We start from the raw sequence: 72,089 nt of genomic DNA on the forward strand, positions 1-72,089 counted from the left end.
TTTGTGACTAGTATGAAGTTAAATGCTTGAGCTTTGTAAGTTTAAGCTCAAAATAGCCTAAAAGTTAGGTTGAAATGGTGTTAATTAGTTGAATAAATGTGTTAAGAGGTTTTTATGGTCATTTATGTAACATTCCAATTTTTAATCGCCTGACTTATTAAATGTAATTAGGATAATTAAGTAAGTTGAAGTGGTGTGTGGCCAGAGAGGTCTAATAATCATATTTGATTGTATTTTAGCCCTAATTATAGGTCTGGTATCAAGACAGGCTACTCGGGCATCAAAAGAAGAAGAAAAATGAAGCATAATATTACTATGCCACACGCCACAGCATGAAAATTGTCTGCCACAGTGCACAAACACTTTTGATATGAGGGAGGACCTTTCTGTGCCATGCGCCATAACACATGGTCATTTTTTGCAGATATCAGTTGTGAAAATAAGATAGAAAAAGAAAGAAGAGAAAAGACAAAACAAAGAGATGTGTCATTGCTCTGTTAGGGTTTGCTTATGGATGACATTGGAAGTATTTTGGAGGCTAAAAATACCCAAAGTAAGTATCACACTCATTAATCTCTTCACTTCTTCCACATTTGAAACATCCCGAAATTTTAAGACTCGGATTTATAAAAATAAAATAAAATAAAATATCTATAATTAAATTAAAATTTAGAATAATTTGATAGAGGTCCAGAGTTTGAATTTTACTAAGCAAAAGTTTGGTTTTATTTGATTTTTAACTATGGAAAAAATTACCAAAGTTGACCCGGGCTTTTGTGCTATAATAAAAAATGTTGGGCCCTTTCTTGTAACTTTCCCCAAGCTTTTAGATCAGCTTTTATAAGGGGAAAAACAGACCAAAAATGCAGAAAAGAAAACAAGGAAAGGAAAGGAAACGCGTGAGAGAGAGAAAGAGGAAGAAGAAAGGAGAAAGAGAGGGAGTTAGGCTCGGATCTAGGAGTCTTTGCGACCGTTGCGAGCTCGGCTACACGATAGGTAAATTTCCTACTTCAATCCTCTTCCCTTTCTCTTGATTTTCTTCAATTTTTGGAAGAGAAAATTTTTAAATTTTGATCCTAAAGGCTTTGTTCTTGTAAGCTTTTGTTTCTTTGGATCCTAGGGAGCATGTTTTGAGTTTCTATATAGTGATCTAATGTTTTAAGTGGATAATTAGATGAAAAGAGGTGTTTTGGGCACAAAATAAACCTTGAGAAATTGAGTTTTTGCTCTTCAATGGTTTAAGCTTATTGATTTAGTTATAATTTTTCTATTTGAGCCCAATAAGATTTAAATTAAGGTTTGGTTTTCATTATAAGGGCTAATGGTGAAAGTTGGTGACACTAAGTGAAGGTTTTTAATTGATAAAAAATTATATAAATTAGAAATTAGCCTAATGATGGCTAATAAATGGTTTTGGTGGTTAAGTAATACTATGTGAATGTTTGGTTTAATATATGGACCATTAGGGTGGATTATAACTCATTGACCTAAGTTGTGTGGTATGAGTTATAGTCTTCATTAATGCTATTTGTCATGATAAGTGATGTGGATCACTTATATATTATAGGAAATTGTTGGTGAAACTTATTGAGAAGTAAGGAACAAGCCGAGCCCTATTTTGTACAAGGGGAACCCTTTTGGTACTAAAGGGTTGAGGTAACAGGGAAATTTATATTTCTTATTACTTTGTTTTAGCTATTTTTGAATAAATATTACTAGTTATCATGCATTACATGTTTTAAAAGATTAAATGTACTTTATAAGGGGTTATGGGGTACTACTTTGATTATAGTGCAAATATATTTTCTAATTATTTAATAACAATGTTTTTATGGAAATGAGATTTATAAATATTATACTATTTTAGAGTGTTGAATGGTCAATACTCAGGAAAGGTAGACAAGAGTAAAAGGCATGATCTCGGTGGGAGTTCACCAATAAGAAGGTGTGGATTTTTTATATTCTATGGTGCACTGTCAGTACTCAGTATTGTCTTACGTATTGTGGGCTCAGTGCACTAAAGTGGTTAGTGTATTGAGTGTTTGACACCTCTCAGTAGGGAATCCAACATATGAAGTGTGAGGTTAAGTGCCTAGGCCAAGGTGGCCCTCACATGGAAAGTAAGTTGGGCTGGCTCTGGGAGGGAGTTAGCTTCAACTGCTTAAGATTCATGTCGAAGGGACATAGGAGGTTAGGTGGATTAGATCATGCCTTAGATTATGTTTTGTGCCTGTGGAGGTACAAGTAGGTATAAGGCTTACCTGTGAGTTAAAGAGTGCCAAGGGGCATTCTGTTGGTCATGAAAGGCCATACCGGCCTAGGTCATGCATTCATGCATTTTAAATGGCTAAATTATATACTATGTTGAATTTATTATTCGTTTATTTGATTATGGCATACTTTGTAATAATCAATGTAGATTTCACTGTTACTGAGACTGTGGTTGTCTCACCCCTTTCTTTTCAATATTCTAGGTCCAGGTGAAGGATCCAGTAGTGGACGGGGAAAGGAGCAAAGCTAGGGGTTTGCTTGTGATTTGTAAAGAACTGCAACCCCTTTCTTTTGAGCAAATATATTGTAATATATTTAAGATTAGGGTGCCAGTAGGATATGATTATGTATGTGTGTGTGAATATGTGTGGATTGTGTGCTTGTGTATGAATTTTTGTCTGTTTATAGACTTGTGGCTAGGAAACTTGATTATGGTGTGTGGTTTTGATGGATTTACTTACTAGACCAAGTTTCTATTACAAGCAGATATTTATTTTGATATATATGTGATTTTATAAGCAAATGCAAAGTGGTTGCATTGCAAATGATGTGCTATGAGCAAACATACACCTTGGATAGAGAGAGTGGGTGCGTGGGCCCCACAAGGAGCTCTGAGCCAAGTGAAAATGTTTAGCATATGTATTTATATAAATACATGGTATTTGGCTTGATTTGTGACCACTCTTGTATGATTTGTGCATTTTGGGGGTTTAGGGTCCATTTTGGGAAATGGCACCCGGGTGGTCAAATTTTGATGTATGGGGGTTTTCCATCATTTGAATGTTCTATCAGGTGTTTTTAGTCTTATTTGACGTGTCCAAAGTGTTCCCACAGGTTTGTGACCATTAGGATGAGATTTGGACAATTTTGAAAATGGTTTTTACTAAAAAGCTGCACTTTTACATCCGAGTGTCCAAATCTTAATCCGACCGTTGGATTTCTCTAAAATTTGGGTCACAAGTAAAACCTTTTATAACTTCATGTGAGATTTGGAATCACATCGATCGGATATCGGACGAAGAAACGATGCACTCCGGAATTTGGTCTGGAGGTGCTGTCATGACAGCATTAAATTGCTGTCATGACAGCTACAGTATTGATGTTGTAACCTACATAAAATTCAATTCGTCCATTGAATCTTTTCAAAATTTAGTATGCTAATAGTATTCTTTAAAAGTGACATGTGGGCTTTGGAATCACTCCAATCAGAGGTCAGATAATGAAATGGTGCACTCCAAAAATTGGTCTGGAAGTGCTGTCATGACAGCTTTTTAGCTGTCATGACAGCAAAAATAACCAATTTTTTAACATGTTTAATTTTTAATCCGACCGTTGGATCTTTTCGAAATTTGATATACTTATAGTACCCTTTGAATGTGATGTGTGAGCTTTAAAATCACTTCAATCGGAGGTCGAATGATGAAACGGTGCCTCCCGGAAGTTGGCCCAGGAGGGCTATCATGACAACAATTTAATGTTGTCATGACAGCATCTTTTTATTTCACTTTCGTCTAGCTTGCTTCCGCGTGCTATAGGTAGAACCTATAAATTTTTTTTAAAGGCTTTAAATGGTTTGTTTTCTAAGTTGGTTTTAGGATTAATTCCTTAACCACACTTAGTTTATTTGAATTGTGTGATTTTTGGATAACACTCGGGGCAAGTGTTACAACATTTATGAGTTTATAGTTAGGCTTTGATAGTGGAAGTGTATTTTCAATCTATATGAGTTATGGGTCCAGATTTATTGACTCAAATGGAGTTAATAGGAGTAGATTAGAGTATCTAAACCTAGTATAATCAATTTTTTATGTCTTGGGTTGTTGAGCGTCATTAATATATGAAAATCTCTTTTATCATGGGTGGTTAGAAGGTTGTGATACCATTAATGGGAATTTAATGGTTCATTAATATTATTGGAGACTAAAGGTAATAATTAAACCTAAGGGATAGGCTCAAATTCTTGTAGAGCAAATGTTGATCAATCTAGAAATGGAAATTAAGGGTTTAATGCTTGAGATAGTAATGTTAATGAAATTCAACTTGGTTGATTGTAGTGTTTGACTCTTGGTCACCTATTAGATTAGAAAATTCAAGCTTGAAAGTTAGTAGATTAAGGGGTAAACCTTTTGCTTTTTAAAGGTTTGAGGTAATTAGGGGAAAACTTTACTTTGAGTAGTTATATGTTAATTGATTGTAAATTTATTTCTAATCACGAATGTTGTATGCATGAATTGATTCTCAATGTGAAAGTATGTATTAACTTCAATAGGTGTATGAAAATTTGAAGATGCATAATGCTATCTTTGGTTTGAAATAAAAATGTGAAGTCAAGATAGTTTTCAAACTACAAACTTGCATATGCCTTTGAAAAATGAATGTGATGATTGTATGAGACAGATGTGTGTTAATGAGAAATGAATTTTGAGATAAGTGAGAATAATTTTGAGAAAATGATGAGAATACATACTTCGGTAGCACATGGTCGTGAGCCCAACGTGATTGTTGTGATAATAAGTAAACAAAAATGAAAATGTAAAAATGAGCGAGTATTGATTATGGCATGATCAGTGGCAGGAGTTTTCCTAAGGATTAGAAGTAGAGAAAATTTCATATGGTATTTAGGCTGCCTTCTGATACACGAGGGTATAGCCTTGTCCTACAGTTTGTCAAGTAACTGTCCTATAGTTTGTCGAGGGACTAGAACCTAGCTATCTCTACTAATTCAATGAGGAGAATAGCTTAGGGTATGAGACACCTCAGGGATTCAAGAATGGGAGAAACAGTGGTCCAAGAGTGAGTCTTGTGATCTTTGATCGATCACACCTTACAATTGGTGAGTTTGGGAGTCCAGTTACATGAACAAAACCTTATTCATTGTTATAGCCCATGGTTTCAGTCTGAAAAAATAAAGAGAGTGTAAGGTTAGTTGATCATTGCCTATATAAATATATAATGTGTCACACATGTTAAGTTGTGGCAAGTCGCATGAATAATGGGTCAAGGTCACATATCTGAGATAATAGTGACAATACACCTAATGTATATGAGTTAAAGAAGTTATTAAATGATAAATGACAAATTATGATATGTGTAAGCATGTTTTACATACTTGGTTCCTTATACATGTGCTTGGTTTATAATTGATATATAACTATATAGGGTAGGTTTAACCTTGGTTACTGAGTGGCTAGACTCACCCCTTTTATTTAACACTTTTTAGGCTCTAGCTCTGGTGTAGAGAAGGAGAAGGCTCAAGAGGCTAGGAATTAGCATATTCCTACTGTATGCCTCTGGCTTAGATTTATTTTGTGTAACAGCATATAAATGCCAATTTTAGGATGCATGCCATCTCATTTGCACTATTTTGTTGTTGTAAATGTCTTATTTGTATTTTGAACCCTGAGTATTTGTGTATGTTGAGATATGTGTGTGTGTGTGTGTGTTTTTTTTTTAGGGCCAAAATACTAGTACAATTGTAGAAATGAAGATTTGAACATGTTTTGAATGATTTGGGTCAAATGCAATGACAATTTACCTCCCCCTCTGTTTTTGGTAAATTAGGGTTAAGGAGTGAATTTTTGTTATACTGTGGTTTTAGTGCTTGTGACCTGTTGTACTAGTAGTCCTAGGTCCAATGGACATGGTCCAGGTGATAAGAGAGGCTTTTGGCATATGTTAAGGTTTTGGACACCCATTTCGTGTGAAAGTTGTGAAAAGTGATTAAAACATGTTTGGATGTACAACTTTCTAGTATAACTTATTTTAGAAGTAAAACACATGCCATTAGCTAGTTCATATAAGGAGCTTTTCGTAGACACCTAGATCATGTCATTCGGACATCAAACGGAGAATTAAGGTGTGTCAAAAGTTCCCCAATTCTGTTGTCAAATAATAGTAGAATCAGTTGAATTTTCATGCAATAGGCTACGATGTATGGCGCCTGAGTCATAGCATGTGGCACAAAGAGCAACACGCCTTGGTGCAATATGCATGAGCTACAGTGCACTGCTCTGTCACACATTAAGAAAGTTGTTTTTTTTATTTATTTTCAACTTTTTTCACTCCTTCAAGGTATCCTATACCTTCAAAACTTATTTTTGCTCTAATATAAAGGGTTTGTTTGTTTTAAACTCATTGTTATTTAGAAAACTTGGGATCCCTTAAATTTGAACTAAAACTTGGTAATCACCTTATTGAGTTAAGTCTTTGGTTACTATGAACTATATTAGTTAATTATGTTTAATAGAGTAAAAATATTACAAATTGAATAGCCTATCGGGCCAATGACTATAGATAATGGATATGTGAATTTGAAAGGCATTAATTAAATGTTGTGAGTGTTAAAGGATTTGGTTTAGCCAAATCAATGCCTGTATTAAGTTTTGAGAATTGACTAAGGGATACTAGGTTTTATAGATTGAGCACTTATGGCATTGCTTATGGGAATCTACACCTATAAGAGCTTAGTGTGATTGTTAACCCTTAGTAGTAAGGGTTAAAGGTAACTAAAATAATCCTTTTACTTGTTTGTTTGTGAAATTATTTACAAGTATTTTATATAACTATGTGCATTATGTTGTGAACTAATAGAGTAGCAATATTGCAAAAGAATATACATGTGGGTGTGTAAGTATTGATTGAAATGACTTTGATATGGCATATGCATTGACATGCATCGCATCCATAAGGGGATGTGGTCTTAGTTTGAGGAGATCCAGAGCATAGAGCTTGACTCCACCACAACAGACCTAAGAGAGTCTTGATGATCCAAAGTATAGAGCTTGACTCCGCCCTAACAGACCTAGGATATGGAATGATACATGAGGTTACCCTAGACTAGGATAGAGGGTCGTAGTCCTACTCTGTATAAGGTTAGGAAGTATTGATGATCCAAAGCATAGAGTTTAACTCCATCATGATGGACCTAAGAGATAACCCATATGCAAAGAGGATTACCTGGTCTGAGCAATAAGATAGTAGACCTTGTTCCATGTAATTAGAAGTCTTGATCCGAGCATAGAGATTACTCTACTAGGTGGAACCAAGAATGCATTAGCATGAGTATGATAAGATTGATGAGAATGAATTCCTATATGTGCATATGATATTGCTTTTACTAAAATACATACTACTTTATCTCTTGTATATGATTTTGCTTACTAATCAGTAATTGAGATTATCTCGACTTATTGGGACGTATGTCTCACTCCATTACTTTTGTACACAAGTGAAGAGAGCACGAGATATTATTGTTCTTGTGTTTATTAATTGTGTGATTGGGAATGATAAAGTTTAGAATGTGTAGGGACTTTACAAAATACTTCTTAAATTGGATTAAGTCAAATACTTAACATAATGAATAAATAAGGTAAAGAGCTCAAAGTATGAACTAAATACTGCACCTGTATTAATAATCAACAAAAATAATTATAAGAAAATAATTAAAAAATAGACAAAAGACCTTAAAGCATAGTTCAGTAAATGAAGGATTGAGGGCTAAGGCTTTTTGACTAAGGGATCCTTGTTAAATTTGATCAAGTCTATCTTGGACAAGAAGTTTTTCACATAATCACTAATGATTATGTTTAGGAGTGGCTATGAAGTGGTTGGAGGAGGATTTTTTGAGGTAGATGACTTAGTTGAAGGTTTGGAAGGTTGGGAGGCTCTGATAGCTATTGGCACATCTTCCTTAGAAACCATAGGTCTATATTTCCTTGTGCTACAAGTTCCACTCCTTTTCTTCTTTATTACTGGTTTGCCTTGATTTTTTTTCTTTGCCCGAATCTTCAATACTCTTCTCTGGCTCAACTTTCTCAGTAACTTGCCTTTTTTCTATCATAGGCACTTCTGTCTTTTTCTTCCCCTTTTTGTCAACATCAAGGGGTTTAGGCACTAGATTCACAAGTTTGAAAAGATGAGAAGGCAAAGTGATGGGGCTAATAAGCCCTGCTTCTTTTACCTTAGCTTCAATCTCTTACCAAGTAGGTCTAGGAGCAAACTGAGGGGATAAAGTGACAATTTCTTTGGAGGCTATCAATGTTGTAAGTAGAACTAAACCCCAGGTATTAGTCCAGGTAGAGACATATTCAAGACAAAATATATGGTGTCACTAAAAGTAGTACTATTAAATGTTTAGAAATGTATTTTTGTTATTCATCTCTAAATTGAGATGGATTTTGTGCATCTTCAAATTAAATTTTCTCATTTCTAATTTCAATTTACAACTTAAGGAAAGAAAGATAAGAAGCTTGACTATCATATTTGATAGCCAAACAAACCTCAATCTCAATGCATTTTAGAGGAAGGATGAGATAATAATAATGATGACTTTTAAGGAAAGGAATATCCTCCTTCCACTTCAATTTGGAAAATTCATGATGTTACTTATATTGCAAAAAGGAAGAGGAAAATGTGTGAATTGAAGTTACCTCTTTCATCTACTCCACTTAAATCCAATGCCATGTTCAACTTTCTTTGCTAGAGACTTTTACCCACTACAACTACCATCTTTTGTTAAGAATGTAGACCAATACTTGATTTCGATATGAAGATTAACACTTCATGGATTTCTCTAAATAATAAAAGACATATTTTAAGCTATTTAAAGATAAAGTTATCATATTTCATGCAAGGATGATATCTTTCAATCTTGATATTCATAACATTGAATTTCTAAGTCTTGATTGCTTCTTAATTTATAGATGCAGTCTTGCTCTTATCAAATTCAAAACCCATAAGCAGTGTTTCTTCTTAAGTGTAAGATATTCAACCTATGTATGATTGAACTTTTATGTTCCACTTCTATTTGAAAAATTCATGACGTTACTCATGTCGTAAAACCAGTCTTATACCAAAACAAGTAGAGCATTGAGATTGAATAAGTAGTCTTTAAATCATGTATTATGCAATTTCTTCCATCAACTTTTAAATTTGTAATAGTTGGCCCCTCAATGTTAAGTATAAGTAAACTATCGTTACTTTTTAGATGGTGGGGTCCACTTATACGCTCATGTAGAACTCATTCTCACCTTACCATTCTTAACGTTTTGCTGAAATTTAGGTATCTTATGAATGTTGCTCTCATCTTTCTTGCCGTTAACCCTCTTGACCCACCATAAATACGAAGCTCCATGTGTCTCTTCCATTACTCATCTTCAACCACTAAATAAGCCACTAACAAGTAGCAAGCAACAATGAGAGGAGCTATGAGGGTAGCAACACGACTAAATTGACATTATTATAGTGTAAAAGTAGCAGATGCACTATAAAGGTGAGCCAAGACTCTATTATTATGTGTTCTCGACACCTCCTTAGACTTCATAGACCAATGAAAACCTTGGAAGAAGGTTTTATGGGTGTCAAAACTATAAGAAGGTACTCCTTTTGTATTGCTCTATATCATTTGTGGTTGTTAGTTTAATGGCAACTAAGATTTGAACCACCAATTTTAATGTGGCAGAGAGAGGGATGTGGGTATTTTGTATAGCACAATGGTGATTTGGGGCATAATTCAAAGGCAATAATTTATGATCTTCTTGACCATATAAACAAGTTGTATAGAGAAAATAGAGTGTTGAGAGGCAAAAAAGAGATTGACACTTTCATGGCAGAGCTTGATTCACTCTATGCTTATATCAATGAGTTGAAGAGCAAGCATGCAAGGGATATCTAGTGAAAGAAATGAAACTTTGCTTATAGGATGATTGAATATGACTTGAACCCTTAAGTAAATCAATTATTTATGATTGGAACCCTTGTATATGGGTCTTATTATGTTGTTCATATATTGTAATTTATGGTTTCAATTTTATCTTTAATTATAGGTTTTGTTGGTTAACTTTATTTATAAGTGGTAGTTAAAAGACCAATTCAGCATATATGTAGTAGTTGTTTGATACATATGTCATAACTATTCAGCATGTATGTGGTGCCTGGTAGTTACAACGAGGCAAATTTAATCCATAAAATAATACATTATCCCTTCTCCAAAATAAATCAATGACATGCCACGTTATATATATTACCTAACCCAAAGTAATTCTGAAATACACATAATAGACTAATGGCATCCCAACCTATCTTCCGTACCATCTTCACTGCCATCTTCAATGCTTGTAAGAAATTAAAGTTATCAATGCCTTCTTCTTTGTAATATCTCAATTTAAATTTTAATAATTAATTTGAGTTAGTAGAAATTTTGAAAAATATTTAAAGGTAAGTAAATTATTAAGAAATAATTATTAGATTTAATTTGAAATATAATTTCAAGTTAAGAATTTTAGAAATTATTATTATTATTATTATTGAAGAAGAAGAAGAAATGTGAAAGAGAGGGAGAGAGAGGCATTAGTAAAAAGGGGTGTGGATAGTTATCCGTTTGCATAGCCGTGTGAGGTGCATATACATGTTAAAAAAAAAAAAATGGAAAGGAACCACAAAGCATGGGACCCACCCCTTTTTAAATCAACACATGCCAATTCTTTTCTTTGATTTCCTCCATAGCCTTTTTCTCTTCAGAGGCGTGAGAGTGCGGCAGTCGCCGACGATGAGGGGATCTAATTTAAAAGGTTAGACTTTTAAATAAAATATTTTAAATATAATTTTAAATTTTTTAAGACAATGTAAGTTTTTTGAAAAAAAAAATAATTTAGTCATTCATTCTCTTTAGTTTCTAATTTAGTGATTATGAAAAATTTAGAATTTGAAAAATGGACAAATTTATGTTAAATAAATGTAATTGTTGAGATTGTTAGTAATATAATAAATATTTTAAAATATTAATTTGTTGATGAAATTTGAATTTGAGGCTTTTGAGTTAAATCATAAACTCATATAGGTAGATTGTTAAATTTAAAAATATATGTTAATTTATTGAGAATTAGATAATTATTTAGGATGAGAAACAGATTATTATGAGTATAGAATGATAATTCTAGGCTTGAGACTAACTTCGCTATTTTTGGATATTTTTATGTGTGAATTTATGAAATGAAAAGGAAAATTATGATAATAGAAATTAGTTTAAAGGTTGATTTTAGTTTATTATTTATTAATGATTAAAAGAGGAGTTAAAAATTTTACTTGAAAGTACTAACTCTATATTTGTATTAATAATGAGATTAAAAATTTTATTATATTCTCTAATTCTATTATTAGAATTATTTTATTAGTTTTAATAATTAAAAATAATATTTATAAATAATATATTTTGTGTTGATTGTGTTGTTGGTGAAGATTCTGGTGTAAGAGAAACTGTAAGGAATAATTTATTAAAAAGCCCATAAGATAACCATGCTTTAATTTATTATTAGTGTTGCCTCTTGTTATTTGTACGATTATTGAGAAAAATTGTAAACTGTTGTTGGGAATTATTTTGTTATGTTTATGAAAACAATGGAATGGTAAATATGTATTTTTAAATGTTGCCAAGTGGAATGTTATGTTGTGATATTGTTAAAAATAAGAAAATTTTGAAGATTGTAATGAATAATTATACAATGATTATATGTAATTTGTTTATTATTGTGGGAGGTAATGGGAGATTTGTTATTGTATTTTTGTACCACGTGGGTAAAGGCTCGGGCTAATTTACCTTTATTTAAGTAATTTAACACTAAATGAGGGCTACGGCTTGAGGTTAATAGAGAGTGATCATGCCTCTTTAAATAGTTTCTGCATGTTATATGTTTTGAGATGACTATAAATATGCATTGTTGAGAAACATTTTTGTATTTATTGAGATATTGATGATACTTGATAATGTTAGATATTTTGAAAAAAACATGATGATTGGGCCATGTGTTTTGGCTTGTTTGTTGAATTTGACCAATTAATTTATCTATGGATGTTGGTTTTGGTTTGCAATTATAGGGATCATAAGGGTGGGAAGATATTATTTTGGCCTAAATGGCATGTGAAAGAATATTTTTATAATTACATTATGTTACATAAACCAAAGCCAAATGTTAGAAGAATTTATGTTGATTTTCTCTATATAAACTGTGTTAGGTGACTAACCTAATTATAGTTATAGATGTATATGAGTAGTAACAAAAATTGTTGTGTTATTTGGCAAGGTTACTAGGTGCTTATGAGATTTTGAATGTGTAACTATTTCTATTTTTCCTATTATATTTTGTTTATTATGTTTTCAATTTTAAATGGGATTATGTGGGCCTTTCACACTTGTTTTTATTTTATAAATGCTTGGGATCCCAAATTTTAGAAATTACAATTTAAGAAATTTAATTTTACTTATCATGACAGTACTTATTTATCTAGCTTAATTCTTTTTACTATGATAGAAACTTTTTTACCATAGTAATCATTTTAAAAGATGGAACGTTTTATAAAACTATCTTATATCATTTTCTATCATGATAGTGTTTTTTGGTAGTGTTTCAAGTTAAAAAATTATTTTAAAATAAAAGGGATTAGTTGTCTTTTATTTACCATAATATATTCTTTTCTATCATAGTTAAACCAATAAATTGAAAGAATTTTTTGAGGGTGTTACATTCCTCCTTGTCTACATGCTCATCGTCCTCCCTATTATCATCTCTTATCCCAGCATAAGAATCATAAGAAATTGTTTTGTATCAATATCCTACTATAAAAGTTCAACATCCTCTTGACTTATACCGCTCTCAATCCCTTCAAATGAATTTAACATAAACTTCTCTACATCTATCATCTCCTCATCCTGTGTTTCCTCACTCTTACCACCCTCTACTTGTTTCTTGTTTTCCTCATTTTTTATGACAGATGTCCCTTCTACATCCCCAAACAAACTACATGTATTTCATATCAATATCTCCCTAGCATTTTCCATAGTAGAGCATACTTGGGTTAGGAATTTACCAAGATCCCCATCATCTTTGACCCTATCATTCTCATTACTATCGCCATCCTCTTCGACCTCATCATTCTCGTCACTATTGCTACCGTCGATAGCATCTATTGCACTGTCGTCACTATTTAACTCATCAACGTCATTAACAGCTCCATCACTATCACTGTCGTCGTTTGACATACCTATATAAAATGCAAAATACAACGGTAATAAGGATATTTCACTATGACTCGAAGCTAGTAAATGCAAAATACAAATCATCTATCAAGCTCACCTCTAGTTCACTTGAGATTGAAATCAAAAGGGGGAGTCGAGTTGTGTTCATTTGCAAATCAAAAATGGGAATCAAGTTAGAATGTGTCTCATTCAAATAGGTGGTTTCCTTTTCACAAGGTTTAACTGTTAGGGGACTCTTACAGGTGAAAAAAAAAAATGGAGCAAATTGCCAAAAACAAATTGACAATTACTAATATACCATTCTCGCTAGTGCTACCTTGCACATGTGATATGCCAACTTGGCAAAATTTAGTCAAACCATCTTTTCTCTCTTCACATTTAAACGATCAATGTAACACCTTAATTTTACTAACTAAAAACTTAACCAAATATTATAGTAATAAAAAAAATTTAAACCAATAAAAATAATTATCATAGTATAAATATTTAAAGCCAATTCTTAAATGTATTTTAAAAAGATGATCACCGTAGAAAAGAGTTAATATATATTTTAGGAAACTATTATGGTTACAAAACTTTTATCTATTAAATAGATATTTAAAATCTAGCCTTGATAGAAATTATTAAACTAGCTAAAAAGGTTACAAAAGTTATAAAAGTTTACACTTATAATTTAAAATCATAAATAACACCTTACTAAAGTAGAAAAGAATCTATCATAATAGATAGAAAAGAACCTAAAATTAAATATTTCATTCAATAAAAATCTAAGCTTACTAAAGCTAGCAGACATGTGTGTTATATCCCACCATAAAATGCTCAAATATTCATTTCAATAAATGTCTCGACATTTAGAATTTTATATTAAAATATTTACTCTAAATAGATCTATTAAGTAATTCCTATGGCCTTAGGCCTCAACTAACGATACCATTTTCAGTCATCAATAAATAATAAACAATTTCAAAACTCAACTTAAATGACAAATTAGTCCTATACTATCAAATAATTATTCTACAAACTGAAATGGGACTTAAAGCTTACTCAAGCTAAGCCCAAGCTTTTAGATGCTTTTCCATTGTTCTACCAAGCTTACCTAAAATGTTTAAGAGAAGGGTGAGCACAAACATCTTAGTAACCTAGAGTTCCACCATATATGTACAAACTAACAACTATACACAATTAACAATATATGCATATATATAATTTCATTATCATTATTAAATTATGAGCACAATAATTTACAGGCCATCATTCATAATAGTTATATGTAACATATAATCATATGCGAAAACTCCCTTATTACTCCATCTCACCTTATACCGCTTATCAGAACTATAGGCTTATCAACAATCTAACCCACTTGTTGGATTGACCAAAGCACCTTCAAAGCTTGAGATATACCTGGCCAGAGATATAGAGCCTAAGCCCCTCTCTTCTTTCAAGAACCCAATCAGGAAGTGTCATTGTTCCACATTCTCCCTTTACAAACCTAACTAAGGAAGTATTGAAGAACAAAGCTCTGAAAAGAAATGGCCAACCACTGTAAGCGTAGTGGAGGCTTTGAAATCACGTGGTCACAATCGTATATAAATCAACTTCCTCCTCTTCATCATCATCATCAGCTCCTCAACCCATCACCGATGCATGTCATGCATATGTGACAATCATAGTATATAAAAGTAAGCTTTGAAAGAAGTATAAGACCTCACTGAATCATAGCAATAAGTTACTATCATGCTTGGCATGATTAAAGTAATTTATTAAATTCTATAATCACATTCCTTACAATTTTTCAACAATTTGTTATATTTTTATATATAGTCTACAATTATCATACTCAATCAAATAAAATTATACATGCGCAACTTATATAAATTATCACACCAAATATAGTTTGCACACATATGGAAAAACTTCAAGTTAGTTACCTATTCTCCTTTAGCTTACAAATCACAGCAAAAATTCTTAAGGAGAGTCTACAAAAGTGCACACATATAACAATATTAATAAATAATTTAAGTTTGCTAAAAAATTATCCTAAAACTACTTTACAGTTACTCTAAAGTTATTTTAAGACCCTACAGCTATTTTAAAAAGCTCAAAATTTTCTTATAAATGCATATTTTTTTATAAAAAACTTTCTTCATATTTATAACTCGAGTAATGTTTTTAACTCTAAAGCATTAAATTTAAGTCTCTGTTTATCTCAAATCCTTACTCTAAAAGTCCTCAAATATGATAAAAAATTAATATTTAAAGATTAAACAACTTTAAATATCAAAATAGACTAGATATAGTATTAGAAAAATCATCTATCAATAAAAAAAATTTAAGAATTCTGAATAAATCGCATCCTAAATTTTCCATCTTCAAGAATCCATATACTACAAAGATAAACAAATAAAATGAAATATTTAAAATACTTATCCGTTCTTAAAAAGTTTTAAATAATCTTTAACGTACCTGATAATAGATCCTATATATTACAATCTCCTTATTGGCCCCCTCCCTCCACTATCTCTGCTGCCGATGCTGCTAATGAAAGTAAATGTGTGCGCGTGCGTGTTCTATAGGGATAATAACAATGATGGGCATGTGAGTGGGACTTGGGCCCACACAAACCCTTCCTCTTTTTGTTTTTTTTATTATTATGTTATATAATATTCATATTATAAATATATTTATATAATGTATCATATGTATATATTTAATAAATTTTTATACACGTTTTGTTTGCTATTGTTTTCTTTTCAACACTCACTCTCTTTTATATATGGATTTTATTATTATCTTTTTCTTAGAATTAAATCTTATAATTTATTACATTTTGTGTAAACTCTCTTTTAAATTATTTTACTTATTTTTAAAATTTTTTAATCCTTAATAATTGCTGGCAAAATTTCTTTTTAGTGCGTCAAAATTTTTTTCTCTGTCTTAAAATTTTCTATAATTAGTTTATTATCTAGTGATTGAAATATAGGATATTACAGTTAACATTCCTCTACTTAACATCTTTAGGTTTCTATTAAAATATAAAATGAAAGAGTTATATAAATAATTAATTAACTTAAAGAAAATTACATAATATTAACTTGTTCTTTATCTCTGACGAAGTTGCATCATTTTTTAAAACAAGATTTTTAAGGCATAAAATGAAAAAAAAAATCCTTTTTGCTTGGACTATTAGAGGATTTTAATTAACCGATTAATTTAAGTTTTAAATTTGTTGATGAAATCGTCAGCTTTCACATCCATCATTTGTAAAATCCTATGATATTTAAACTTCTCTTAAATAGAATCCTAAATTTTCACCATTAAATAAACAAACATTATTCAAAATGAGATTAAATTAAAGTTATAAAGTATACAGAAGTATGGGATATCAATCGTTTAAAAAACATTGCAAAAAAGGAGCAACAAAGTCATTTCACAAAATTATAAGTCATTCACCACAGCCAATGATGCGTTCATCATAATGAATCACGCTGAAGCTAATTTGGTCTATATAATAATCAACGTTTTATAAATAAACAATAAGGTTTTGTGTTGAAATTTTAAAGTTCAGGGTCGAGGACCCTACTTATATAATAGTTTAGAATCTGTGACGCTAATTAACAAATAATACATCAATAAGGGACTACCACATCATCATTTAACTAGGTCCTATAATAAATAGTAACGGCATTAACAAAAAGATAACAGTGAGATTTAATTTGCTATGAATTTAAAAATTTATAGTCTATTTTATATATTTTAAGAATTCAAAGTTGAGAATGCTTTTCACGTAATACTTTAAAATTTATTTTGGTCATTAACTCTAATTTTCATATTTGTGTCTGTTCATTCTATAATGTACGCGGTTACGTAGTTCCCAATGCAAACTGAAGCCAAAAACTATATTTTATTTTACTTTTTTTTCACTATCAACATCTTTGATGCCATCTATTGTTTCATTCTGACGAACGCAACTGAGATGGTTTCATGTTTATTTTGTTAATTTACTTGAGGTTTTTTCTTCTTGAAACCTCATTTAAAACACATATATAAATTAAAAATTATTACTTTTACTATTTAACTAATTTGTTTGTTCTTTATATTTTAATTGTTTTGCTTTTATTTTTATTGCATCTCAAAAAAAAGGTGGCATAATAAAGTACTAGGCTATAACATTATAAAAAATAATTTCATGTGCAATTCCATCCTTTTTTTCCACTACTTTCAACTTCTTTCACTACATTTATTTTAAAAAAATTGAAAGAAATTCAAATTATTTTTTATACCTGTACCAGTTCATTCTGAAACACCAATAGTTGAATACATAATTCCCAATACAAACGGAAACCAATAGCGTTATTTTATCACTACTTTCAACAACTTTGATCCCATTTATTGTTTCATTCTATGTAACTGAAATGGCTTCACGTTTATTTTGTTTGTTTGAGATGTTTTTCCCCCCTTCTTGAATCATTAAAAAACACATATCAATTAAAAATAATAACTATATCATTGTTTTGTTTTTCTATAATTAAGGTGTTTATAAACAACATATATTACTGTATAGGAGGATGCTAATTGTCTTCCTTCGTCTCTCAATGAACTCATCAGCATTTCCTTTCCCCTTCATCTCCTCTGAGATATGCACAAATATACAAACCTATCTCCTCTTAAATGGTTTATCATCCTTCCAAAATCCTGCTACATTCTCATAGTTTGTTGTTCTTATTTAGTGTTTATCATATGACTAATAGATGAAATGAAGTCATTTTGTAGACCTTTGCTCAATAGCTCAACCATTGGAGTCTTCGTTGCCCTTGATTTTAGTATCGCTCCTACAAGTACTCTTCCAATTTAAGTAGTTTAATTTACATTCTCGATTCTAAATTAGATCCTTCATATACATAATATGATTCCTTTGTATTCATTATTTTTTCAGGATCAATTTATATCTTGAGTTTTATGATTGTTGTTACTTCATGATTTTATTTTTATTATTGGAATTAATGAGCAAAATGAATTTTGAAGTATTGCATGAAAAGCGTCATAAACCGTAAATTCTTAAAATGTGAAAAATAAATTTTAAATTTTTAAATTTATATCGTTAACTTTTTTTTTAACGCCATTATTGTTCATTTGTTAATTAGTGTTACAGACCCTAAACTATTATGTGAGTAGTGTCCTAAATCCTGAACTTTGAAATATCGAGCAAATTATCCCAACATTTATATATAAAATGTTGATTATTGTGTAGACCAAATTAGCCTCAATATGGCCCACTATAGTGCACGCATTGTTGGTCGTGACGAACGACCCATAATTTTGTGAAATGATATTTTTTGCCCTTTTTTTACAATGTTTTTCAAATGTCTAGTATCTCATACTTTCATATGCTTTAAAACTCTAATTCAATCTTATTTTGAATAATATTTATTTATTTAATGGTAAAAACTTGGGATGTCATTTGAAAAAAAGTTTAAGTATTAGAGGATTTTACAGACAATGAATGCAAAATTTGATGATTTCATCAACAAATTTAATACTCAAATTAACTGGTTAATTAAAATCTTCTAATATTTAAACTTTTTTTTCAATGGGATCTTAAGTTTTGACCATCAAATAAATAAATATTATCCAAAATAAGACTAAATTATAATTATAGAATATATGAAGGCACGGGATACCAATTGTTTGAAAAACATTACAAAAAAGGGAGAAAAATATCATTTCACAAAATTATGGGTCATTCATCATGACTAATGATATGTTCACCATAGCAGGCCATGCTAAAACTAATTTGATTAACGTAATAGTCAACATTCTATACATAAATAATGGAGGTAATTTGTTTAAAATTTTAAAGTTTAAGATCCAGGATGCTACTAGTGTAATAGTTTAAGGTTTGTGGCACTGATTAACAAATGAACAGAATATTATTAATAAAAAGTTAACGATAGGGCTTAATTTGCTATGAATTTGAAAGTTTAGGGTCCATTTTGCATATTTTAAGATTTTAGAATTCAGGGCACTTTTTGCTCAATACTTTAGGGTCCATTTTGCTCATTAACCCTTATAATTGTTGTGCTATATAATATAAATAGAAATAGTTTTTCACTTGACATATCCTTGATTTTCATAATGGAATCTGAGATGTCAAAATATCAATATTTTTAGTTATTTCTATTTTCTAGATCCTCCTTTTCTTTTCTTTTATTTGTAGGGTTAAAGGATAATTTCATCCTTAAATTATAAATCTAAGAGTGTCTGAGATCCCTAATTTACTTTTAATATAATCTTCCTTTTTAATTTTGATAAACATTGTAATGCCATCTCCACTGTTATTAAGAAAAATAAACTTTTACTATTAGTTTACTAAAAAATTATATAAAAGGAATAAAAAAGTATGGAAGAGGACATAAAATTACAATTAAGAGTTAACATTCATTAACAATGGGCAATACTGCACTATTTTAAAAAATTAAAAAAAAATATTGCATCAAAAATAAGTTTATTTAGGGGTCACTTTGAAATTTAACCCTTTCTTTTAAATTTTTTTGATTTATCTAATTTTTAACTTAAGATTAAAAATAATTATATAAATAAAATCAAATTTTATGTCTGATCTAAATGAATCCATCAAGATCAATTCAAGATTATGGAAAAGTAATTGTACTTTGAAATTTAACCCTTTCTTTTAAATTTTTTTGATTTATCTAATTTTTAACTTAAGATTAAAAATAATTATATAAATAAAATCAAATTTTATGTCTGATCTAAATGAATCCATCAAGATCAATTCAAGATTATGGAAAAGTAATTGTGATAATTGGTACTTGATATTGAAGCAAGTGATCACAAGCTACGTACGATGTCATCCAATCGAAAGGCGACGCCTTATGTTAACATTGAAGTTCATACTTCAAGGATCATTTTAAGCTCTTTCACTTACATTCTAAACATTAATGGCATCTCAACTTTTTACTCAAAAGTTGCAAAACTGGAAGCTAGAGTAAGTATGCAAATATATTTATATATGAATGGAAAACACAACTATTAATACCTATAATTTTACCATATTTTGTTATTAGTTCTTGTATTTTTTTTTCAAATGTTTTAGATCATCCCTCTAGTTTTTACCTTATATAACATTAGTCTCTCTATTTTGAAATATTTTCAAAAAGATGACAATGTGACAACATTTAAAAAAATTGATTAGGCAATTTGATGCATAACATGTGACAACATTGAAAAAAATTGATTGGGGAATTTGATGCATAAAAGTAAAAAGCTTGACCCACAATGACCAAAAATCACATTATGAGGCTGACAAACACCATAGCTAAAGCAGTCTTTGTCAAAAAGTGATCATCAACTCATTTTGATTTAAACATGGTAGCATCTCTATTAACACTCCTAGTTACATATCAAATAATTTGGTACAATTAATACCACATTATCGTCTCTCTAAAAATATTTAAATACCAAAAAAATAGAGGAATTAAAATATTGGGAAAAAATATGCAAAAACCAATAACAAAACACAATAAAACTAGATGGATCAATAGCTGTGTTTTTTCTATACTTTTATCTAATTCATGTTCAAAAGGATAAGCGCATGATGTCAATACTTTCTTGCTGAACATATATACAATGCATTTCATATTATATTTATACAGGTAGAAGAGAGAAAGCACACTTATAACTTTGGTTGTGCAAAGACAAATTTGATGATTTCAACAAGAGATACATAAGAAGTTAATAACTTTCAGTTGTGCAAAGACAAATTTGGTGACTTCAACAAGAGAAACATAAGAAGTTAAATGATATACTTATACATACATACATACATACATACATATATATATATACATGCACGTATGTATGTATATGCTTGGAAGAGAAACTAGTTGTGTACAAAGAGGTTGGGAATCTTGCCCTGGTGAAAGCTAAAGCGCAACTTTGAATTTCAATAAGTGAAAGGCAACAAATCCTGTTATTTTTACTAGTGGTGATTGACTGCGTGACGACAATGAATCACACAAATGATATATACAGGTTGTGAAACTATGATGGTATAGGAACGGTAAAAGACATACATGTCCTTAGCAGATTGTGTATAACAAAAAATTTCAGCAAACTCGTACATATATTCCTTTTATCAATAATAAATGCGTATAAATTACTTTAATTGAGGTAACTTTAATTTGAATAGCATATATCAATATACATCTGTACATATATGAGCGCGCGCGCGCAGGAGCTTCCTTTCACTACAACTACTAACGAGTAATGCTCCAACTAGGAACTAAATCTTGAGCTCCACGCAATAATAGAAGCAGTGCTAAACACAATTTTGCAAACTAGACATCTTCCAACAGTTTATATTAATTACATTTACATTAACAATGGCTTCCTAGCTTCCTCTAAAACAAGCTTCTCAACTTGTTTTGGTGGATGGTTAAAGTAGTGGTAACCAGGCCACGCTTGCAATGCTAACTTGGCAAGCAAGTCTGCCACCACATTGCCCTCCGGCTTGCGATGCGCAAGCCAAACCTTCCAGTTCCTACCTAGCATACTAAATATTAAGTATACAAGTTCCTCTTCTGCTTCTGCTAGGAATCTTTCCTGCACATCCTTCCCAAACAGTCTCACAACTTGCAGAGAATCTGTCTCTAGTATAGCTCTGCGAAACCCAGCATCCCAAGCTCCCTTGAGTCCCATGATGCAGGCCCAAAGTTGTGCATTTAAGCTGTTTCCTCTGCCAATATGATGCATGAACCCATGAACAAAGTTCCCATTATGGTCTCTGATCAGACCACCACAGCCTGCTATCTTGTTCACTTCATCAAAAGCCCCATCAACTTTGATAGTAATCCAACCATTACATGGAGGATTCCATGCTAGCTTAAGGCCAAGCCTCACATTTTGATTAAAACCAGGCTGAGAATTTCTCCGTGCCTTCTACATTACCAAAAAGTGTCAGTTCTTGTATTGTCAACTTTTGATGAGTTAATAATCATAGCAAGGCGTGATGACTTTCTTTTTTTACATGTAATTTTACAATTAAGTACTCCCTCCGTTTCAAAATATAAGATATTTTTAACCAAATTTCACTCCCAATAAAATATTTATTTGTCTTCAAGCTAATCCTATCTTTCCGTATTTACCCCTATTTAATAGGGTGTTTCATTCTGAAATAAATATAAAGTGATTATTCAATAAGGGTGCTTTAAAAAAAAAAGTAATGATTACACTTTGAAAGACTAAAAATGCCTTCAACAATGATCACTCCTTAAAAGACTAAAAATGTCTTACATTTTTAACATCCAACTCCTCAAAATATGTCTTACGTTTGAATGAAGGGACTATACATTATCAGTGTATGCTAAACTGAAAGTGAAGGCAATTCTTATTTTAGCCAAATAAATATGTGATGCTACTCTTGCCAAAGAAATAGAACTAACTTGTGTCAATCCTATCAAGAAAATGGAAATGATGATGCCTTCAAAATTTAAAACAAACAACATGCATAAAAACATGTGATGTTAAAATATGAACAGAGAACTAATATAAGACAGAATTTCAAATTATAAGATTGTTTTTATGTAAACATTTTTTCAAGAAAAGAACCACCCTTTTTTGCCAGCAACAAAAAGTGGAAGAAAAAACCTTCAACACAAAACCCTTATAGCAATAGATGTGTGTCATGCGTGGTCTTTTTTTTTTTTTTTATTTGAGTGAATGTGGTCATTTTAATTTTTAATGATTTGAAAATTATTTGTAAGATATTTAATTGTAAGACATGATTAGAAGTGTGCATTCTACCTCAGGTTCCATCTAAATGAAAAACCCTCCTGTTGACGATGAAGGAAAGAGTTCTCAATTTTCCATGGATACACTTCTTAACACACATGCAATGATATATCGAAGAAGTGTTGTACTTAGTTACCTCTGGTATTGCATCCAAATAAGAAGTGCTAGCTTCAGTGTAGGCGTGATTATATTTAGGACAATCCATGACTACGTATTCATGCCAAGGCTGCAAATTAAACCCAGGTGGCAAAGTAAGGCCGGGCAAAATCTCAAAAAACATTGGTAAACTTTCCAGCACAAGTTTTGTCAGTTTTGGAAATAATGTCTGCTTTCCATCTAGATCTTCAGTTTTAACTCTCAAAACCCTTTCCATTTGACAGCAATCCTTGATTTCAAGAGACTGCAGCTCTGGTAAATGATAGGCCATAAGATCATTGAAAATGCACTTCAACTTGTTGCACTGCTCAACTGTGATTTTACTCAGTTGTGGGAAGCACACTTGTTGGTGACAAACATAAGGGTGACTGAGTTGTGCATTCATGGAATTTGAAGACATGATTTCCTCTAATTCAGCACAATTTGATATCCTCAATGAATGTAACTTGGGTAGACATCTAACAATGCTTGGGGAGCATATAGTTTTTAATTTTGGGCAGCTAGAGATTGATACTCTTGTAAGTTTCTCAAGGCTAAGAAAGTTTTTGAGCCCTTTCCAGATGAATCTTAGCTCAGGTAGATCACATAACTTCAGATACTCCAAGTTGGAGTTCAATGGCTTCAATTCACTGTTACTACCAAGTTCTCCTTCGCCTTGGAAAATTCCTTCTGCTTGACACATACTCAGATGAAGGACTTCTAAGTTTAGAGAAGCTTGCAAAGCTGCACGATGCCTTTGCTTCCATTGTTCATTGGAGGCTTTAGTAATCAACCAGAATATTTGCCTCTTCTACATTCAGTTAAAAGGTATCAAATTTGATCATTTAATAATGAGAAAGTATGATGATCTTCTTTCACTTGTGCACATTTAAGAGACATTGATATGCAGTTATAAGTCAACCTTCAAGTTTAAATTAGCAATATGTAATATTACATTATGAACATTAAATGGTGGATGTCAAAATAACTAGATTGACAATTACCTCTTTTGTGTAATGAAGTGTATTCATATGAGTTCCTCTTTGAGCAAATTTGGGCACTCTATCTACATAGAGCTGTTGAAGTTTGGGAGTTTGAAAGTTAAATCCATGGAAAATGTTAGCAAAGCTTGGCAATTTTTTGAGCTCTATTTTTCTCAAGTCTGGAAGAATGATTTCATCCTGACTGTCACTTCTGTCTTCGCTGCCATGCCTATAAACCTTGTTAGATTGAGAAACCTCTGGTATGTGCACAGCGCTGATTTGTGCATCCTCTGAATTTAAAGATATGATTTCTTCCAATTCCTCACAGTTTGATACTGACAAGGATTGTAACTTGGGTAGGCATCTAATAAAAGCTAAGGAGAAGATTGTTTTGACTTTTGGACACTTCTGAATTGATACATGTGTCAGTTTATCAAGGCTCAAAAATTTTGAGAACCCATTCCAGATAAATTTCAGCTCTGGTAGATCATATAACGTCAAATACCCCAAATTTGAGTTCAATGGCTTCAATTCACTATTACTACTGAGTTCTCCAGCAGCTTGGATTTGGAAAATTCCTTCTTCTCTACTTTTGGTCACATGCAGAACTTCCAAGCTTAGGAAAGCTTCTAAATTGCAAGTGGCAACAATCAACCAAAATACTTGTCTCTACATAAATTTAAAATTGTCAGTCTTATACTGTCATGTTTGATGAGGCATTTATTCAGTAAAAATGATGAGTTTCTTCTCATTCTTCACATTTAGGAGGTATTCAACATGCAATAATTCAGCACAAGTTTTGAACCAGCCACATGTAATATTTTAGTTAAATGTTTAAATTTTGCTAAACAAAGTGATTGATAGTTAAAAAGGAATAAAGTTGGTGGATAAATTATGATCCATGCAAAACTGTGATTTCATAAATGACAAGGGGGAATATGACAGATAAAAATATCTAAATGAAGCAATTACTTTCAAGTATAGATATTGAACAATAAAATACTCTCAAGTTGAAAACGGTATTTGGCCTTCATGCATTCAAAATATTTCAATCATTTTCAAACATGTTAATATTGACTTCACATTACATCTCATGATCAATTTAAAAAAAAAAAAATCATGCACCAACACAATTACTAAAATTGGAAAAGGATAACCATTTCAATAACCAGATAGCTCATGTTTAATTTTTTAATCCTAAGTTATTTTTTTTTTTTTTGCAAATATAATGAAAATTACGCTTACCATTATGAATTTAGAAATTTATACTTGAAAAAAAGTAAATAAACAGAAAAAGTGAAAAAAAAATACTGATCAGTACCTCTGTTGTGTTGTGAGAAGTAGTCACTTGAGTTCCTCTTCTGACACTTGGAGAAAATTCTGGGCATTTACTTATATAAAGTTGTTGAACTTTTGGTGCTTGAAAATTAAACCCTTTGAAAATGTTCCCAAAACTTGGCAAGTTTTGTAGTTCTATTTTTCTTAACTCTGGAAGCATAACTTGGTCTCCGTAATCACTATTGCCTTCACTGCTACATTGAAAAGCCTCTTCTAACTGAGCAGCACATGATACATGTATAAAGCTCAGTTGTGGAAGCATTCTTATCATAGCAACATGGAAAAGGCTTTTCAACTTATTGCACTTCTCAATCCTCAGCTCACTTAGTTTTGGAAAGCAAACTTCTATATTGGATAGACTTTCTGGTTCTGCATTCTCTGCCATAATTTCTTCCAGTTCCTCACAGTTGCATATGCTTAGGAGTGTTAACTCAGGTAGGCTTCTATTGATGACCGTGGAGAAGATTGATTTCAGGTTTGCACAGTTCTCTACCTTTAAACATTGAAGGAACTTGAAACTCAATACTGGTCTTGGAGCAGGACCTGACCATATGAACCTTACCTCAGATAATCCTCCTAACAGTAGTTGTTGCAAATTTGAGGTCAAGTGATTTTGCTGCTCATTGTCAAGCGAAACTCCCTAAAAATAGAATAAAAATGTTTTACAATCTTACGGGGAATGACACATGTAATGAAACTTAGTTCAGAGTTAGAGAGAAGGGGGAAAAACACATACAAATACGTACATTGTTCATATGTCTTTGTTCAGAACCAATAATTATACTAATACATGATGCAGTTAATTTTGGACATCGCTGGCAGTCTAGCTCCTCTAAAGATGGGAACCCCAAATGGTAGCTTTCTGGACATATCCCTAGGAGATTTTCAACATTGTATAGATAGAATACTTTCAAAGGAGGAAGCATGATTTGGACCTGATTTTGATGAGAAGCATTTACCTCATGGTCATATTGGCCAAATACATGTTTCTGTCCAGAGGTAGATTCTATTTCTATCTCTTGCAACTGCAAAAGACCATTTTGGACAAATGATATTGGAAATATAAATTCCAACTTGGGGCAGTCACAAATGGAGAATTTTTTTAATTTATGGAACATTGTGTGAGAATTTTCTCCGGTACTAGTACCATTCCCTCCTTCTCCTGTAATTATATGCCTCAATTGATCACAACCCTGTATCCATAGCTCTTCTAATTGTTCCATACTTCTGGCAACAGACATTGAGAAGAGTGATGCAATTGCTGAAGAATGACGGTTCCATATTTTCAGGATCTTAAGGTTGCATAAGTTACATGTCTCTGGAAATATGTTGTACAGCTGCTTGCAGTTCCCAATGAAAAGTTGTTCTAATTTCTTGAAGAACCCAAGCGCTAGGATGGGAGGGCCTCGACACAGTTCTGACAACTTGTTCATTTCTGATATCTCCAACTTGATCAACTTGGGTAACAAAGCATCTGCTTGAAATGAGGTAGCATGATAATTAGTTGAATCGATGAGGCAATCTATCTTTTTACAAGATTGAAGGCAAAGTTTGGTCAATTCAGCCATGCCTCCCACAACTTGGACCATGTCTGGGATGATATTTTTACAATCTCAAAGAAGATTTTCTAAACAAACAACTTCTGCCCTTTGTAGAAGATTTTGCTTAGATGCACCTAAGTTGGACATACTGAAATCTAGCAGCTGTAAAACTCTGACACTTTCTTCATTATCAAGAGTTTCAAACTTCCCAAGATAGATCACAAACCTCTGCAGACTTGGGAGAGTAACAATATCCTCCATGCGTTGACAATGACATCTCTGAGTATATCCAAATGCATATAACTCTTCCAGTTGTAAACAACTTCCTATTGCTTCATAATTTAAATTTTCAGGAATTTCATAGTGAGACAAATCCAGCAACTTCAATTTGCTGAGTTTCTCCATTCCTTTAGGCAAATCCTTAAAGTAACAATTTGATAAGTCAAGAATCTCAAGCCTTGTTAGGCTCACTATAAATGACATATCACCTAAGTCCCATCCTCTCAAGCGCAAAGCCCGAAGATTAGTCAAGCAATGGGTTGACTGAGGCAATAATAAGGGAGTTTGATAAAATGAATTGATCATGGCCATAACCTTGAGCCTCTTCACTCCTTCAAAAGATGGCAACATAAAATTCAGAGAATTCTGTTGCATTGTATTTATCAAAAGAATCTCGAGCTTTGGAGCATCTAAATGATGATAAATTGTATCAATTTCCTTGCACCATGAAGATACTGCAAAAGAATCTTTCATAGCTCCATCCTCTGCCAAGCTATTAAGATCTTTTGTGAGATCCACCAGAATTTTTTGATGCACTGATTTCGAAGCTATCCACAAAGCTACATCACGAACCATATCATGCATCTTCACATAATGTTCACTTTGCATTAAATGCAATAGCAAAAAAGAATCTACAAGTTTGTTTATGCCTGCTCTGATCCGGCTCCTTGCTAAGTCAAAGGAATTAAAGGTTCCACATAAACCTAGGCCCACACCATATTTAATCAAATCCTCTATAAAAATTTCATGGTCTTCAGGAAACAAAGAACATAATAACAAGAGCATCTCAGCTTCTTTGTTTCTCAAATAATCATAACTTAGTTTGAGGCAATTGTAGGCACATCCTACTCCTTCTCCCTCATGATCATCAAAAGGTTCTGAACCTCTTAAGCTCTCCAATGCCACCTTCCACTCATCATCACCTTTTCCTTTTAAGGAGCATGCCACAGCTTCAATTGCAATGGGTAACCCTTTGCATTCATTAGAAACTTCCCGTGCAACTTTTAAGAGATTGCATGAGAACCTATTACCAATTCTTGCATGCTTTTGGAACAAGATCCAAGCTTCCCCTTGAGATAAGAGATTTAGTATAATCTCCCTTTGACACTCCATTGAAGCGCATACTTGTCGAAGACGTGTTGTAAGAAGGACCTTGAAGTTGAGAATGCTGTTGTCATCTAAGAGAAATCCTATACTCTCCAAATTGAGCTTTGCCCATACATCATCCACAATTAGAAGAACTCGTTTCTCTTCTTTTAGCCTCAGCCATAGCCTTTGTGCTCTTCCTTCTTCGATTTCTTCTTTCAGTGTCATGCAGAGCATGTCAGCAATTTTTCCTTGAATACCTCTAACATTTGGTGTTTGAGAAACAGTAACGAAAATAACCCGATCACACAAATTCAACTGCAAAGCTTTTCTGCCAACTTCTTTTGCAAGATTTGTTTTCCCAGATCCTCCCATCCCATACAACCCTATCATGTAAGTGTTGTCATCTTGTATTGCCTCCATGAGCTGGTTGTAAGCTTCTTTTGTAGATTCAAAATAAGTAAAATTTAGGGAAGAGATGTATTCAATGCTTGGAAGAGGACCAAGGTGAGAAAATGGCTCAAACTTGCCATTATTTTTTAAACATGCAATTCTCTTTATCTTCTTCACCATTTCCTTACATAGACAATATCTTCTCCAAGTAGGAATTTGTCCTTGACAGCAATGGTTTTCTTTCATTTCTTGTTCCAGCCGCTCCACTTCTACCAGCAGATTTTTCACATCATTCAACCACTTCTCTACAGATTTTTCGATTATTTCAGTTCTCTCCTTTGCTTGCTCCACAAGACTTAGGATACGATCCCTTTCTGATACCAACTCATTCTTTTCATTGCCAAGGTTTTTAACTACATTTTTAACACAAAAAATATATTGTGCTTGGCGAATTGTTGGTTTCACCAAACCTTCAGCAACTTTAGCCCCAATAGAAATTACAATATCCGCCATTAAAACAAAGGCAACCTGCAGTAAGATTGGCGTAAAGATTTATTGATGATGCTAATATATGATGACATTGTAGAAACTATTGGGTGAGGGACGCCTGTTACTATCTTACATTGTTGCGTGATAGATCAAATTGAACCAAAAAAGAATTATCACAAGGAATCTGCTTGTTTAATTGAATTTCTTTTTCCCCAAAAGATCTTCTTATTTTCTTAAATGTTATTCTATATAATCTAGTTCATATTTTTTTTATATGAAATAATTAAACTAATCAAAACTACAGCATTTAATTTCTATGATAGTGATGACAACAATGATAAAAACTAACATGATAAATTTAGCATAATAGCTGTGACATCATGATATAAAAATAATGTGATTGCAATATAAGAAAATTCATTACTAAGTGTTTCAATGTCTTGTGGAGTTATCCAATAATAGCAACAGCATTTACAAAGTTGAAACCTAAAAATAACAGCAAATTATCTTGAAGAAGGCATAAATGATAACAATGGAGGAGGAAAAAAAGCAATTGCTCTCTTGAAAAATTGTAAAAACCAGGAATAAAATTAAAATTCATTAAGATAATGCTTTAAAGTTTAACCTCTATATAGGAGCTTGAGAACTAGATTGCTATACATGAGTCTATGACATGTTGGAAATAACAATCTAGCATTAATTTCCAGCATTGATATAGCATTTAAACATTTAGGGAGTACTCCCTCTGGTCCCTGTTGTAACATACTTCTAACTCCTACTGAAACTAAAAAAAAAAAGTAGTTAAGTCATTAATTTTGTATGAAAATAAAATAAACTTTCAATTTTACCCCTATTTAAATGAAAAAATTTTAAATTTGCATTTCATTCTCTCTCATAGTTAAGGAGTTTAAATAGCAATAATATTAAAAAAATGTAATTAATACCCTATCAAGTGCCTTACATTAATGACCAAAAAATCCTTCTTGAAGGCACCTATAATAGGGACCAAAGTAATCTAGGTCAACCAACCCCTGTTTGGACTTTAGGCTGCATTTGGTACAAATGAATGGGAGTTTGAGCACTGCAAAATGATTGAATAGAGAGCCCCAGGATTTTTTTTTTTATTTTTTTTTTAGAGAAGTGCACTGTGGTGGGGCGGTGTTGTGGTGATGAAAGATGTGTCCTAAGGAAACAGAGCGCTTAGGAGTTGCAATGGTTTCCTCATCAACCCTCCGAGTTTGCTCAGGTGGTTGTTTTTTTGGCTTATACCCTTGGTTTTGGGTTATTGAAGAGTTAGTTATAAGGATATAAATGGCCGTTGGGTTATGAAAAGTCTTAATTTACTTGTACTTTCAAGATCATTCCTTTTTCTTGAATGTGAAAGAATTCATTGCCCCAAAATTATTACAAGGCAGCACTTAGTTAGCAGAAGTACTAGGCTGCAGAAACAAAGGAGTGGAGCTGAAAGAGTAAAAACAAAAGCTTAAAGAGAGTGACAAGAACTATATAGAAGTCAGGAGATTTGTGACAGTCATTGCTCTGATGGTGTGTTGCATTAATGCCAATATTTCATTCACAAGCTTTACCCCGATGAAGGAGGCATTAGCAGAAAAGCGTTTGTTTCTAGCTTTGCATAGATTCCAGTAGAGCAAGCTGAAAGCAACATACCAAGAAGGGATGCTGCTTTGAGTCTTCATGTTGGTGATCATTGATTACTCTCTAATTGTTAATATACTTTAGATGGTTTTGTTAGAAACTTACAGAGTTATTTAGGGCAGTTTTATTTATTCAACTCATTTAGATCTTAGTTCATCGTGCTTTGTAAACATTTTGTTTTCTTTTAATCTTTACAATTTGTGAGTATTTTTAGTCTTAATATGACCCGAACCAATATCTCCACAGAAACAGCAATAAAGACAATAATAACAATAAATGAGGGGAAAATGTTGAGGTTTTGATATTAATAAATTGAGAGAAACCGAATCAGAGTTACAAGTCTTCCTCTGATTCTGGCCAAAACCCTATCTCCCCTGAATGATCACAAAAGTAACAACATTACAAGCTCAAACCTCACAAGAGGGTTCACTCCTTCTGGCATTCGAGAGGCCAGTCTCTCCTCTCCCTTCTCTTCCTCTTTCCCCAGATATCCCCATAATACAAGCAAAAAGATAAAATATACCCACAGCATGGACAGCATGGCTTCCCCCCTAGCCCATACCTCCCAAAAGATCTTAGTTATGGTCAAAGATCCCACGCTACTGTTCGTTACGGCTAGAGACCGAAGGATAAACCTCTGGACCAGTTACCATTATTCTACTAGAGTCATTCTTCCCCTTTGACTTCCTTTGATAAGTCTTAGTAAAATAATGAGGGGCTCTATCATTACCTTCCCCTAAAAGTTTCACCTTGTCCTCAAGGGGAAATGCTGGAAATTGCTTGCAAATCAGGTCTGCACCTTCCCAGGAATTTTCAAATTCAGGTAAATCGTGCCATTTAACCAGCACTTCTTGCTGTCCATTCATAAGCCGACGAACTCTTCGAATATCTTCGGGCTGCACCTGTAGTTCTAGTTCACTAGAAAGGGCCGGAGGAATGGTAGGGTTCACCACCATCGAAGGCACAGATTGTTTCAGTTGTGAAACATGAAAAACCGGGTGAATACGAGCTGTGGGTGGCAATTCCAGTTTGTAGGCTACATTCCCAACTTTCGCAAGAACCTTGAAAGGGCCATAAAAACGAGGGCTCAACTTTTCATTGACTCTCTTAGCCAATGTTTTCAGCCTGTAGGGTCTCAATTTCACAAAGACAAAATCTCCAACATTGAACTGGACATCTCTTCTATGTTTATTGGCTTGCTCTTTCATTTTGCTTTGAGCCTTAGCCAAATTATCCCGCAAAAGGGAGATGATCTGATTCCGAACCTGAATTTGCTCGTTTACATCCTCTATAGCTGAGGGTTCACCACTCAACTTCAAGAATGCTGGAGGATCCCGACCATACACCGCTTTAAAGGGTGTCATACCGGCTGCCCCATGATAGGAAGTATTATACCAATACTCAGCCCAAGATAGCCATTTAGCCCATTGTGAAGGCTTTTCGTTTGCAAAGCAACGCAAGTAAGTTTCCAAGCTTCGATTGATCACCTCAGTTTGTCCATCTGATTCTGGATGGTAAGAGGAACTGAGACAGAGTTGTGTGCCGGCTTGCTTGAACAATTCCTGCCAAAAGTGGCTTATAAAAACCCTGTCCCGATCTGAAACAATAGTTTTAGGAAACCCATGCAACTTGACAATCTCCCTTATAAAGCTTTCAGCAACATCTTTGGCAGAAAAAGGGTGGGATAATGGGAAAAAATGGCCATATTTAGTAAGTCTGTCCACCACAACTAGTATTGTGTCATACCTCTTGGATTTAGGAAGTCCAGTAATAAAATCCATGCTAATATCCTCCCACACATTTTGTGGAATGGGCAATGGTTGCAGCAGTCCAGCCGGGGATAAAGCTTGGTATTTATTCTTCTGGCACACCTCACAACTTGCCACATATTGCTGGACATCTCTTTTCATTCCCTCCCAATACACTACATTGGACAGCCGCTTGTAGGTGCGTAAGTAGCCCGAATGGCCCCCCATTGGGGAGTCATGATATTCTTTGAGGAGCAAAGGAATTCTGGTGGACTCCCTTGGTAGAACTAACCTCTCCTTGTAGTGTAGACATCCATGTATCAAGCTGTAACCTTCTACCCCCTCTTTATTGGTAGGTAATGAGTTGCTGCAGAATTTTGCTCAATTTCGGGTCAGCTAGTACCTCTCTTTCCCATTCTTCCACATCATCATACTGCCATAATGAAAATCCCATTAGTTCAAGTGACTCATCTTGCCTAGACAGAGCATCAGCAGCCCTATTCTCTTTCCCGGGCTTATACACAATTTCGAATTTGAATCCCATCAATCTGGAGACCCATTTTTGCTGGTTCTCGTCAACTACTCTTTGCTCCAGCAGGTATTTCAGAGCCTTTTGATCAATGCGGATGGTAAATTTGTGCCCCCAAAGATAATGTCGCCACTTCTTGACTGCCATTACAATAGCCATAAGCTCCCTTTCGTAAATAGAGCATTGTTGAGCCCTATTTGAAAGCTTTTGACTATAATAAGCCACTGGTCTGCCTTGTTGCATCAAAACAGCCCCTACTCCCGTTCCCGATGCATCAGTTTCTAACTCAAAAGGAATGGAGAAATCAGGCATAGCAAGCACGGGTAGTGTAGTCATGGTTGTTTTGAGTTGATCAAAAGCTTTTTCTGCTTCTTGGGACCACTTAAAAGAATCCTTCTTGAGTAGTTCAGTAAGAGGACTAGTGATTTTCCCATAATTCTTGACAAATCGTCGATAGTATCCAGTCAGCCCTAGGAATCCCCTTAATGATTTTACATTCTTAGGTTTAGGCCAATTCACCATGCTTTCTATCTTGCTTGGATCGGCTTGCACCCCTTCTTTTGATATTAAATGGCCTAAATATTCAATCTTTGGTTGCACAAAACTGCATTTCTTTAAATTAATAACCAGCTGGTTTTCCTTCAAAATAGAGAAAACAGTCTCCAAATGCTTCAAATGTGAGGTTAGGCCATCACTGTATATGAGAATGTCATCAAAAAACACCAACACAAACTTGCGCAAGTACTCTCGAAATACCTCATTCATCAATGATTGAAAAGTGGAGGGAGCATTAGTTAATCTGAAAGGCATCACCTTAAATTCATAGTGCCCCTCATGTGTTCGGAATGCTGTTTTAGGCTCATCCCCAGCCTTGATTCGTATTTGGTGGTACCCAGATTTTAAATCTAGCTTGGAAAAAATTGTAGCTCCCTTCAATTCATCTAGCAACTCGTCAATGGCTGGGATTGGGAACTTATCCGGAACAGTAATTTTATTTAAGGCTCTATAATCAACACAGAACCTCCAACTTCCGTCTTTCTTCTTAACTAACAGTACCGGGCTTGAATAAGGACTAGTACTTGGCTGAATAATTCCTGACTTCAGCATATTTGTCACCAAGTTTTCTATTTCATTCTTCTGCAAATGAGGGTACCGGTAAGGCCTGATATTTGGTGGCTGCTCCCCTGGCTTAATTATGATAGCGTGGTCTTGTGCTCGCGGAGGGGGTAGGCCTTCCAAAACCTTGCAGACTGTAGGAAATTTTTCTAGTAAATTCTGAATTTCTGGGCTCAAGACTGTTGTATCTTCAGTGCTGCTACTAATCCCTTTATATTCAATTAGAAACCCTTCTCCTTTCTTACCTACTAAACGAATTAGAGACCTGAATGTGGTTTGGGCTCGAGTAAGGGAGGGGTCCCCTTGCAAGCATACTCTCTTATCCTTGTTGCCAATTTTCATCGTTAATTGGTTCCAATTAACCTTTACATCTCCTAAGGATTTCAGCCATTCCATTCCCAGCACTACATCAACTCCACTCAGCTTAAAAGGGTAGAAAGTTTGGACTATATTAAGATTCTGAACACTTAAACATAGATCCTTACAACGCCTCTTCCCTTTTATAGCATACCCATCCCCTACTGTAATGGTGTATTCAGATATTTCATCAAAGGGTAGACTTAACTTACTGTGCAGATCTTCAGCAATGAAATTATGGGTGGCACCACTGTCAATGAGAATGATTATCTGTGTGTCTCCAATCTTTCCCTTGACTTTCATGGTGTGGTTATCACCAAACCCAGCCATGGAATTAAGAGATAATTCCATCTGCGTACCGTCCTCAGTAGGTTCAGAATATCCACCGTCATTTTCGAGTGCTGAATCATCTTCTTCGCCTTCTGTGTTGGCTCCTAACTCCATTATCAACACTTGAAGGTTCTTATTTTTACATTGATGAGTGGGGCTGTATTTGTCTTCACATTTGAAACAAAGCCCAAGCTCTCTGCGTCTTGCAATTTCAGAATCAGGGAGTCGACGAGAATTTCCTCCTCTCCTCGCTGTGGTTCCAGAATTTGTGCTGCTCCCAGCCTTAGAAGGTTCTGTTCCAATGTCATTTTTCTTCGCACTGGACGCGGAAGAAGACGCGACCACACTGGCGTTCCTTCCTCCTTCAGTCACGTGAGTCACGCGTGGAAAATAAGTGACCTGGGTCGGGTCGGGTTTGGATCCGAGATGGGTCCGCTGAACTCGGGTTCCTCTCGTGTCTCTGCAATCTTCCAGCATCCGGTTTCTTTCTTCAATACATACTGCCATTTCCATCAGTTCCCGCAGAGTCGCCGCCTTCGTCACTTTCAGTTCAGCCCTAACCTCTGTCTTGAGTCCAGACCTGAATGCACCGATCAAACACTCCTCGGAAGCTTCCTTTAATGGCGCCGATAATAGTTCAAATTCCTCTACAAATTCTAGCACAGACTTCTCTTGCTTAGCTGTAAATAGTCGTTCATATTCACCGCCGGGTTGTGAAGCGTGGAATCGCCACAGCAACTCCCTTTTAAATTCTGGCCAGTTACTCAATGGTACCCGCGTATCAAGCCACTGGTACCAGTTCACTGCTTTTCCCTCCAGACATACTATTGCTGCTTCGAGCTTCTCATGTTCGGCTATGGAGTTGACGTGAAAGTACCGTTCCACTCTGAAAAGCCACCCGAGAGGATCCTCGCCTGAGAATAAAGGTAGTTCCAGTTTCCGAAACCTTCCTCCCTCTGTCCCACCCCCTGTACTATTCTCAGAAGACTCTGCATGATGAGTGCCTTCTTGTTCTTCCTCACGTGGCCTTGCCACCTTCTTTTCCAGTTGTACCAGAGTATCACTAATAGTCTTCAAGGTTCCCTTGATGTCACTTACATCCTTATTCAATACCCCGACTGCCTCCTTCAACTCTTGTACTTCTCGCTCAGAATACTGCACTTCTTCCGCCATAACTTCTCTTAACTACCCAGAATTCGTACTGCTCTGATGCCAATTAATATGACCTGAACCAATATCTCCACAGAAACAGCAATAAAGACAATAATAACAATAAATGAGGGGAAAATGTTGAGGTTTTGATATTAATAAATTGAGAGAAACCGAATCAGAGTTACAAGTCTTCCTCTGATTCTGGCCAAAACCCTATCTCCCCTGAATGATCACAAAAGTAACAACATTACAAGCTCAAACCTCACAAGAGGGTTCACTCCTTCTGGCATTCGAGAGGCCAGTCTCTCCTCTCCCTTCTCTTCCTCTTTCCCCGGATATCCCCATAATACAAGCAAAAAGATAAAATATACCCACAGCATGGACAGCATGGCTTCCCCCCTAGCCCATACCTCCCAAAAGATCTTAGTTATGGTCAAAGATCCCACGTTACTGTTCCTTACGGCTAGAGACCGAAGGATAAACCTCTGGACCAGTTACCATTATTCTACTAGAGTCATTCTTCCCCTTTGACTTCCTTCGATAAGTCTTAGTAAAATAATGAGGGGCTCTATCATATTTTTATTTTAGGGGACCCTGAGACAAGGGAAAGGATTTGAAGGAAGAGAGAGAGAAGATTCAAAGAGATAAATAACATTTTTCTAATTCTAGTGTGTTTGGGTGTTGAAATTTGCCTTTGAAAGAAGATAATTGCAATTAGACCTTTGATTAAGCAAGGTAAGATTAGAAGCTATCAAATTTGCACTTGACATAGGCATAGGGCCTATTTGGGTAAAGTACTTTCCAACTTTTGCAATGTAATGCTCAAGGACCCTAGGTAATTTTTGTAAGGCTTGTGCATATTTGAATCTTAACTTTGCATATGAGACATCATAGCATTAAATTAGATCATGAGATTTTGTGGATCGAAAGACACTTAAAAAAATCTAATTAAAAGCTTTGATTCTGAAGTTGAAGTTAAACTAGATAACTAGGAGGGAATGAATTGCAGGTATGAAAAGGATTAGAATTCCTAGGGTGTTTCTTAATTCTTGCCTTTCCTTGGAGTTATTCTTATTACTTTTATTTGCATTTCAATTTTCTTCACTAAAATTCACCCTTGGATTGAGTTGCTTAACTAAGATGAAAATGAATTTAATTTGTGCCCAATCCCTCTTACTTTAATTCTGTGTGGGACGACCTTGCTTTCGTTGTACCTTTTCTAATCTGTACACTTGCGTTGCATTTAAAATTAGTGGCAATGAATCATCCATTGCCTAAATGTGAGGTTTAAAAATCATTGGCATACAAAAGCGGGAGGATAAGCTGCCAACAAGTTCTAGTAAGCTTGCAGTCACGAAGAACATGAAGAAGATCTTCTAAAGCATTATGGAAAAATTCACAAGTGTCAATGAGGGACACGTGCAATCATCCATTGCCTAAACATGGTTGAAGAATAAAAAAAATTATTTTTCTTGTTAAAATTTGGAATACAAATTGCAAATTCATTACAACGGAGTTGTAAAATTGAAAGATTGAATTGTAACTTTCTGCAATTTGACACTTGAGACCTAACTTAAATTAATTGATTCTTTTAGAACTTCTCTATCATTCTCCCTATTTTAATTCCCTTTGTTCAAGGGACTTTCCAGAAAAGGAAGATGTTACAATACTGGAGTAAGGATGACATGCTTAACAGAGCAGTCGATTATTAGACATGGTGTAGCTGAGTATTGTGCATTCAAGAAAACTCTTATTCGACTATCGTTGTTTTGTTTTCAAACTTGCGTTAACTTTTGGAAAAGAATAGTTGATTACCAAGAGCAATATTCGAACACAGGTGTTTTGTTTATCTGTGTTTGCTTGTGTAAAACGTATTCAACTATTATGGGCTTTAATGCTCTATATGACTACATAAAGATTAGACTTCATGGTCCTTCTCCTTTGATACACTCATAGTCGACTAGAGTAAAATAGTACTCGGATATGGTGTCCCTGGAAAAATGCAGAACACAAGTGGTTGGGTATTTGTCCTTAGATACAAGAATATGAAAGGCTTATGACTTAGAGAAAATGTTTCTCAAGCGCTTGATAATCGACTACAGTTTATCCTGCTCTTACTAAAGGTTGGAAAGGTCATTTCAATGTCTCAGTATTCAAACTACATAACAGTTGCTTTAATACAAGTCCATTTAATTCACCTAAACAACTAGTTCTTGTGAATAAAGTCTCCAAACTAAACTATCTCCAACGGTTATAATCTCACAATAACTATAAATAGGAGCTTCATTTAGGTCTAGTAGGTTAGAGATTGAGCATGACATTCACTATCTTCAACAACTTTGAGCAATTGTTCATTAATTTCTTGAGTTAAAGAGTTCCAACTAATTTGCTTACTCAACTTCATTGTCTATATCCAATCTCCTAATTAAGAAATTCATACACTTTTACTTGTATTATCATTTCAGGTTGCGTTAAGAGAGAATTGTAAACATCACTGTGAATGTATGAAGTGAAAATTTCATCACAACTTGGTTAAGTTGTGGCGCGGTTCTACTGTGGTACAGGAAGCCATTAAATCTTGGAGATATAATGGGAATTTTAAAATGTGATCTTAAGTATTTAACATAGGTCGAGTGGTCATTTGTATTAAATTAAGTTGTTATTCTAATAAAAAACCAAGTTATTGTTTACATATAACTAAGTTGTCATTTTCCTATACTCTAATTGTCATTTTTTCTCATCTTCCAATACCCAAGTTGTCATTTACTTAAGTTGTAATTTTCTCATAACCAAGTTATAATTTTTCTATATTCAAATTGTTATTGTTATTTCCCATTTTGGACACAAGATATTAGATGTGTGTGTGTGTATAAATATAATATTTTGTACTATTATATCACTAACCATGAGTGGTCTAATGGTTATTTATCATTTTGGCAACCAAGTTGCTAGAGCTCTGGCCCCCGGCAAGTTCCCTGATAACCGGCAGTAGTGGTGAGATGTTCTCCAATGGCAAAGGCCAGCCAGAGATCTGGCAACTAGTAGTGGATGAATTATTTAAAAAAATAAAATAAAATAAATATATTTTTGTAATTGCACGAAAAACTTATTTACAATTAAGAGATTTGAAACTTGGTAGTAACTGATGCATTTCATGAGACTGGGGTAATTGGAATCATTAGTGAGGGTAATTCTTCCTAATAATTTATATAAATGACGACAACAAATATTATGCCAATAGATGAGATCGGCTACATAGATTAAAATAAAATTCCATGATTAAAATAAATAAGAGGTTATGTTCAACAACTTCCATGATTAAAATAAAATTCTACACACAATAGTTGATTGTTGAAGGAATTGTATTTATTTTTTTACCCACAATTATTTTTCTATTGGACAAAATTATGTTTAAAGTACTGTAAAAATTTCTGATTCTTTCATGATTCACCCTTATCAAGATTTGGGTTCAACTCCCACATCAAGAGGAAAAATTGGTGTATGACTATAGATAAGTATGACATTTCATCGCTAAGGTGAATGAGTTAATTTGACTCATTCAAGTGACTAAAATCAAATTGGCTCATTTTGACAATTAAAATCTAGCATTTCAAAATTATAATTTAAAGCATACATGTCCATAATATAATATTTGCAACTCATTTTTTAAAAAAGTTTTGTCATAGTCTAACTATTATTAATATTAGAATAAAAGAGTAAATTGACCCATAAATTATAGCTCCACAAGCATCTCTGACTCCTAAACTCATTTGTTGTCCAATATTTTCTCTCAACTTTTGAAAATGATACAATATATCCCCTACCATTAATAAAAGCTAAATTTCAACTAATAAAATTTTTTTGGTTCTTTTCTATAATTTTTTGGGTCCTTTACTGTAATTTTTTTTTGTTATTTTATGAAATTTTAAGATCCTTTCTTGTCATTTTTTGGTCAACTAACAGTCAAAGTTAATTTTTGATAATAATAGATGTTATATTACACCATTTTCAAAAGTTGAAAGAGAACATTATATCAAAATTAAGTTTAAAATCTCAAAAGCTTCTAAACATATAATTTAGGTGTGCATTTGTTCTTTTACCCTTAATATTAATTCAATATTGTAAGGCTTAATTATTATTTATTTTTTACACCATCTATAATATAATTTTAATGCCCGCTGCATTAGAGATGACGACAAGATAGGCCCATAAAAAAAACTTTTTTTTGTTGGCAATAGACAATAAAAAAGTTAAAACTAAACCAACGTAATATAATTTTTAGGAAAAATATACCTTTTAATCTCTATACTTTGCTCGTATTTTGTTATAGATCTTTATACTTTCATCTTTCAATGTTCTAGGTCCCTAAATGAACAAAATGAACAAAGTATAAGAATCTTGAATGAACGTGAAATACTAAAAAATAAAAGTGTAAGGATCCAAAATACCAAAAAAAAAAATAATGTAGGAACCTATAATAAAACACAAGCAAAGTGTAGAAACCAAAAAATATGTTTCTCTAATTTTTAAAGAAATGCTTAGACCAAACCTAATGGGGAAAAAGATCAAGCAGGCCTAGCCCAACTTTTTCCTTTTTTAAATTTTGGGCCACCTGTTTTTCTGGTGAATATTTTGAGGGCAAATTTTTCCCCACCACTGGTTCACCACTTCACCCTATTAATATTAAAATTGTTTTGAAAAAAAATAAATAAATAAAAGGCGTGGGAAGATCATAGACAAAGGAGTTATATTACTCAAACATAACTTTTATTTTTTGGACCAAACTCAAACATAAATTTTGTCAAAAAGACTAACATTTTTCTATCATCTCCGGATGCAGTTGAAAAAATTATTTAATTTTGGCTACTCGTGTTATCTTGTTTTATTATATTTCTCACTTAACATGTACAATATAATCATTAAGTTTTTATTATAAGGATATCAACAGCGAAACGTGCGTCCCTCAAATAGTATCAGTAATTGTCGGCCAAAAAAATTATTAGTGAGTAATTTTTAAATTTCATACATAGATTAGTAAAAAAAAAATTCATACATAAAGAAAGGATAAAATGAAAAGAAAATTAAAAAAAATATACATTGAATTTAGAAGCTTTTAGATAAATAATGAGAAATTGTTTGAAATCATTGAACCCTGATTTTGATAATTATAAAAATTAAAGAAGTTGTTATTTTGTAAAGAAGTATTAATTGACAAAGTTAAGAAAATAAGGTTTATGTGCTTAAATTCTTTGATTTTCCTTTACCTCAATTCGTTTTTATTTTAGAAATACCTTAAATTGATTCAGGTTGAACTAAGAATTAAATCTTTTATTGAATATGTTCTTGGACATACTGGTATATGTCATTCATACTAATATGTTAATGTCCTACCAAAATAATATGTTAATGTCCTACCAAAATTTCTCACTTCTACCCGTATATCTCAACCTCATGTGAGCCAAACATTTCTACTAGTATGTAGAATTTCTACCCAAAGGCTCAACTTCTACCTAAATGTCAAAGATCTACCCAAATGTCTTTCCTGAGTCTTTACATAACAACTTCCACTAGAATGTTAAGGCTCTACCCAAAGATCTTATTTCTACCCAATTGTCTTCTTTCCTCTTAGCCTTCCAATTTCATGACACTTCTACTGATATATTAGAGACCTATCCAAATGTCTGATTCTTGCCCAAATGTCCTTGGTTCTACTAGTATATGTCTTTAAGGATCAACGTCTTTTGCAATAAATCATTCATATTCATACCAGTATATCACAATTCCTACCGTTATATCTTTGAAGATTTTTTCCTCGTTTTTTTGTTCCTAAATAGAGCATTTCAAAACCACTCAATTGCTAATCCTTTGTGATTTCTTGTGTAGTGTTTATCTTATTATCATTCTAGAATTCTTTTATCACAACCAAGATTAAGATCAAAACTCTTGTTCAAATCCTTGATGAATTCTTTCCACCCATATATCTTTTGTCTGCCAATATAACCTTCCTTTACCTTTTGTTAAAGTATTTAATGCATACAGCCGTTACTTTTCTTAAGGCGCCAATCTGCCTTAAATGATGAAAAACATCAGAGAAATCAAGATGAAGTTACCAATGGTAGACATATGAGTCTAAATGGGTATATTTCTAGAATCAACTATAAATTGGACTCATTTATGAAAAAGAAAAGTGCAAAAAGTAATTGAGCCAACTAATTGCATTCACTTTCTAACTACTTTCTATTAGTACATTCGATATTTTAAATGCTTCATTGATTGTATATTCACTCTGAAAGAGAGATTTATTATAGTAGTGATTCATTATTGAATTCACTATATTCTTTTCTGAATTTCTCATATGAGAGAGACTTACTTAAGCTCAGGGAACTTAAGGAAATTAAAAAGCACCTTTATAAGGAGAAGAGTCACAAATTCAAGGAAAAGTTTAAATTGTACTGAGCCAACTAAAAGCATGGTTTGATTTTGATAAGAGATAGTAAAAAATCTCAAGTATATCTTGCAGATTGGATGTGGACTCAAATGATTAAGAGCTGAACCAGAATAAAGACTCAATGCAAAGCTTCTCTTGCTCATCTCAGATTAATTGGTGATATCATTCCTTCTTTATAACTATATCTACTTATATTATTTTTTTTAATTTTTAATTAGCCAAATTGACTTCTTTCTTGGTGGACCTTGCATAAATGAGTTTTAAAAACTCATTCCAATTTATATTTAATTATCTCGAAGATCTATTTTTAAAATTTTTAGGTCTAAATTTATATCTTAAAAGTATATTGAATTGGACGACCATTCTATTGCGTGATAATCAAGTCCAGGCCATTGACAAAATTTTTATTTTATTTGGGAAAAATAAACCCAGCTAAAGCTCCATTTTCGTTCTATAACTATACATTCCCTCCATCACATTTTTAGGGCATGTTTTAGAAGATTTATTTGATCATATTTATAAGTCATGGTATAGCTTTTTAGGTAATAGTTAAAAATTATTTCTAAAATTGAAAGAAAAAGTAAAATGATATCCTTTTTTGAATTTTTATATTGGGGCATATTTAAATTTTTACACATTTATTCTTTTTTTATATATTAACTTCGCCTATGTTTATAGCCCGTCCCAAGCCCGGGTAAAGGAGGAGGGTTGTGTTAGGCCATCAACAGCCAATGTAAAACTTTGTTGAATCTATCATGAACATGGACAATAGACATTATAATGTTAATGCTAGGTCTTTGCCCGTAAGTAACGCGCTGCATGGCTCGAGTACAGTGATAAGTTAGAGCCGCTGCATCGGCGCCCGGATGTAGTGTTAAATGAGCAAGGGCTACCGCGTCATTCTGGACGCACACGGCTAAAGAGGTTAGTCTATGAGAGCAAAATTAGATTTGGTACTTGGAATGTTAGAACATTGAATTGTAAATCTGTAGAGGTTGTAGGGGTTATGATTCAAAGGAAAATCAATATCCTTTGCCTGCAAGAAACAAAATGGCGTGGAGAAGAAGCTAAGGATATTCAAGGTTTCAAACTTTGGTATACAGGAAAAATAAGCGCACACAATGGAGTAGGCATCATTATGAATAAGGAGTGGAAGAAGAATGTTGTAGAAGTTAACAGAATTGGAGACAGAATTATTTCCTTAAAAATGATAATTGGACGTGAGACTGTTAATATTGTTAGCGCTTATGCGCCGCAAGTCGGGACAGAAGCCAGTGTTAAGGAATTATTTTGGGAGGATCTGGAGGGGTTGATTCGACACATATCACAGAGTGAAAAGATTTTTATTGGAGGAGACTTTAATGGACATGTTGGGAGGGAGGCTGGTTAGTATACGAGAGTGCATGGTGGTTTTGGTTTTGAAGAGCTAAACAATGAAGGACAAACTCTTCTTGATTTCTCATTGGCGTATGATTTTAAGATTGCCAATACTTGTTTCAAGAAGAGAGATGAGCATCTCATCACTTACAAAAATGGAGTCTCAAGGTCACAGATTAATTTTCTTTTGGTTAGGAACACAGATAGAAGACTTTGTAATAATTGCAAGGTGATCCCCGGAAATGCTATAATGACACAACATAGGGTCCTAATCCTTGATGTGTGTATTATGAGTAAAATCCAAAAGCGTCGACAAGTAGCAACACCAAGGATTAGGTGGTGGTAATTAAAAGGTGAGAAGCAAGATATTTTCAAGCGAAATCTTTTGGACAAAGGAATTTGGGAATCTCAGGGAAGTGCTAACATCATGTGGGAGGATATGGCTAAAAAGATACAGGAGGTTGCAAAAATAGTTTTGGGAGAATCAAAAGGTTCTGCTACGAGAAATAAGGAGTCTTGGTGGTGGAATAATAGTGTACAGGACAAAATCAAGTATAAGAAAAACTGTTTTAAAGCCATACATTTGTGTAACAATGAAGAAAATTGGGAGAGGTACCGTATGGCTAAGAAGGAAACTAAGAGAGCTGTGGGTGAAGCTCGTTCTAAAGCTTTTGAAGAATTTTATAAGAGCCTTGAGACGAAGGAAGGAGAACGAAACATTTATAAGATTGCCAAGAGTAGGGAAAGAAAATCAAGGGATCTAGAACAGGTAAGGTGTATTAAGGATAAAGAAGGAAGAATTTTAATTACAGATGATGAAATTAAAAATAGATGGGAGACTTACTTTTCCAAACTTTTCAATGATGGAGAGGTTTCATCTAGTAATTTGAAGGATTTAGTAACTGGTGAAGGAGAACAAAATTTGTCATTCTATCAAATAATACGTGATAAGGAGGTAAAGGAAGCTCTTAAGAAAATGGCAAATGGTAGAGCCAACGGACCTGATTGTATATCTATCGAAGTGTGAAAATGTTTAGGTGAAGAAGGGGTGAGATAGTTAACTAAGTTATTTAATGTGATCTTACGGTCCAAGAAAATGCCTGATGAGTAGAGGAGAAGTACATTAATTCCTATTTATAAAAATAAAGGAGATATTCAGAATTGTACTAACTATAGAAAGATTAAACTCATGAGCCACACAATGAAATTGTGGGAGAAAGTAATTGAGCACAGGTTGAGATTGGAGACAAATATTTCTGAGAATCAATTTAGTTTTATGCCAGGTAGATCAACTACAGAGGCGATTTATCCACTAAGGGGATTAATGGAAAAGTATCGTTGTAAAGATAAAGATTTACACATGGTTTTTATTGATTTGGAAAAAGCTTATGATCGTATACCAAGAAAAGTGCTTTGGAAAGCGTTGGAAAAAAAGGGAATACGGATTGCTTATATTAAAACCATACAAGATATGTATGAGGGGGTAAAAACTAGTATAAGAACGTCTAGTGGTCAAACAAAGGATTTTCCTATAAAGATTAGACTACATCAGGGATCATCTCTGAGTCCTTATCTGTTCAACTTGATCCTAAATGTTTTGACAGAACATATTCAAGGAGAAATTCCCAAATATATGCTCTTCGCGGATGATATAGTTCTTATAGCAGAGACAAGAGAAGAGGTTAATTGCAAACTTGAGTTATGGAGGAAGACATTGGAGTCGAAAGGTTTTCGTCTGAGTAGGAGTAAGACGGAATATTTATATTGTAAATTTGGTAAGAGACTATTCGACAATAATTTGGAAGTAAAATTGAGAGATCAAATTATATCTCAAGTGGAAAAGTTTAGATATTTGGGAGCCATTATTCAAAATGATGGCGAAATCAGTGGAGATATTTCACATAGGATTCAAGCTGGGTGGTTTAATTGGAGAAAAGCTAAAGGAGTTATCTGCGACCGTAAGGTGCCTAATAAACTTAAAGGAAAGTTTATCGCACTGCTATCAGACCGGCAATGTTATATAGTAGTGAATGCTGGGCTCTAACGGGACAGCAAGAGTATAAAGTTGAAGTAGCAGAGATGAGAATGTTACGATGGATGTGCGGACATACACGTAAAGATAAAATTAGAAATGAGCACGTACGCGAAAAAGTGAGGGTAGCACCTATTGAGAAAAAAATGGTAGAACATCGGTTGAGATGGTTTGGGCATGTACAAAAAAGACCAAGGGAGGCACCAGTGAGAAGAGTGGAACATATAACTTTGAGTCCGATTAAGAGGGGTAGAGGAAGGCCTAAGAGAACACTCTTGGAAGTTGTTGAACGCGATCTCTTAATTAATAATATTCCTAAAAGCTTGATAAATGATAGAGCACAATGACGTCTTGCAATCCATATAACCGACCTCACCTAGTGGGATAAAGACTTGTTGTTGTTGTTGTATTTTTTTTATATATTGATATTGGTGAGATTAGTAAAAATGACTTAAAAGGAATCAAAGGAAGTATATGTTTTCTCTTTCTCCTTCAAGTTGTCTAACTTCGAACTTTTCAATAGAATTTGGTATCTTAAATTGGTATATTATTCTCTAAACATGATTCAATACGTTGTAGCCAGTGACTCAAATACATTTTCGTTTAAATAATTCCTTCCTTTTCTTTTAGTCAACAAAGTTTGAAGTTATTTCCTATTATTTTAAAAACTAAATCAAATCGGACAATCAGACATGTTAGACATTAACCAAAACAATTGATCGCTTGGTTTAGATCAGAAAACCATTTTTATGGCTGAGCAAGATTAGACTGGAGTTGAACAACTATTGAACCAGAATCTAGAGTAGAACTAGGAATTGGAACGATTCTCTAAAAAATGAACGGTTTTAAACATAATATTAAAAAAATGTAAAAATTCAAAAATTAAACCCCTACTAAAAACCAACTTCATTTTTTAATAATTTACAGGTATATAATATAATTTGAAACCATTTTTTTAATAAAATGTTGTAACTATAGGTACAAATACAAATACTTTTAAATTTACTCATATCTAATTTACCAAAAATCCACCAATATTTGACAAATTATCAAATTATAATGGATAAATTAGCTCATTGGCAAAAAAAAATCTTGTACCAAAAAATTATGGACAAAATTTTTGAAAATTTAAGAGCATGGTCAATTCATAATTGATATACAATAAGTTTATCATTGATATACAACTAGTTTATCATTAAAAATTTAAAAATTTACAAGGGATTTAACATTGATAGAAATTATATATCATTGACAAATATAATAAATTGACAATAATGTAAAACATAATAAATGTTGGGCTATTTGCTTAATTTGATCATAATTATTGGCTATATCTACAAAAGTCCCAATTATAATTTATAATATTATTAATTTACGATTATATTGTATAATTATAATTTGATCATTTAATCCCTACAAATTTGTCTCACTAATAACTCAGTTTCTGAACTTTAACCCGTTATAACTCAATTTTTATAATTTTAACTCAATTGTAACTCAATTTTTAAACTTTTTTTCTTACAATTTAATCCTTATAGTTTCAACTACTTAAATATTAATTTCTATATTTTAAAAAATAAAATTATAAAAATTAAAAATATTTTGAACATTTAATATTTATAATATTTATAAAGATTCAAGGGGTTTAATAATTTAAAATATTAGTAATGAATTTTAGCATAATTTTAATCTTTACAAAATATTATAAATATTATAAATCTTAAAAGTTCAAAATATTATAATTTTAATCTTTTAATCTTTAAATATTATAAATATTAACAGTTCACAATATTTTTAGTCATTATAATTTTATTTTTTAAAATATAGAGACGAATATGGCTAAAACTATAAAGACTAAATTGTACAAGTTAAAATTTAAAAACTAAGTTACAACCATGTTAAAACTATAAGAATTAAGTTACAACGAGTCAAAATTCAAAGACTAAATTACAATTGTAACAAAACTACATGGACTAACTAATTAATTTTTTCTTTTATTAACGACTAGACCTGCTGTAAATTTGTTCTTTATATCTATTATATATATATATATATATATTTAATATTATTTTTATTCAATTGTTATTTAATTATTATATTACTAATTTCACCCCTAATCAAATGGGATCATATAAACCGAGAATTGCTGATTTTTACAACTTTTAAAACATCGCATTTCTTATTTATTGGTTAGTTTTTAAAATAAATAAAAATAAAATGATATGTTTCAAGCGAACTATTTTTAAGAATCCATTTGGGTACTATAAGTTTCACATTTGAAAAGTAAATTTGCACTTTTGAAAAATTAAAATATGTTTAGTTAAATATTTTTTGGATAAAACCACATCTGATAAGCACATTCAAAATTTAGTTAAAAATGAATTTTCTCAACTTAACTTGGAAAAGCTTTTTAAAAGCACATTTCAGAAGCCTCCTTAATTGTGCAGGACGAGAGAGGAGAAAGGGAAGGTAAAAATTAAACAACAACAATAATAATTGAATAAAGTAATGAAAACAAAAATAGACCACAACCCATGAAGAAATAATGAGAACAAAAATTATAAAGAATAATTATTAAAAATATGTTATATTTGACCATGCTATTTCTAATTTTATATTTGTTCATTTTATTTTATAATTTCAGAAAAAAAATAATTTGCAGGTTTCTATAGTTTCTCAATCTTAATTAAAGCCTTATAATTTGATCTATTAAATGTATTAATCTTTGTAGGCTCAAGAGTCTATTGTATAAGATTAAAAAATAAATTATTTTTACATAGTTTAAAGATTTAATGAAAAAAAGATTTATTTTATAGAAATTTTATAAAAGATAGATATCATTCTATGTTTGATTATAATAATAAATCAATTAATTAACATTTATTTATTTTTAAATTTTACAATATTTTTCTTAATTTTTAATTTATAAAAATAATTTATTATTATATTATTTTAAAATTTAACATGTTATCATACCTTTGCGTCTCTTGCCTCTTTAAATCACACTCTTTCACTTACCTCATTAAATTATTTTCAGAAATTACTTAAAGTAACATTTTAAAATAATAAAAAAATTTGAATTCTGATTTTTTTCAAAAATTTAAACAAATATAACAAAATTTCATAAAATATATTTTTTTAAAAAAAGTAATTTTTTTAATGAAATAAACCCAATCAAACGGTCCCAACATTATTGATTTTTTTCAAAACAAAATTACTTTTTAAATTATAAAAACCTAATTCAAAATAAATTGTGAAAAACTAATTTAAAATTGAAACAAACTATAAAAATATATTTTTCTATAATTTAAATATTTTAGATTTTATATTATGTATATATTTTTATTACTTTTAAATATATATTTTTATATAGTATTTAAATAAATTTTAATTTATTAAATTATTTTAAAAAAATTAAATAAATTTTATTACAATTAATTTTTATTAAATTAATTTTTATTAAATAAACTTATGACCTTTAAACACGCACCAAGCTCAACGGAGCTGGCTTGCTTTGGCTAGAGGGGGTGGGAGAGACCGGCGGCGCAGAAACCAATTAGCTTAAAATCGGCCTTAGTAAAAGACTCCAGAAGTTTCTTGCGAAACTTATTTCAAGATTTGCATGAAACCGATGGACTGGAAGAAGCCTGAATTCGACAAGAAGACTAAATTTCATGAACATACTTCAAATTTACCTGGTCGAGTAATAACAAGCGGCAAAATGAAGAATTTGGGGATCAAGTTAGGCTTCAGAAATCCCTAGCTCTGCTCTGCATCATTCTCTTTCATTGAATCGAATCAACTGGATAATCAGCTCGAAATAACCAAGCGAAGTTCATTCTACAGTCCAAAAGCCTAAGATTCAAGCATTCGAAGAATCACGGGCCCAAAAAAAAAAATTGCATTCGAAGAATCTATCAGCAAATATTGTGGATCAAAGTAGAGGCAATAGACTTCACAGTTTCTCATACCTGGACTGTCTCGATTCACAATGGCGATTTTTCACTTCCGATTGAAGATACGAAGCGTTCTTGCATCTGCATATTTTCATAAATCTCGCTTTCCTTTTAAAGAAAAATTAGATATAATGAACAATGAGATAATAGAATTCTGAAACATTATGGTACTGCCTGGAGAAGGGAGCCTACTGTCATGGCAGCTTCGGATGAATACGCGTTGAACGGTTTGAAAAGTAAACTACGGAGAAAAACAGAAGAAACAAAAGGGCTTGTCGATTCTTTTTTTTATTTATATATATATATATATATATATTCTTCAAATAATTTTATAGAATAATTTTTTACTAATTTTAAAAATAAAAAATTCAAAAATAAATGTTCAAATTATGTAAAGCATACTCCTCCTACGTAAGACATTTTTAATAGTTTGTCTCTCAATAAAATAATTATTTATTTAAAAAAATTGACATTTTAATCTGGAAAAACTAATTTAATGTCAGTAAAGTTTCAAGAAATTGAAAAATGTTGACAAAGTCCTACGGCATCTTGATTGAAAATGAAAAGACGAAATCACCTCCTCTCTATATTGGAACAGGTGACGTAACGGTTGAAAAATCATTTTTCCACGCTTACCAATTACCCTCAAAACTCAATATTTCCCTTTCTCCCTTTCCCAGCCAAAATTCAAAATTCTAACCTCTGATCTTTAAACAAAATTCTTAAAGAAAAAACATAAGCAAAATTTATGACAGAAATTTTTATTAATTACAATGATTACATTTTCATAGAAAAAAATATTTCACAGGTTATAACTTATAAGTTTTAATATAATGTAACAAATAAATAACTAATAAATTTGCACCGAAATTTTTATTCAAATTACTAATAAATGTATTATATTAAAATTATTAGGTTAAATTAATAGTATAACAATAAAAATTTAAAATTTTTTTATTTTAATATATTTTGATTTTATAATTATATATTTCATTTCTATATTGAAATAATCACTAATACATGTTTTATATTAAAATTCGTAGGTTAAATTACATTTTTTTTAGATGACAAATTACTTGCAGCAGTAGCTGGATTTTGGTAAAATTTATTTTGATTTGTTATATTATATTAAAATGCTTTCCTTTCATACCACAATATAAGTCACTATTAATTAATTTATATTTAAAAAATTTTCTTAAAATATTAATTTTTAAAAAATTTACATATTTACATTTATACTCTTGAGTGTGTAACAAATATAACTTTTGAATTGTTCAAAACATTCTCATTAATTACTTAATAAAGTAAAGATGTGCTCTCTTAATTAAAAATATAAATTATTTTTAATCGAATCTCAACTCTTAATAAGCAATTATTTATCTTCCAACTAATAGTATATTTGTATCTATCCTTATTTAATAAGATTTTTTTGAGCCAAAATTTAATACCATGTTTTACTTTAAAATAAATATAAGTGATTTATTTATTAAGAGTATTTTTAAAAATGCACAATAATTACACTTTAAAATACTAAAAATATCTTATATTTTTTAACATTTAACTATTTAAAAAATATCTTAAATTTTTTAATGGAAGAGTAATTGAAAATATATATATATATATATATATATAATTTCTGCCAATTATGTTATATTTTTTACTAAATAAAACTTCTAGAAAATAATTTATATTATACTCCAATATAAGTTATATCTTGTAAAATATTTTTTTAAGAAAATATTCGTCATTACAGTTGATAAGAATTTCTGTTCATAAATTTTGTTAATTTTCTATTTTTAAAAAATTTTATTCAAAAATTAGAAGCTAGAATTTTGGATTTGGTTGGGGAACGAGTGAGAGGGAGAAAGAGTTTTGAGGATCATCGTTAAACGAGGAGAAATGATTTTTCAAAGTCGCGTCACCGGCTGCTTTACAGAGACAGGGGAATGATTCGTCTTTCCTTTTTGATCAATGTACTTTGGGACTTTATCAACATTTTTCAATTTCTTGAAACTTTACTGATATTAAATTAATCTTTTGGGGTTTCAATATCACTCTCCTTATTTATTTTTAAATTAATATCATATTTTTATATTTATCTTTATTTAATAAAATATTTATTTAAAAATAAATGAGGTAATTTATCTATTATGAATACTTAAAAAAATATATTTATTACTATTTTTATTCAAAAATATAAGTCATTTTAAAAAAATCTTACTTCTAATAAAGTAATTACCTACTTTCAAATTAATTATATCTTTTTATATTTATCTCTATTAAACACCCTATAATAAATATAAAATCATTCATAGAGACATTTTTAGAAAAAAGTTAATAATTACATTTCAAAAGACTAAAAATGTCTTACATTTTTTAACATCTAATTTCTTAAAAAATGCATTATATTTTTAACGGAGGGGGTATATTTTAAAATATTAAAAAGATCTTATATTTTTAAATATCTAATTTTTTAAAAAATTTCTTATATTTTTTAACAAAGGGAATAAATGATAAAATAAAAGGTGAAAGATTTATTTATATTTTTAATATAATTATCTTTAATAAATACATGATGTTTTTTTGGTCTTCTCTTTAGTTTTAAGAAATAAAAAATAAGAAAATTTTGAAATATATTCTGGTTTTTTTAGTTTTTTTGAAAAAATAATTTTTTCTTGTTTAATAAAAACAGGAAAATAATTTTAAATAATTTTCTTATTTTTTAATTTTTCAAAATGAAAATTTAATATGTTTTAATATTTAATCAAATATTTTTAAATAAAATTTTTTGACCAACCACTCACATGATAGGCTCGGTTGGTTGTTTTTGTTTTTTTTTTTTCTTTTTGGTTGTTTTGTTGTTTTTATTATGAGAAAGCTGTGCCAATATTTTAAAACTCAAGTCAAACATCAAATCAAAAAAATAATAATAATGAGTCACAGCTTTTATAATTTAATTATTTAAATCGTTAGTTAAATCAATAACATAAAAATTAAATAAAAAAAGATTTGCATACACAAATACATAAATAAAATATTAATTTATTGATTGTGCTTAGGATCTAAATAATAAAAACTAGATGTTTAAACTACTGGAGTTGGAGACATGACATCATGTCACAAATTGTGAGTTTTTAGTCTCAATGCCAAGAATTAGTTCGCTAAAGCTTAAGATAGAGGCTAAAAGAGAGGTTAGAAATTAAGTTTGAGCCATAAAAAAGATACTAAAAATGAAATAAAAGAAGATAAAAGAACGAGAGATTAGAAATGAAAAAAAATGTTAATATGAGCGCTTTAGGCTTTTTTTTTTTAACTTAGTTAACCCGCTCTGATTTTTAAATTAAATTTAATTCTCTCAAAACTCATCAAGTCAATTCTTTTTAAATGCTAGATTGGTCTAATTAATTGGATAGCAGGTGTTGGTTGGATCATTCGGTTTCATCTGATTTTCAAAACATGTATATGTACTCACTTTCTTGTTCGTCTTTTGAATGAAGTTTCCTGTGCTTATTCGGGAAAAACAAAAAACAAAAGTCTATCACTTGAACTCGTTGGGGACCAAAAACAAAACAAAAAACAAAAAACAACAACAACAGCTCATTCAGTCCAGTCATTTGATCATTTCAACGAAAGTTTGTCGAAGTTGCTCTTTTTCACTATCAATTTATCATTGATTTCTGCTTTTTCCAAGATGACTTTCATCCACAAGCAGAGAGACCACGTCCAGCTAGGATAGGATATTAGGAGGATAGTTACGCCGTTACGTAGGTCATCATAATTCATAATATAATAATTATTTAGAATTATGCAACATTTTCAAAATAAAAAATAAAAAATAAAAAATAAAAAATATTTAACTGGAATCTTGTAGTTAATTAGTTTAAAAAACTATAAAAAAATATTTTCATTAAATTTATAAGTCACTTCTAATTATCACACCAATATTAATGAGGGCAGTTAAATTATTGATTTTATTTATAAAAGAAAAAAATTTAATTTACCTTTATTAAATACATCTTTAAAAACATTTTAGTTAACAAAAACTCCATTTGCCATTACAAACTTACATTGTTGGAAAGGGTGTTGGAATACATTATTACCTATTTCTCTTGTGTTTTTTCAATTTCAAGGGCAGGATTAACTTATCATGAATTTATTTTTTTGTTTTATTATTAGTCTTAAATTCCACACCTTGAATATAAGTGCGTGTTTGGCTTTTTATTAATCAAAAATCAGTTTATCAAAATTTTATTTTATAAAGTCAATTTAATAAAAGTCAATTGTTATAATAAAATTTATATTTAAATATATTTTTTTAAAAGTCAGTTCAGTAAACTAAAAATTTAGATTATATATAATAAAATATATTTTTGAATGTATAATTATCAAAAAGGACATTAATTTATGATGCTTTATAATTTTTGCTATATAAATGTAATATATTATAAATATTTAAACAACATGATAAAATTTGATATGTTAAATGATAAGAATAAAAAATACAAAGTTTGATATATTGAAAAATAAAAAAATAAAAAAATAATTTAACATACATTGATATTAAAAATTGATATGATTAATTGTTTAACATATAACGTACAATCTAATCTTTAATTGAATCACAAATTCTACTAATCTCTTTATCAGGAACCACATGTAAAACTATAGTTGGAATTGATGATAGTGATGCACGATCAGTACTATCATCCTAAGTCATAAGGGTATCAAACAAAATCTTGGTCTACATGAGAATGTATCAACCTAAACGGCTTTATTGTGTAATCATAAATATTCTGAATTAAACATTTTGTCCAGGCAAATTTTGTCATCAGAATGAAATGAAATCACCATTTTTGGTATTTGCTCAATGAAACACCCTGTTCAATTAGCTTGTTGGCTTAGATTAGGGGATTTGAGCTGGCAATTTGACAAGCTTTCTTTTTCATACGTGGTTTCAGTATTTAACAATTAACACTACTATGTGAAAGTTTCTTAAAAAAAAAAAAATCATGGAGGGTGAAATGTATAAGTATTATTTTATCTTTTGGTGCAGTTCACAGAACGCATAACCTGCATGGGAAGTCATGGATCCACCGTATTAGGTTGTCGGTTGATACTTGCACGATTAGCAACTTTAAAAGCAACGGGACAAAACACTCAAAAAGCAACATCCTTCATTTCAAAAGTTCTAAAATGGCCCGTTATCAAAATCCATTTTTGAAAGTACTTGGAAAGTTACTTTAAATTGGGATCTGTGGGAAAAACACTACCAAATTCACCCTAAAAGTGCCTAAAAGTTTTTTTTTTTGTAGGTGAAATTGCCTAAATCATCCTAGTTTTCGCTGATTGGGCCTAGCACCCAATGGCCTAACCCATTTTTTGTTTGCTAAAGCCTTCAAGCTTTTGCATGTGTGCGCGCGCGCGAGAGAGAGGGAGGGAGGGAGGGAGACAAATCTTATGAGAATTTAGATGTTCATCATGTTCAAAGCCTGCCAGATGATATCTCATAGAGACCTTTAAATTCAATGAGGCAACGGTATCAGCATGAGTTGCAAAAATATGTCCAAGCCATATTATTTAGCATGAAAAATATGAGAATCAAGTACAACTTTGAGTTAACAAATAAAATGTTAACAAGGTTATTGGCATTGACACAATCAAAATCATCATCACAGAAGCCAACATCACTAGGTTGAGCAGAAGCACGCTTGGAATTACAACATTTAGTGTCACAAATATCACTGCACATACCCAAACCCAAGTTACATTTCTTGGTGGGAGGAGGGACACCTTCGTAAACGCACATGCATGTTTTTTTGCTGGCATGATGGCTCCCCATCTGGATACCTTTGACTACTAGTGTTATGGTAAGTTTTTGGAGGCTCAATTTCACAAATAATAGCCAACAGACACTATTAGGAGTGTTCAATTTATACCTATCTTAATTGATTTAGTTTCGTCTCACTCATATCGGGATTTGTCTAGTTCCAACTCAAACACAATCAAGACGGATCTTTGTAGACGGGGACAAAAAGGAGTTTCGAACATGACGGGATACGAGATTGCCCTTAGGACGTCCTATCCCGTCCCAAATATTATATATATATATATATATTTATATTATTTTTTATTTTAAAAGTATATATTAAATATATTAATTATATTAATATAATTTATACTTATATTAATTATATCAATTATAATTTTAATACATGCAACTCTTATTTAAAATTAAATTTTTTTATATTAACAATTTTAAAGACATAGAGTAAGTAGTATAAAGTAATATCTTTCTTTATAATATGCTAATTATATTAATACAATTTATTCTTATATATATATATATATATATCTATCTATTTAATAACTTTTGTTTATATCATATTTCTTGCATTATTTTAGAAAAAGCAATTAGCTTAACATATTTTAACTAAAGAAGAAGAACAATGACTTGATATTACACCTAACTTGTTTATTGTTGCTGCTCTTATAATCTAGAGATTATTTATAATTGCTATCATAATGTTATATACTTATAGTTGTGATTGCTATAATTCAATAATTAACTTTAAATTATTGTGATTTATATACTTGTGTTGTTTTAATTTTAAACTTAATAAATTATGTGATTTAAAATTTTAATCAATGTTATTATTTAGACATTTTTTCTATATTGTTCAATTTATCGAGAAGGCAAGACGTCCTGATCTTATCTCGGTCCCTTCCTCTTAACAAGATGGGATGACTTTTGAAACGGAATAGGATAGGACATGAGATAAAAATTTAATCTTGATCTTTTTTTAAAATGGGACACAGGATAAGAGTATTTTAATTATGTCCCGTCTCATTAACACCTCTAGATAGCACTTCTAAGCATATCTTTGCATTCCCTATCATGACCATTGTTGCCACAATTGGATCACTAACCATAATTGATGTTGAAGCCAAGACCCCTAATCTAGAAACTTAAAGATGAGTAGTTTGAAATTTCAAGAATATATATATATATATATATATATATATCGCAAAATACTAAAACCTTTAAACTAAATTTCCCAAAGTAAAGAGTGCATTTGCCATGACATATACATACACACAATGATGAAGCCATAATCCACAGCCTGAGCAAATTCATGTACATATTAATAATTAAAAATAAACAATAATAAAAATTATTTTCTAAATGATAATTTTTTTATAAAATAATATTTGTATTTGGGTATGGTGAAATTGTGAGCTAAAATTTATTAGGTTTTGAATTAAAAAGATTAATTTTGGATATGGATTAAAGAGTAACATGAAATGAGTTTAAAATTTAAAATATTAATTAATACAGATGTGCAAAATATTAACAAAAAAAGAGGGTGCAAAATTTGAAAATCTCACTAGTACAAAATATAAAATTTACGGGGTACTTTTAACATCGGTTGGAAGGCAAACAGTGTAAAAAATAAAGACGATGGCATTTTTATAATTATATTGAATTATTTGATACTTTTTTACACTAGGAACCCACCCGGTGTAAAAGGTTGTTTTTTTTAAATTCCTTGTCTACTTCCTCTCCATTCAATGCTCCTCCCCCTTGTCTGCCCAGCCCCCTCCCCCTCCCCTCCCCTCCCCCTCCCCCTCCCTCGGCTGCCTGCCTCCCCCTCCCACACCCTCCCCCCTCCTTGTCCCCCTTACCCCGCCGCCCCCTCCCCTTCCCTCCCTCTTACCCCCCTTCTCAGTGCCTCTGCCCTGCCACCACTCCTCCCTTCCTCACTCTCTTAGTGTTGATCCGTTGCTGTAGCTGTCGCCACTTAGGTATGTGTTGAATATGAATTTTTAAATTTTATAATGCTTAAATTTAGTTTTTAATGATATTGATTGTTGCTGGGAGTGCTGTTAGTGGCTTTATAAGGCCTCAAGTTATTGCATGTGATCATTTATTTGGTTTAAAATTGTCAATTTTCTCTTGTAATTTTTTTTAAAGTCTTGGGAGATCCAATTTTCAGGGAAGACTCTGCCAAAATTTTTTCAAATCTTAATTTAATTAGGAACTTAGTTTCTTGATATAGTTTAAAGGTAATAACATTAGTTATATTCTTTAGGAGGTGACACATAGATCATAGTTGGATGAATGCTAGACAAACAAGTGATGAGTATGATAATGGGGTGAAAGAATTTTTAGAATTTGCTAAGAAAAATGCTGTTGACAATAGTGAAAGGTTCTGTTGTCCTTGTGTTAATTGTTTAAATGAGAAGAGATTAGGTTTTGCTGAAATAAGAGAGCACTTAGTTTGTGATGGGATTTGCAAAAATTATATAATATGGATTTGGCATGGTGAATGATTGGAAAATTATAGTAACACATCTCAATGTGTGGGAGTTGATAATCTTGATGATGAAGTAGAAATGAATGAAGATCGGTTAGAGGACATGATCCGTGATGTTAGGGAAGAGGCTTTGAACAAGAACATGTGTATGATAACTTGTGCACTGACGCTGAGAAGCCTCTATACCTGGGGTGTACTGATTTTAGTTTGTTATCTGGGGTGTTAAAACTAGTTATCTTAAAGGCAAGAGCTGGGTGGAGTGACCAAAGTTTCACATGGTTGTTAGAGTTACTTCAAATAATGTTTCTGAAAGGCAATGCACTACCAAATCGTTATTATGATGCCAAGAAGATCTCGTGTCCAATGGGTATGAAGTATAAAAAAATACACGCATGTCTTAATGATTGTGTGTTGTATAGAAAAGAGCTTGAAGGGGAGAAGTGTCCGAAATGTGAGGCATCACGGTACAAAGAGAAAGGGGCTCCTACAAAGGTCTTATGGTATCTTTCAATTATACCAAGGTTCAACCGTTTGTTTGTAAATACTAATGATGTAAAGAACTTGATATGGCATGCAAATGAGAGGATATCTGATGGAACACTTCAACATCCAACTGATTCTCCTCAATGAAAGAAAATTGATCAATTGTTTCCCAAATTTGGCAATAAGCCAAGGAACTTGAGGCTTGGACTTTCTACCGATAGAATGAATCCTTATGGTAGTCTTAGTAGTATACATAGTTCATGGCTTGTTCTTTTGGTGATTTACAATCTATCACCTAGGTTATGCATGAAACGAAAGTACATGATGCTATCCATGTTGATTTCAGGACTAAAACAATCAGGAAATGATATTGATATTTACCTAAGACCTCTGATTGAAGATTTGAAAGTGTTGTGGGAGGTAGGTGTGGAAGTGTTTGATGCAAATTAGAAGGAGAATTTTAAGTTACGCGCTATGATCTTTTGTACTATAAATGATTTTTCTGCATATGAAAATTTGTTTGGTTATAGCATGAAAGGTCATAAAGCTTGTCCAATTTGTGAAGAAAGCACAAACTACCATCAACTTTAACATGGAAGGAAGACAGTCTACCTTAGCCATCGGAGGTTTCTTAGACGAGATCACCTATATCATAGATTGAAGAAAGCTTTTCATGGTCACCAAGAACACAATGATGCTCCGGATGCTTTGACTGGGGATCAAGTATATGAACGTGTGAAAAACACTAATATTGTCTTCGGTAAGACTAAAAAGAATATTAGTGCAAAAAGCATATGGAAAAAAAGGTCTATCTTTTTTCACCTCCCATATTGGCGTAATCTTGAAGTAAGGCATTGTATAAATGTTATGCATGTAGAGAAAAACGTGTGTGATAGTATTATTGGAACACTTCTGAACATACCAGGTAAGACTAAGGATGGTGTGAATGCAAGATTGGATTTGAAAGAAATGAGAATACGAGAAGACTTACACACAAAACTAGAAGGTAAATGAACTTATTGTCCCCCAGCCTCTCATACATTGTGCAAATCTGAGAAAACAAGTTTTTGTGAGTGTTTACATGGAATTAAAGTTCCTTCGGGGTATTCTTCAAATATTATGAAGCTTGTATTTGTGAAAGAGTTGAAACTGGTAGGCTTAAAATCTCATGATTGCCATGTCTTGATGCAACAGCTATTACCTTTGGCTATTCGAGGCATATTGAAAGAAGATTTAAGACTTACAATAACTAGACTTTGTTTCTTTTTCAATGCTATATGCAGTAAAGTTATTGATTCCTATAAACTGGAAGAGTTAGAACAAGAAGCTTGTACTATCTTGTGCCAACTTGAGATGCACTTTCTTCCTACATTTTTTGACATTATGGTTCACTTAATAGTACATCTAGTAAGGGAGGTAAAATTGTGTGGCCCTGTTTATTTACGATGGATGTACCCAATTGAGAGATACATGAAAATACTGAAAGGGTATGTCAGAAATCCATTTTGACCCAAAGCATCAATAGTTGAGAAATATGTTGCTAAAGAAGCTCTGGAGTTTTATTCTGATTACTTGTCAAGTACAAAATCAATTGGACTTCCTGAATCTTATCATGAGAAAAGGCAATATGGTTAAGGCACACGTGAAGTATCAGTGAAGAGCATGAATCATGATGAATTATAAGAAGTACATTTATATATCTTGAATAATATTGATGAAGTTAAAGATTACATATCTTCTCATAAAGAACTTTTAAAAGCAAAAAATTATCAAATGAGAATGACAGAACAAAAGTTGTTGAAAGAGCATAATAGGACTTTTGTGAATTGGTTCAAGCAGAAAATTTTGAATGAAAGTGGTGTTTCTGAAACAGTTAAATGGTTGGCTAGAGGTCCTAACTTTGATGTTATATGTTGGAGTGCCTATGATATTAATGAGTATTCCTTTTATACAAAGTCCTTGGATAAGAAGAGTATGGTGCAAAATAGTAGAGTTATGATAATGACTGAAGCCGTATACTTCTCTAGTTCAAAAGATAAGAAACCTAAACTAGCATCTAGGACTTACTTTGGGGTTATTGAAGAGATTTGGGAGATTGATTATACAAAATTTAGAGTTCCTATTTTCAAATGCAAGTGGGTTGACGTCAATAGTATTCGTGATGATAAGTTTGGATTTACAATGGTTGATCTTAAAAAACTAACTTTTGGAGATAAGCCATTTATTATGGCAGACCAAGCTAAACAAGTTTTCTATATCATGAATCCAGCAAATAAACATTAGTCAATAGCACTTAAAGGAAAAAGGATGATTGATAGTAATAACAATTATGAATCAAATTTTGATATTTTTAAAACTCCTAACTTCTCAAGTGGGCTACCAATTTTGGATGTGGTAGATGAAGTAGATGATGAATATGCCATAAGAAGTGATCACCATAAAGGGATATGAAAGAATATCCCTATATGAGTTTAATTTTGAAATTAAAGTATGTAAATTTAGTTCAATTAAATTTATGTTGTGGGATTATTTTTCTTAATTATCTTATCTTTGATTATTTTTTAATTAATTTTATTTATTTAAATTAATAGGAATATGGAGAATCAAGGTGATGACACTCAAAGCTAGCTCACTACAAGCCAATCAATTGGTGATGTTGCTCCTAGTGGGGAGCTGAGTCAGGGCACCCTAGTGAAGAGTCGAGTCAAAGCCAGTTTGTGAGGAGGGGGAGACGTGGCACATGATTAAGAGATCTAACTTTAAGTAGAAGTACTGGGCATAGGTTACCAATTCAATTTGACCAGAGATGGAATCCGATAGGGCTACATAAAGTCAAGTTTGTTAGTTTTCTTGGCCTCCTATCGCGTACTAAGCTTCCTATTGTGTTTGAGGACTGGCCTGATGTGCCAAAATGTGTGAAGGAAAAAATTTGGAAAAGTATTCAGGTAAATAATTAAAAATTAAAATTTTTTATGGTTATATTATTGGGTAATTATTGATTATTATCTTATGTCTTCATTGTAGCTCACATACGATGTTTCATCTAATCAAGATTGTCGACACAAGTTGATTTCTTACTATGGAACACGTTGGAGAAATTTTAAGACTGATCTTACTAGAAGATATATCTATATCGAGGTGCCAGAGGGTCAGGCTCGTCCCAATCCTCTTAATACATACCAGTTCCTTGATGAGGACACTTGAGAAGAATTTGTCAGGATTCAGACTTCTGAAAAGGCTTTGGTTTGTTGATTTTTAATTTATTTAAGTTTTATTTAGATTTACTTCAATTATAAAATCCAAAATTCAATTTATTAACAGGAAAAACGAGCTAAAGGGCGAGAAATTGCTCGGGAAAATTAATGCCCCTACATCTTGTCTCGTGGAGGTTATGCTAGAGTTGATGATATACTGATGCAGAGAAATAGAAGAAGAGAGAAGAAGAAGCCAAGTCTGATCCTTCCACACTCCTTTCTCCACTATCACCTGTCTCTCGAGAGGAGAAATGGAGATATGGACATCAGTATAAGAAAGGAGGCTATACAAGTGAGATAGCATGGGAGATTGCCGAGAGGATTGTAAGTAAAATTATTATTCCTTGTCCCTTTAAATTTCTATATAATTGTATATATTATTAATTAATATTGTTATTTTTATATTATAGGATGCTCTTAAGGAGCAATAAGCCCAAGGAAGCTTCATTTTAGAGGGCAGAAATGATATCTTAACAGTTGCTACAAGCAAGCCAGAGCATCCGGGTTGTGTGAGGGGCGTTGGATATAGTGTGGGCATTAAGGACTACTTTGGAGCACCTGCACGTCCCAATTCAGGAGGTGTAGTGACTAGAGAAGAGCTTGATATATTGATATCCACTGTGAGGTAGCAGACTAAGAATGAGTTTGAAGCTTCATTTGCAATTCGACTTCTACAAATGAAAGAGCAAATGAAGGAGGAGATGATGAGTATGATGAGCTCACGACAGGAGTCAACTGCTGAACCAGTTCATACATCTCCTGCATTTCATAGTACAAAAGGGAGTAATGTTCTTGAGCATGTGTCAGAGGGTCCTTCTGGTGATAACATTGGTGAACCATGTGAGATATTTCTAGAAGATCCTGATAAACGCTTGATTACTCTTGGTAGCATCTACAGCTTGGGGTTAACCATCTACCACAAGCAAATTCAAGATGATCAAGTAAGAGTGGTGGTTGCAGATCCAAAAATGCCAGATGCTTTAGTTCCATTCCCTACTGATAAGGTGAAGATTGTGGTTGAAGCTGTTGGCAATTTTATCCTATGGTCCAAGAGACTTGTGAATTTGGTTCAAGCTGTGGTATGAAATTTCATGAATTTTTATTACGTAGCAACTTCCTAATATATGTTTTTTATTATCTATTTCTTGCCTTTTTATTATATAGAAGCTTTCCTCACTGAATCTCCCAAAGCTTCCACAAACCTTCGTTGACTCCACATCAGAGAATGATCTTAATGGAGTATGATTTATCATTCACATTCAAGAGTTTAAAAATGGATCTGGAGGTTGTGGGTAAGAAAGACATGATAGTGACAATTGAACGGGAAGATTTAGTTCGACTTCTGTCGAATAATTAGTTTACCGCACCACACATTGCACTATTTATGATGTAAGTATATTTTTTTTAATATAATTGCATTGTTATAAGTAAACTTAATCATCAAGTTTAGTAAACTAATATAATTGCATTGTTGTAGCTATCTTTATCATTTGTGCATTACATCGGGCAAAGGTGATAAGTTTGGATTCCTTTGCCCTCATCACATGACATAGAAAGGTAATACTCCAAAGTTAAGGGCCGTGTACCTCCAATAGAGAATATGTGAAGTCAAAAAGGACATTTTTATGGCTCTATATGTGCATTCATAATGATCAATTTATAATTAATAGTTTTTCAATATGGATTTACTTTAACTTGTATCATATTTAGCAGGGACTATTGTCAGTTATTTGTTCTTTCAATGAAGAGCAACATTGTCGTCTTTTTATGCTCCCTCCATTACAAATTTCGGAAAAAATGAAGAAGACGATAGACTTGTAAGAATACTTTTACTAAACTATTTAATTTAATTTTTTTTGAATATTTTTACTAACTTGGTAATCTTGATCATAGGGCAATGAGAACATATCAAAATGTAGTCTTACAAAAGCATGGACATGAGCTCAAGGATCCCACATGGATTAAGCCAAAGGTGATGCTATACTTATTAATATGTTCAACTATTAAGATTTCTTACTAATTTTTTATGATTTGTTCTTATAAGAGTCATAGACAATTGGTGAGGACGAACTTGTGTGGTCTATATGTCATGAAACACATGCTCAATATTATCACATTAGGCATGACAGAATTTACAAAAGGGGTAAATATATTTTTAAAATTTTTATTTTATTATGTTATTTCAGATTGATTAATATGCCTATTTCATGAATCAAATTTTAGATGTTCGACAATTGGGATGCATTTTCTGAAGCTGAAATTGAAGACATCCCATACGTTGAGCAATCTATTTTGTGGAGAACTTGTGAGATTTTTTGTTACTTTTAGACATGTTTTAATTTTGATAGTTGACACAATTTAGACAATTATTAGTTTTTTTAATAGTTAAATAGTTTTGTATAGTTGATAAATACTTGATAAATAATTGTAAATGAATTGAGCTGTCTGATTTGGCAATTTTTATGCATAGGAATGGCAATTTTGACAATTTAGACAATTATTAGTTTTTTTAATAGTTAAATAGCTTTTTATAGTTGATAAATACTTGATAAACAATTATAAATTAATTGAGCTGTCTGATTTGGCAATTTTTATGCACAAGAATGGGTAAAATCGATAAAATGAATATAGTATAAAAAAAAAATACTTTTTACACCGGTTATTACTATAACCGTTGTAAAATATAATATTTTTTATATCGGTTATGGCAATAACCGGTGTAAAAAGTACACTTTTAACACCGGTTGGGAGCCCAACCGGTGTTAAAAGTTAAAGTAATTTTTTTTATTTTCTTGTATATAATTTTCAATATCAGCTTTATAACTAATGTAAAAAAATTTAATTTTTACATCGAGTTTATAACCGATATAAAAAGATGGACTTTCTACATCCCTTGGAACAATATCGCCTCTTTAACCGCTGTAAAAAAATTATTTTTAACCGTTATAAAAAGTTATTTTTTCTAATAGTGTCTATACTTCTATACATGTAAATAGAAAATGGCTAGTGCGATGCACGAGAATAGGAAGAAATTTGTTTATTTATTTATTTTTCTATTTTGTTTGTCTCTAGTCATTATGTGGGTGTGTATTTATTTTTAATTATGTCAAGTTATGATTTAATAGAATGTGACTCTCATATTGTATTCAATGTATAGTCTAATTTTAGTATGTCATAACACATCATAATTATTTAAATTTTTTTCTTTTAGCAATTTAACTTAACCGGCCTTAGATTAAATAAAATGTGATTATAATAGTTGAATAAAAATAATAGAGCATATCCTTGTATTTGTTGCTTATACCTTATGGGATCTTTTCTACAATAAGGGCATATTCATTAAAACATGAAATCTAGAGTGCCTTAATATAATATAGGATGAAATAATTAAAGAAAAAAAGAAATGAAAGTCATACAAGTGAAACTTACAAAATAATAAATCTCATCATGGTGTCTCTTTTTTTGTAATTGAAACAAAACATAATTTAAATAGTCTTAATTATTCTTATAAGAGAAAGGAAAACTCTTGATTAATAAATCACAATATTAAACTTTGTTGTTGATCCCAAAAAAAAAAAAGCAAAGTTAATTGAGTTGTTGATTATCACTAAACATACATTCCCTTGTTCCATTGCTCCATCATTGCCTTATGTATTATCCAACTTTAACACGGACACCATGACTTTGAAATGATTTATATGAAAGGGGATTAGTTACTCAATGCACAATTAATAATTGTATAAAATGTAATGATTTATATGAAACTAATTGAAAATAAACCAATGAAACTCATAAAATATAAAGTAGAAAGTGAAACTAAACAATTTTTTACTGTGCCAACATGAGTCATTAGAAAAGGCCTTTTTAAAAATTTGTTGCTATTTTTTTTTAAGCCACTCGCAAGATTTATGACTTATGCGCTAGATGTACAATAAATTATTAGCAACAACAACTTGTTAATTTTACGATTTATTACTTTTGTTTATACTAAAAAGATAGATATCTTATTTTATTTATGAACTTATTATTCATGGAAAAATTAAAAGGTAATTTGGAAACTACATAAATAAAAAATATGTTAACATAATATAATATAAAAATTCTATTAAATATTAATAGTCATGATGAGGTATATTTTAATTTTTTTAAACAAAGTAAAAAAAGATTAGGAATATAAAAATTAATGTAAAAGACATTGTCTTTTGTAAAAAAATGGCATCAATAAGATTTATTGTCTATATGACAAACTTATGATATGTTACTTTAATAACAACTTGTCATTTTTTCTATCAAAGAAAGTTGAATCTAGGAGAAAATGTTAATTTTTTATAACATGAGGAATTCAAATTTAAATTTATATTAGTTGAAGTGTCAATATTTAGTGTCTACTTGCATATCAAATATGATTGCTCAGAAAATTATTATGAGCAATCAAGAAAAATAACAATTTGCTATTTTTGTACAAAATAAAGAGAGCGTGGCTGTTGAAAAAATGTAGAAACCAATACAGAGAGCCAGAAAATTACACAAATGTTCTTAAAAGAATAAAAAATATGGAAATAAAAGAGGCGCGCTAAAAAATTGGAAAATTATGGCACTAGCAATGAATAAACCATTGAAATTTAATAAATATGTACAGGACGTTAGAAGAATTGTGTTGTACAAAGGACAATGATAAATTGCATTTATTATTAAACAGGAATGCATGGACAGATATTACAATCAATCAATTTTTTATTAAAAAAAGGGAAAAAATTACACCAGCACAAAGACCCCACAATAATAAATAAACAATGGGAGGTAAACACTAAACAAGGGCATTTAAGGGATCACATTGTAGTTGAAAAAAATGCAATTACAAAAGCTAGGATTTTTTTTTGAAAAAATAACAATTAAAGACTTTTTAAAAATATTAATTTCAATTAAAGATCATAACATTTTGAAATCTTAGTTAAGAATTATGGTCCTTAATTAGGATAAAAAAATATAGTTTGTGAGGTGAGAATCACTAACGCAATTTAAAAAAAATTGCTAATGTATATTGTGAAAATATGAAATTTCACTTGAAAATTGATTGTTTAACAAAAAGCCTATTTAAAAATTCACTAACCCGATTTAAAAAAATTTCTAACATATATTGTGAAAGCATGAAACTTCATTTGAAAATCAATTGTTTAACAAAAGGCGTCACTTGAAAATTCACTAACCAGATTTAAAAAATTTTTTAACATATATTGTGAAAAAATAAAACTCTACTTAGGAATTGATTGTTTAACAAAAAATGACTTGTTTAAATTGAGATTTTTTGTTAAACAATCAATTTTTAAGTAGAGTTTTATGTTGTCAAAATATACATAAGAAATTTTTTTAAGTCATATTAGTGAATTTTGAAGTATCACTTTTTATTAAACAATCAATTTTCAAGTAGAGTTTCATATTTTCACAATATATATTAGTAATTTTTTTAAGTTAGTTTAGTGGATCTCCAAATAGCATTAGTGAATCTCACTTCATAAATTATATTTTTTTTATCTCAATTAAGGACCGTAGTCTTTAACTAAGATTTCAAAATATTATGATCCTTAATTGAAATTAATATTTTTTAAGAATTTTTAATTATCATTTTTCCTTTTTTCCAAGGGAGGCAAATGCATACGGCTCTTCCACTGCATGAACATATACACTCAATCCAGCTATAATATTAATATACGTGTACGTGTGTGTGTGTGTGTGTGTGTGTGTGTCTTCATGTGGGTGTGTGTAGAGGCGGAACTATCAGGAATACAAGGGGGGGACAAATTTAACCCTATTATCTAAAAAAATATAAGATAATAATTATGTATAATTATAAAATATTTTAAAAGTAAAAATATATATTTAATATATTAGTTTTAAAAATATAAAGAAATATATATATATATATATATATATAAAGTGTATACTGATGACATACTTAAACAAACCTTGATCAATATATACATGCAATTTAAATAATGAAAAATAAACTTATCCAAGTTTTTTTAATAGTTCAGTAAAACCTAAAAGCCTGCCGAACATATTTAATGCAAATCTCAAGACTTATTATCATACAGACAGTATATACGTACAAATCTTTTCACACGAAGAGCAGATATCGTAAATTAATAATACAGACAATAATTGTATAACCTAGTAAAATATATATTTTATATCTACTTAATGTACTAAAAGTTGTTGTATTTAGGTGTTATAAAAAAATTATATTTATGTATTTATGCATGTATATGAATGTATGCTTGTGGGGTATGGGTTTTTTAATGAAAAAATACTGGAAGGGTGTGTTTTTATGGAGTCATGCGTGATTGTGTTTCATTACATTGTGTCAAAGGGTATTTCACAGATGAGAACTGATAGTAGTCATACGTGATTTGTAATCATATATTGCTATATTAAATTGTAAGTCATCTCAAGCTGAGTTCACTTTGTTCAAATGTATGATTTGTGATTCATATATCTTGATCATGCATATTCTTGCTTGAGTGCATTTCATTTCCATGCATGAAAATGTACCCAAACTAGTTTGTGCTTTACTGCTTGCTATTTCATGAGTGATTTAACCATATACTTCAAGTTTAGATTTTGAATTTTCAATACTAGCAAAATCACGCGTGGTCACAATTGGTCTTCACTTGATAAATGACCGGATCAGAACAAAATGCTCTTGGGAGAACATTTTACGCAACCAGAGCCTCCTTCTTCAAGCATGATTTAACATGACTTAGGAACGATGACATCTTGAGTGCTATTTCATGCAAGCAACCAGGAAGATCTCATGCTTGAAAATGCAGCCACATAAAGATTATCACAGAATAAGGCATTTTCACATAAGATATAACATGTCAACTTGCATGAAATGTCCGAAAACAATAATAACCACTCTTTAAATCAAGTAATACCTGATCTCTGGACCTCTTTCTTTAAGATTGGATCCGATTTATTCCAGAGAAGCTATGATTCACATATTAAGCCCCACAAAAATAACTTAAAACAATTCTAAAATTTAAATTAGTAAAAGATTCAAATATAATGAAATTAAATTTAAATTTCTTACAGCTTAATGGGATTTACCATTCCAAATTTCCTTCTTATAAAAGTAAATTGTTCTTTAGCCAGAAGTTTGGTGAAAATGTCTACTAATTGCTCGGCAGTGGGTATAAACTCTAGCACAATATCCTTCTTTTGCACATAATTCCTTAGGAAATGATGCCTTATATCAATGTGCTTGGTTCTTGAACGTTGGACAGGATTCTTAGCCAAATTGATAGTGCTGGTGTTGTTACATCTGATTGGAATCTCCTTGAGATGTACTACCAACTCTTTCAATTATTGCTTTAACCATAAAACTTGTGCACAACAGCTTTTAGTTGCCAAGTATTAGCTTCACAAGATGATAAGGACATGCTGTTCTGGTTCTTGCTGAACCAAGATATTAGTAAGCCACCAAAGAACTAACAAGTCTTACTTGTTCTCTTTTTATCTATCTTGTATCCATAATGATCAACATCTAAGTAAGTGATCAATTCAGGTTTTCCTCCTTTAAGGAACTAGAGTCCCAACTGTGCTATTCCATTCAAATATTTGAAGATCCTTTTCACAGCTTTTAAAAGAGATTCTCTTGGATTAGCTTGAAATCTTGCATATATATAGAAACTAAACATTATGTCAGGTCTATTGGCTGTTAAGTAAAGTAGTGATCCAATCATTTGCTTAAACTTTGATTGATCTTCCTTCGTTCCTTTTTCATCCTTGTCTATATTCATAGAAGCACTCATAGGTATGTTGCTTGGATTAAAATTTTCAAATCCAAACTTCTTTAATAGTTCATGAGTGTACTTGGTTTGGCTTATGAAAATTCCATCTCTCATTTGCTTGATTTGCAATCCAAGAAAGAAGTTCAACTCTCCCATCATAGACATCTCGAATTCACCTTGCATAATTTTAGCAAATTTTTTACAAAGAACTTCACTAGTAGCTCCAAAAATAATATCATCAATATAAATTTGAACTACAAGGATATCACTACCTTTAGTTTGATAAAACAAAATTTTATCCACCATTCCTCTTTTGAAGTTGTTATTTAATAAGAAAGTATTTAACCTATCATACTAAGCTCTTGGTGCTTGCTTCAGTCCATTGATCAGAAATTAGTCCCTTATTCTCAAAATTAAACTAAGATAACCCGAATGCAATATAGGGCTAACCTAAGGTCATCTGCCAAGGAATGATTTTAAGTCTAATTGAAAGTTATCTAGTAAAATAAATCAACCAAAGTTTGTAGGAATTTATTTACCTAGCTAATTATCTAAACCAATTACCTAATGTGCAAGTAATAAAAATGCTAGTGAAAGTAAGTGAAATGAACTTCCCTTTTCACAATAATAGAACCCTAGAGATTAGTTGATTTTAGACTCATTATTTGCCCATGATTAGGCTAAGTTTAGCTTCCCTTTCCTCTTGACTAAAGCTGTCATGACTTAAGAAAATTATCCTAAGTTAATTAACCTAATTAGTTAACTTCCCTAGGTCTTAGATTAAATTCCGTATTTCAATTAACCAATTGGTGAAGAAATTAGCCAAGTGATTCACTCAAAATATCCTCTCAATAGCCACAGTCAAAACAACAATGTGAGTAACCACAAGATTATGTCAAGCTACTCAACAACACAAGCATTAACACCACAAGATTATGCAATATTAACATAAGTAATTCACTAATTGAAAAACACAAGATTATGTGTCAAACAAAGTGTGGCAAAATTCAGTCATGGCTGTCCAAGGAAGAAATTAAATGAAATAATCCTCTCTCTTTACATCAACATCAAATTCAAATTAGAATTTACAAGCTAAGATGATTAAACCTTAGATCAAGGAATCTAACCATTTAGTAAAAAGAGAAGAGGATAGGAAACAAAAGAACTTAGCCAATTTGAAGCTCAAGACTCATCCTACATCTTCATCTCTCTAGAATTCCACCAAAGAAATTAGCCAATCTTTATTATATTCAAGAACCCTAGTGATTGCTTATGAAGGCCAAACTCTATAGCTCTTGAATGATAGAAATGAGCTTCAATTCTTGTGAAAATGGAAGTGATGGAACAAAAATGAAGAGAGGAGAAGAATGATATGAGTTTTGTGGAGGTTTGGTAGTTGAAAATGGAGGTTAAGGTGCTGGAAAATGAAAAACAAAAGAGAGAAAATGAAGAACACTATGAATAAGAGAGAAAAAATGTGGAAGATGAATGAAATGAGTGTTGGTTCTAATTGGAGGGGTAAACTGGCATGCTTATTTTGTTTCCCATTAGCTGAAGGCTTAATCAAAAATAAGAAAAGAAATTAAAATGAAAATGAAAGCCTTGTCACACTTGCAAGGTGACAACTTTCTATTGGTTTGTAGATGATTCCAATGTGTGCCTAATTTTTCATGTGTTATCCACATCATTTAAGTTGATTTAATCCCTCAAAATAATTATAATTCATGTGCAAATGATCAGCTTTGACCTCAAGGAGTGTTGACCTCAATTGCCTAATTGATACACAAGTCACATGCCACCTATGTCACATAAATTACATAATTCAATTAAATGGCATGTGATATAATAAAATATAATTAATGTTCAGAATTAAATTCATAATTAGAAGGGAGAATTTATTAAATTAACTAAGTTCTAGGCTGCACAAAATTATATAAAAATTTTCACACAAAGGCAAATCGAAAACTAGGTCAAATTAAGACACTTAAGAAAGTGTTGACTTTTTTATTTAATTACTCCCAAAATAAAATGAATTATAAAAATATAATTTCACCACTCATAAAATGAACATAAAATGAAATTTTTAAATTTTTCTTGTACATTTTGTCAAAAGTTTATTTTTCAGACTAAAATACCCCTAGTGCACTGAACTTAGAAACTTGGGCAAAATTCTAAATATAATGCAATGTGTG

At 31.6% G+C, this 72,089-nt stretch overlaps 2 protein-coding genes across 7 annotated transcripts; both read right to left on the reverse strand.

Annotated features, from left to right (window-relative positions):
* Positions 1-21,424: 21,424 nt before the first annotated feature.
* Positions 21,425-27,289, reverse strand: LOC129302201 (uncharacterized). Of its 4 annotated transcripts, none has more exons than XM_054940905.1 (5): positions 26,313-27,289; positions 25,550-26,206; positions 24,250-24,897; positions 23,247-24,056; positions 21,425-22,255 (listed from the first exon to the last, which is right to left on the reverse strand). In XM_054940905.1, the coding sequence occupies exons 1-5, from the start codon at positions 27,153-27,155 to the stop codon at positions 21,692-21,694; spliced, it is 3,522 nt and encodes a 1,173-aa protein (XP_054796880.1). In that variant the 5' UTR covers positions 27,156-27,289; the 3' UTR covers positions 21,425-21,691. The 4 variants fall into 4 exon arrangements, with proteins under 4 accessions (XP_054796880.1, XP_054796879.1, XP_054796883.1 ...); XM_054940904.1 differs by having other exon boundaries at positions 21,425-22,258; XM_054940908.1 differs by having other exon boundaries at positions 21,425-22,258; positions 26,303-26,436.
* On the reverse strand, positions 27,180-50,293 carry LOC129302202 (disease resistance protein At4g27190-like). 3 transcript variants are annotated; one of them, XM_054940911.1, is made up of 4 exons: positions 50,248-50,293; positions 50,071-50,163; positions 49,795-49,939; positions 27,180-29,393 (listed from the first exon to the last, which is right to left on the reverse strand). In XM_054940911.1, the coding sequence occupies exon 4, from the start codon at positions 29,376-29,378 to the stop codon at positions 27,180-27,182; it is 2,199 nt and encodes a 732-aa protein (XP_054796886.1). In that variant the 5' UTR covers positions 29,379-29,393; positions 49,795-49,939; positions 50,071-50,163; positions 50,248-50,293. The 3 variants fall into 3 exon arrangements, with proteins under 3 accessions (XP_054796886.1, XP_054796885.1, XP_054796884.1); XM_054940910.1 differs by adding an exon at positions 40,536-40,607 and having other exon boundaries at positions 49,795-49,954; positions 50,071-50,276; XM_054940909.1 differs by having other exon boundaries at positions 49,795-49,954; positions 50,071-50,276.
* Between the last annotated feature and the right edge of the window lie 21,796 nt (positions 50,294-72,089).

Source organism: Prosopis cineraria, unplaced genomic scaffold, assembly GCF_029017545.1.
Source record: "Prosopis cineraria cultivar Desert tree isolate PC_DT_omini unplaced genomic scaffold, ASM2901754v1 PC2, whole genome shotgun sequence".
Classification (NCBI taxonomy): domain Eukaryota; kingdom Viridiplantae; phylum Streptophyta; class Magnoliopsida; order Fabales; family Fabaceae; genus Prosopis; species Prosopis cineraria.

Excerpts from the sequence above, each read along its gene's own strand:
- LOC129302202 (XM_054940911.1), bottom strand. The coding sequence starts at position 29,378 with ATGGCGGATATTGTAATTTCTATTGGGGCTAAAGTTGCTGAAGGTTTG.
- LOC129302201 (XM_054940904.1), bottom strand. The coding sequence starts at position 27,155 with ATGGTCCAAGTTGTGGGAGGCATGGCTGAATTGACCAAACTTTGCCTT. Across the intron at positions 26,207-26,312 it reads AACAAAGACATATGAACAAT|GGAGTTTCGCTTGACAATGA; the intron begins GTACGTATTTGT and ends TTCTATTTTTAG. Across the intron at positions 24,898-25,549 it reads CTTCTCACAACACAACAGAG|AGACAAGTATTTTGGTTGAT; the intron begins GTACTGATCAGT and ends AAATTTATGTAG.